This window comes from Panthera tigris, chromosome B1 (assembly GCF_018350195.1).
Source record: "Panthera tigris isolate Pti1 chromosome B1, P.tigris_Pti1_mat1.1, whole genome shotgun sequence".
Lineage (NCBI taxonomy): Eukaryota > Metazoa > Chordata > Mammalia > Carnivora > Felidae > Panthera > Panthera tigris.
Genome location: NC_056663.1, coordinates 175874333 through 175946421, shown reverse-complemented (window position 1 = coordinate 175946421; position 72089 = coordinate 175874333). Strand labels below are relative to the sequence as shown.

The 72089-nt window shown below is 36.0% G+C and overlaps 1 long non-coding RNA gene across 1 annotated transcript; it reads right to left on the bottom strand.

Moving 5' to 3' along the window:
• Nucleotides 1-23166: 23166 nt before the first annotated feature.
• On the bottom strand, nucleotides 23167-51482 carry LOC122237752. Its single transcript, XR_006216377.1, has 3 exons — nucleotides 51277-51482; nucleotides 35307-35392; nucleotides 23167-23559 (listed from the first exon to the last, which is right to left on the bottom strand). It is a non-coding gene; the product is annotated as an uncharacterized LOC122237752 (long non-coding RNA).
• Between the last annotated feature and the right edge of the window lie 20607 nt (nucleotides 51483-72089).

Here is a 72089-nt window from a genome sequence, read left to right as displayed (position 1 = left end):
AAATGCAAATTACAGAGGCTCATGGCAAGAGAATCTGATTCAGTAATTCTGTTCTGATACTAAGGAATCAATCTCTCTCTCTCTCTCTCTCTTTGTCTTTCTCTCAACCAGCTACTATAATTTTTCAGGTAGATTGAAGACAGTATGTTTTGGACGGGGGAGAAAAACACTAGATTTCTGCTATGCTTTTGTCTCTTTTTTTTCTTTTTTCCCTTTTTAGCAGTTGCATCCTCTCTGGAAAATTCTTATTCTCTTGAAGTGATAATAGGAGGGATATCATTAACATCTTTTGGCAGATTGATTCTCTACTTTGACTCTCAATGGAACCTGGACACCTTATTGGGGAGAATGATATCTCAATAACACATTTTATTTGCTACCCCCTTAAACAACCCCAAAGAAGCAGACACAAATGGACTATCCAGTTCAATGACGCCTCGCCCTGTATCATCATAGGTAACCACAGTTACCTATCCATGCCCTAGCTTTGAAGGCAAGCTTTTAAAACATGTATAGAATTTCTTTGGGGAATACAGGTTCTGTAATATCCTCTTAAAATAAAAAAAATAATAATAATAATAATAAATAAATAAATAAATAAATAAACAAACTAAACAAACAATGAGAGCAGTCTTGGAAATTCCCTGAGCAGACAAAACCAGTTTCTTCATATAAACAGAGCTTAATTTAGCTTATTTGGCAAGACTAATTCGACCCGGGTCATTTCTTGCTTCTGCCTCTGGAAATTGTAAGCAAAGCTTGAACTGTTTCCCAAGGTTGATGTGAAATAACCATTGATCAATTTCTGATCTTTTAAGAAAATTCTAATGTTATAGCCTATCAGTGTGAAGAATAAACAGTCACTGATTTCTCACTATCTAGGCTGCTCTATGACATTATACTTCTGAGCTTCAATGCATGTTTCAGTTTGAATGCTTCAGTTCTGCAAACCGCCTTTTTGGTATGTGCAAAATAAACTCTTGCTAATTACTACTTTGGTGACTCACTGATTTTACTTCTGTTATTTCTGAGTATTTGATAATCCCAAACTATAATGTTCCTTAATATTAAATTTCATATAATATTAACTTAATATAAAATCTTTATAACATAGCTAAAGAACTCATAATTCATGGAATTATTCACATAGTTTGAGCAATCTCAGTAATCCCACCATCCTCAAAGAAAAAGATCACATGAACAGGTGGTTTTCCCCACGCAAAATAATTAACAATTGCAAGTTTAATATTAGAATCTTTTTGGAATATTTTAGCAGAAAATTGAACCTGAGAAAAAAGTTGAAAGAATGTGGGAAATGAATCTATGGGGAGCAAAATGAAGAGGTTTTAAAATGTGCTTCTTTGCAAATACAATGAGACATTCCTTTAATGTAAAAAAACACACACAAACAAAAGCCCCCCAAAACCAAAAAACACGGTCATCAAACAATGTAGAATACTCCAGAGAATTTTGGATCAGATTACTAACTTGCTAATTACTAAAGTCTTACTGAATTTTAGTCCTCCCTTGGCTTTGTTTCTTAGCATTTGACTGAATAGGACCCCAGAAATGGCTCACATTGTAGAGCAGAGATGTGGGGAGGGAAATCTTTCCATAATTTGTCTTTATGGTCATGTGGTTCAGTGAGCAAAGAAAATGTAGGTAGTCCAAATTGAGATGTGCTCCAAGTATCAAACACCAACATCCTTTGAAAGACTTATTATTGGGGTGCCTGGGTTTTTCAGTGGGTTAAGTGTCCAACTTCAGCTCAGGTCATGATCTCACGGTTCTTGGGTTCAGCCCGGTGTTGGGCTCTGGGCTGACAGCTCAGACCCTGGAACCTACTTCTGCTTCTGTGTATCCCTCTCTCTGACCCTCCCCCACTCCAGCTCTGTCTGTCTCTTTCTCTCTCTCAAGAATAAACATTAAAAAAAACCTTATTATTAAAGAAAAATAATATATATATGATGTAAGTTAATATTTTTATTACATTCTGAAAGAATAAAATTTTTGGATACGTTGGCTTAAATAGAATACATTCTTAGAATATTTTTTATTTAATTGTTTTGAAAAATCTAGCTACCAGACAGCATAAAGGTACATATGGGGCCACTTGGTATTTCTATTGCGCAGTGGTTTTATAAGGATCACACAGAAAGGAACCTCTTTGATATTACAATTTAAAATAATAGCAACAACACCTCCAGCCCTGCTTCTGCCTTCTTCCTATCTTTCTATCTGAAGGTGAGGTTTTAAAAGAAGACAGCAGCAAGGATATAGATGCCCTTCGAATAAGCAGCTTCCTGCCCCCCCTGCTGATCTTGTGCCTCTACTATAGATCGGGGCCTGTTCTGCCCTTGTCCTTGACACCTGGCCTCTTCTCTGCCTTTGTCCTTGGAAATAATGCCTCTGTCCTGGCCTCTGTCCTCAAGTGACTCTTCTCTGTTCATGTTCTGCAACCACTGCTTCTACAACCTTTTGAGAAAAGAAAAATTGATAAACTCAGTTTTATTTTTTTACCCTGTACAAATTTCAAATAAAAAGGCAAGAAAAATATCAGCTATTCTTAATCACAATTGCAATAAATTGACATTTAGGTTGCTCATCGTTATTTGTCTAATATGTCAGTGTATCAGGCTTAACTGGGTTGGCAGAATATCTGGAACGCCTGACTACCAGGATGAGGAATATGAAAGACTGAGAAGAGATTTTTTTTTCTCCTTTGGAAAAAGTGGTTTGCTAAGCAAATTAATAATGTAAAAGTTCTTCAGAGCTAATTGCAATTCTTTCTTACTTGATCATTAAAGCAGTTTCCCTCTGCTAGGCAATATTTTGTTAGCCTAGTTTAGCCATAGTGTGCAGTAATAAAGCTGAATTTTTAAAAAATATGGCCTATTATTCTGTCATTGTTTTTTTAACTAGGAATAAACCTTGCTAAAATTAGAAAAATTAAATTAGACTTTCATTAATTTAATTACTTAGACCTGACGTTTGTAAAAAGCTAGTTCTTTAAAAAATAACTAAGAATAAAACCTCAAGTTACAAGTTTTTTAAGATCAAAATTTGACTACCTTGTCCTGAAGTATAGCCTGAGGTTTGTGCAAAATGTGCCTTCAAGGTACATCTGTAGTCTTAATAATTAAGATTTAAATGTATTTTTACCATAATAGATAATGTAAAAAAATGTGACTCTGGACTAACATGCATTTTTCTGGATTTTTCTTTTCCGGCTATAATCCAGACCAATATGCGAAATGCATATATAAAATATGAAATCATCACATTTCAATGCATTCAATAATTTCTGCTGTTATAATTGCTAATCCTGAAATAATTTTGGCAGCCAGAAAGAATCATGCTAGAGTCTCTCCAAACTGCTCAGAATACAATCATTTGAAAATAGAGAGCTACAGAGAAGCATAAGAAACTGATCTGAGCATGAAATTCCCTGACATGACTCAAATCAGTCTAGTAATTTAGCAGTGAGGGCTGGCCTAGAGCTGAAGGAAGAGGCGTCACGCCAGGTGGCATAGGAAAAGACCGGTTGCCATGGGACGCATCGCACTCTCAGGCGCAGTGTGCTACAAGGACATGCGAACCTGTCAAAGCAATTATTGCAGAGCTCAACCGCAAGAAGATGACAGTTCTATGGGTGGTGGAATGATGCACCTGAGGAACCAGTCTCTTCCAAATCGGAGAGCTCCCTAAAGTAAAGTAGGAGAATAGGACTCAGTCCGTAGGGGAACTGGCTGGCAGATAATGGACAGGAAGGTTGCTTGAGTCCTGTCCAAGTTCACAACTGTCCATTCCTTACCCACTGACTTGGCTTGACCACCCTTCATTTGGGCCTTTCTCCTTCCCAAGGGCCTCTGAATTTTGGCTCATCTCAAAACTTTGGCTTGTAAGCAAGCACTAAGGTGCAGAAGACTCACTCCAAGAACTGGCTGGGCACAGCGACATTTGCTGCAGAACTGCTCCCGTCGGGCTGTCTGCTGGCCCCTCCTCAATGGTCCAGCTTCCCCTCAAAGGCCCTGCCATCCTTGCTTATGCTTCCCTATGAAAGATGTCTCTTTCTGGTTTGTTTTGTTTCATTTGTGGTCCTTGCCAATGCTAAGATCAGAGTATTCTCCCTACTTCAATAGTCTTGGAATGAAGGAAGCTTCACTTTTCTTATTCTGGACTTATTTTTCTTTGACACTCCTAAAAATGGATCTGTATTATCTTTCTTACCCCCCATGAATCTCTTGTCTCACTTGCCTTCTTGTCAAATCCCATAACCACTTTAAATAAGTAGCAAATCCAAGTATAGCAGTGTTTCCCTTACATTTCTATTACTGCACATACTTTCAAGTATGACTGGAAAGCCCGCAAATTCATTTCTCCCTTTTTTTTTTCCAAATAATTCCTCCTACAACACATCTCAGCTCATACTTCGGAGTCCTCTGATGCCTTGATTGGATCAGATATCTGCTTCGTTGTTGGTATTGTTGTTCCCATTGCTTTTGATGCTCAGCCCTGCTAGAGTTATTCTCACACCACAATACAAATGCCTGTTTCCTGATAGCTGCCGTCCTAATCTCCTTAAGGGCCAGATCAGTGTCCTGTTCAGCATCACCTCCCAGCACCCAGAACAGAGGATACCACATAGTAGTTGCTCATTAATATTTTCATAATAAGTTACCCAATAAACAAAACGGTGAATGCCCACAAGCCCCCGTTCATTAGGAAACCAGCATGCCTCCATTAATCAAAGCAGAAGATGAATTTTATAAGAAAAACCTGCATAACAATGGCCAGGAACCTGCAAAAGTAGCGCAGGAGAGTGAGTGCTCACAAGTCCAGAGCCGCAAGACTGTGCTGAGATAAACCCTGAAGTGTAATATGACTAGGGCTATGTAAGCCCAGTAAGTCACTCCCCAGCTTCATCTTGGCTTAGAAACTAAGCAGAAACTTAATGTCATGGTGGTAGCAGGAGAGGAGGAAGTCAGAGGAAGAAGACACAGAAACTGGGAAGGTGAGTCCTGCTTATTTTCATTAGTAACTTAACACTGTGGTTCATGCTATTTTTACCAACCTAAATGCCACTCTCAAGCTATTTCATGCCTGTTCATTGTAAATTCCTATTTTCATCTCCCCAGTTTTCCATCTACTTTCCTCTGATCGATTCAAACGTTTGTGAACGATTCTCCATCCTTAGTGTATTCATTTTTGTTCCTCTCTAAACGGAATCCTCAGACTGTGCCTTTTTTTTTTCTTTTTTAAATTAGTTTAATGGAAATCTAGTGTTGAGAGACGTTGATATTCTAACCTTCAGAATAAAAACTTATAAACTTTACATGAACTTCACCACCCAAGAGACTGCTTTTATTACAGTATCAAAGTAATGCAGATCGCAAAGCTATGTATCGGTGAGACTGGCAAAAGGTGTTGAATGAGTTCCTTCAGCTGATGAAACTTGACCACATGGTTTATGAAGTTCACTGAGCATTGGTATGTGTTTCATTTAGCCAGGTAACAATTGCCTCACTTAATTGCATCACTGTGTGATTCTTCTGATGAAGGCAAATAGGATATGCCTTCAGACAGAAAAAAAAATCTCACGATGTTAATCCAGTGAAAGACAATACATGTAAACCATAAATATAATGACCATTGAAAGTTTTTTTCCAAAAATAACTGTAGATATTAACTTATTATTATAGTTAATAAACTATGTTTTGTTGAAATTAACATTAAAATATTATAAAAATGAACACAAACTATAGAACAATAATAAAATTCCAAAAGGGAGAGTATGTTTAAAATAGTCATAAATTAAGTTACTATTTTGTTCTAGTAGACTTTTGCTCTATTTTTATTGCTGTTACTGCCATTTTGAGATAAAACGATCTTCTCATAAAGAAATGTGATTCTTCATGTTTACTATGAAATAATTTTATGATCTGGCTTTACTATAATGCATTATAGTATGAATATCAGTTATTGGTATTATAAATATTTTTTCTTCTTTCTTTCTTCCTAATCACTGTATCAGCCTGTCAGTTTGCAAACTGGCCCCATACAGGCATGGCAGTAAGGGACTGAAGAAAGAGGCAGGTCACTCTAGATTGGTAGATGGCAGGTTTTAATAAGGAGACTTCTATACGAAGCTTGTCTTGGACAGCTGCAAGACCAGTATATTTCCACACCCACCTGCCAAAATCTTAAAAGTTGATATAGAGGCCTTAACTGGGCTCAGTCATGTTTACCATCCAGATGGTCTCAGCAACACATTGTTCTCTCAAGGTTGTGTCCTTGGGTTGTGTCCTTCTAGTGCACGAAAGACAAGGGTGGCACATGTTCCAGGCACAGGGGAAGGGTGAAGGAGACACCTATCGTATGGGTCCAGCTCAAGTGTCAGCTGCTGATCCTGTCCTTTCAATTATCTCCTCCGACACAAACATGTTCAGATTTTAAAAGAATACTGTGTGTGGAGTGCCTGGGTGGCTTCGTCAGTTGAGTGTCTGACTTCAGCTCAGGTCATGATTTCACGGTTTGTAAGTTTGAGCCCCACAATTGGGCTCTCTGCTGTTAACACAGAGCCTGCTTCGGATCCTCTGTTCCCCTCTCTCTCTCCCCTCCCTTGCTCACACTCTCTCTCTCAAAAAATGAATAAACATTAAAAACAATACTGCATGATAACTACTGTGCTCGTTTGAAGATCCCTCCAGGGGATAAATACTGTGCAGTGAAATGGGAAGGAAATAAAAAAATGTTGGGAACTCTGGGGCACCTGGGTGGCTCAGTTGGTTGAGAATCTGACTTTTGTTTTGGCTCTGGTCATGATCCCAGGGTTTTGGGATAGACCCTATGTTGGACTCCACACTGAGTATGGAGACTGCTTAAGATTCTCTCCGTCTTCCCCTGCCCCTCCCCTGCTTGTGTTTGCTCTCTCTCTCTCTCTTTCTCAAAAAAAAAAAAAATGTAGGCAGTTCTGATTCCTTCTTTAGCTTGTGTCTGGCTGTCAAAACTAATACGCAAGCACAGTCCTGGGCTAGATGAGAGGCAGTGCTTTGAGGAAAGCACTGCAGGCAGGGCTATGGAGATACTGCTGAAGAGAGAGCATTGTGGATCATACTTTGCTGTCCATTACTCTAGCCAGTCATTACTCTAGCCAGAACTAAAAAGAATGGGCTGATGATGTACTTATTTATTAAACCAGTATGTACTGATTGCAACTGTAGCGAAAACATTGGCCTAAGCATTAGGAATGTATTTTAAAAACTAGAAAAATGACTTCTGTTTCATAAATATTAGATTTTTCCCATCAGCACAACTAAAGCTTTTAAAGCAGCAAGTCCCCTTGATCCAGTCCCAAAGCTGGACTGTGACAGAAACAAGGAATACATAGCTTCAGTCCATGAGGACTTATGTTTTCGTTGTGGTTCTGCGGCATGATAAGCAGTTCATCCAAGATCAATAAGCCTATTTTATGTATGTATAATATATTATAAACATTTATGCTACATATTCCCTCTATATAATTCCAAATTCTAAATCATGGTAAGAGGACCTGATTCCTAGCCCTACTTTCAGCTGCTTGACATAATTGCTTTTTAGTTTCTGTGCCCATAAAATGTGAATGGTAATACAGTAAAAATCAATTTTTACTGAGTGGGTCAAGATGAAGATCGTTCCGTAAAAACGGATCTTCCCCAAGGGTGGTGATGCATATGGACCATATAACTTTATAATTGTTCAGGGGAGGGAGTGGGTAGGGGCAGTTCTCTAATAATAAAGGGGACAATATCTATATTTTTAAATTTATTATAATTTTTGTGAATGAATGATGATGCAAAACTACTCCATTAAAATAACTAAATTAAAAAAAAATAAACTAAATTAAAGGTCCATAGTGAATTTTGCTGTCTGATCACACACGTATTGTCAAGCTGTTAGTTCCTTTATGAGAGCAGACAGGCATGTAAGCTCCAGTTCTACTCTTTCTCCTTTCCCTCCTTCTTTTCTCCATCAGTATTCTACTTTGTCTACATACTGCAGGCTCTTGAGAGACCTCAAGCTTGCTGAGCCAAATTTCATGAGACACCTGTTAAAAGGTTTCTCCTTCACATCTCTTTGAAAGTGAAAAAGCCCCACAGGCCACATTCTGTTGTAATTCAACTGTGTCTGACACCTAGAAAGATTTAAAAATATTTTTAAAACCCAATTTAAAAAAAATTAATGAATCTATAAAAAAGTTTTCTTGTGGAAGAATATTCTTTTATTATAAGTGAAGGCTAATGCATCTTCAGTTTTAATTGATTAACAATGCAAGGGGAGGCTTTTTACTGGGGTCTCAAATCAAAACTGATTTGCTAAATTTTCTAAAAGTGCCAACATTCTTGGGGAAGTCTGTTCTCTTTTGGATTTCTGGCCTAGCACTTTATGGGAAAGTGAAAAGTAGGAAGAGGAAAATAGATCAGATTACCATGAAAGGACATGTTAGTATATAAAGGAGAATAATACACACACACACACACACACACACACTCTTAGAAAGTTATGTGAAGATCAAGAAACAAAAATCACATTCTAAGCATGCTGATGAATATCAATTGTAAAGAAAGGTAATCTGATGACAGAACTGGCGATTCAGGTAAAAAAAAAAAGTACCTGTATGTTTCTGTAGCTGCTGTGCAAGTAACAGATATTAAGAATATTTACAAAATTTGGAAAGTGTATGAAACGTTGATCCTCAGCTCTTCTGATAAGGGAAGGGAGAGCTTAAGCATGCCAAAAGATTAGATATTCAGTAGCCTTATTGTCTCCTGTGATAATAAGCTTACTTCATAACCACTTGTGTGTGGATAAGTGATTTGGAAATAAGGGTACTTTCTTCATTTATTCCACATGGTTTCTTAGACATACCATTTAGATATGGGTAGTGTAAACCAAATGAAGTTTGATTTGAAGATTCTGTTTAAATGCTCATCTTTAAGAGGTAAAAGTTACAGGTTATAATATGACAAATTTATTCTACTTGTAATTATCATAATGAATATGTACTAGTAGAACTAGTGTTAATAAGAACTTGTACTTATTTCTGCTTGATAACTTATGAGGTGTCATGTCTAAAGCTATATTGAGGGGCACCTGGGTGGCTCAGTCAGTTAAGCATCCGACTTCGGCTCAGGTCATGATCTCGCGGTCTGTGGGTTCAAGCCCCACGTCGGGCTCTGTGCCGATGGCTCAGAACCTGGAGCCTGTTTCAGATTCTGTGTCTCCCTCTCTCTCTGACCCTCCCCCGTTCATGCTGTGTCTCTCTCTGTCTCAAAAATAAATAAACATTAAAAAAAATTAAAAAAAGAAATAAAGCTATATTGAGCGTTCCTTAAAATACAAAATAGTCATTACCCACTCATAAAGTAAGAGATTGACTAAGGAAAATGATGTTGTCTTTACTTGTTTTTGGTCCTTAAATACTTGTCTAGGGCACTACTTCAGGAAAGAAAAATTTGGACCTGACTAAACTGTAACGCAAACTACTTAAATATTACCATGCTCAAAATTTTTTCTAGTGGAATCTTAAATGTGCCTTTGTATTTTAGCTTCTAAAAAATTCCAACTTAAATTCAATCAATATTTCTGTTGGATTTTTAAAAATCAATTTCTTTTTATTACACTCTCTATTGTGTTTAGATAACTGAAGGAAAAAAACTACTTTGTGTTACAAAACTTGGATTACAGGAAGAAAATCGACCTCTTACAGAACCAGATCTGTTTAGAATGTTTTCTCCTGCTTTGTTCGTGTGTGTGTGTGTGTGTGTGTGTGTGTGTGTGTTGGGCATCTTTCTGTAAGGCTATAAGCACTTTTTAAAAAACATCATTTCACTTCTTCATGGACTTAATAAAGAACCCAGGACTGATAGATGCCCATTACAAGTATTTGACCAACATAAGTGCACTTAATTTCTCAAAAAATCCTGGACTTTATTCAAAACTGGAGACACTGAGAAAATATAGCACAGTTGTAAACAAATTTCGTTAAAGTATATCATATCATTTATTTCAAAGAAGAGCTCTTAGGATTTAATAGCCTTTTTGTTTTGGGTTTTGGTTTTGTTTTTTTGGTAACCATCTGGTCTTTTTATCTGTTCCTATTTTTCAATTTCCCATTAAATGCTAGGTCAGGAATCCAAAGACAGCAGTCTTCTTCAATTAGAAAAGCCTACTTAATTTTATGCATACATTTATTCATTCACAACATTAAATACCTGGAATGTAATTTTTTGCTATACATATGTTAATGAATATATTTGTGTGCTTATATGTTTGCATACATGGTATACATGTAATACACTTGTATATATACACATGTATTATACATATATATTATACATACACATAATAAAATATTACTCCTTTTTAAAGATACTTTCCCTTTATTTTAATGAAGGAACCATTCAATACTCCAAAATACTCATTTTTAAAACTTCATTGAAATTCTACTATTTCTTATTACTCTCATTTCTCTATGCCAAAGAACATTTTTAATTAAGGTTATATGCATCCAGGGTCATTAATAATCTGCAGATTAATTGCCACCACATGATTGTAAGATGGTTACTCCGGAAAGATTATAAATTATATTTAAGTTTGAAATGCTAGTCCATTCAAACTGAATAAAAATACAGTGGGGGCTGATTCGCTGAGTAAATGGAGGAAAAGTGAGGTCAAGAAAATAAATAGTTAAAAAAAGCAATAGTTAAAGAATGCTAGGGTAACGATTTCATTTTACCTATTTTGGTGAGCTTATAGTTATGAAAAATTTAGTAAATATAAAAATATCAACTCAGTTTACTTTAGAAATGTTTAAAAATGCAGATAAATGTAATATTTTGGCATTTTATTTAATTTTTCATAAAGTCTTATGGATTATAAGACTATATTATCATTTTAAATGTAAGAATCAATTATATAAGAAATATGTGTAATTTCATATTTTCCTATGCTTTCCATTACAATGGAAAATAACATCAGCACTTTTAAATTACTAATTAGAATTTCTCCATAAATCATAACTTGTTAAAGAAAACTTCTTTAAATGTTACCTTCTATTTCTGACAGCTACACAACATTATATGTGAAATTTTGTTATATACAACTTGTTTTAACACTTCCATTATTAACTCATATATTTTAAGATCAGCTTTACTTGAGTAATATTACTATGCACATCTGAAATTTGCTACCTATGGGCTTTTATCATAAGAATGCTCTTTAAATGATCCTGGGGATTATAACAGAATTTCAGAACAGGCTATAATAACCCAATAGTAACTGGACATGCATTTTTTTAATTCCATTCTACTTACATATTATTTTTAGTTAAAGTAAACAAAGAATGTAATTATACAAAAACACAAAACAACAACAACAAAGTATTCACCTAAGAAGACTAAAGGACCATATCTAAAAAGATTATGAGATAGTGGTGAGAATAGGAACTAAGGTATAAGTGACTAAGTCAGTTAAATGTGAAATTTTACTTTATATAAATGCATACATACACACTGAGGGAAGAAAAGGGTATGCTGTTAAAAAGCCATAAGAGAAAATAAACCAATTTCTTTAATAGCCCTAACAATGACATTTTTTTAGCTTTATTGAGATATATTTAGCATACACGAAATTTATCCAGTTAAGGTGTGCACACAGATCAATGGTTTTTAGTATGTTTACAGATTTGCACAAACATCACCATAATCTAATTTTAGAATATTTTAAAACCTCCAGAAGAAATCTTACACATTTTAGCAGTCATTCCTCATTCTCATTCCCCTCTCTGACCCCTCTTCCTACATACCACCAGTTCAAGGGAAACGCTAATTTCTGTCTCCATGCATCTGCCTGCCCTGAAAATTCTACACAAATGGTGTAATATAGTATGTGATCATTTGTGATTCACTTCTTTCATTTAATGGAATGTTTTCCATGTTAAGGTGAGGTAACACATAGTAATATTTTGTTATTGATTTCTTTGTAACTGCTAAATACCATTTCCTTATATGTATATACTAAAGCTTGCTTATCCATTCATTAATTAATAAGAATTTAGTTTTTTTTTCACATTTTGTCCATTGTAAATAATGAAGTTATAAATATTCTTGTACATGTATCTGTATAGACATATATTTCCATTTCTCTTGGATATACATGTAATAATTGAATTGTTAGATCATATATGGTAACTCCACGTTTAGCATTTTGAGAGACTGCCAAACTGTTTGCAATGTGGCTGCCCCATTTTAAATTCCCATCAGGAATGTATAAGTTAATCAACAATTTACAAACTTTCTAAAATTTGTTATTGTCTGTATTTTTGATTATAGCCTTGTGAGTGTGAAGTGCTCTCATCATGGTTCAGATCTGCATTTATCTAATGGCTAATGAGGTTGAACATCTATCCTTGTGCTTATTGGCCATTTATATATGTCTTATTTAGATAAAAGTTCTATTTAAATAACTTACTACTTTTTAAATTCAGCCATTTGACTTTTTTGCTGAGTTGTAAGAGTGTTTTATAAATTCTCAGTACAAGTCCTTTGCTATCTATATGACTTAGAAATATTTTGCCTAGTTCTGTGGACTGTTTTTGCACTTTCTTGATGGTGCCCTTTTATGCACAGAAGTGTTTAATTTCACAAAATCTAATTTATCTATTTTTTTATTGCTTGTCTTTTGGTTTCCACATCCAAGAAATCTTGCCTGACCCACGGTCAGGATGACACATTCCTGTTTTCTTCCAGGAGTTTTATTGTTTTAGCACTTCCATTTAGATTTGTGATCCATTTTGAATTAACTTGTGGGCATTGTGTAAGGAAAGGATCCAATTTCATACTTTTTCATTGGACATCCAGTTATTTCAGCACCTATTGAATTGTCTTGGCACCTATATTGAAAATAAACTCACTATAAACAAGAAGGTTAATGTCTGGACTCTCAATTCTATTACATTTACTCATATGTCTATCTTTACATCAGTACTATACTGTCTTTATTATTGTAGTTTTGTAGTAAGTTTTGAAAGCAGGAACTTTGGGTCTTCCACTTTTGTTCTTGATTTTCAAGATTATTTTGGCTATTCTAAACCCAGAATAACATTTAGTCATAATGCTATTTCTAAATGTCTAGATATTCTTCATTAGAGATTGCATTTTCTTGTTCAGTTTTATCATTAACAAAATATATATTTTGACTGCATCACAGTATCTATGTGGGGATCAAGTGAAATAAAGTACATAACAATTTGAAATCATAGAGTGCTAGATCAATATAATTGGTTTTGATTAATATTGCTAATAATATATCACTGTTTTGTTTATCCCCAAATATTCTAGAATTATCATCAATTGAATGTGAACAATAACCAAAAAAGACATTAAAAGATAGTTGCTAGAAAGGAAGGTCTCATACTATTAGACTTAATGAATTCGTTAATCTCCCCAGATTTTGAAGGCATCCATGGGAATATCCTAAGAACTGAGTGGAGGAAAACACAGTCCTAGGATATAATATATGCGATATTAAATTTATATTATATGAAAATAAGGATTTTTTCCAAAGCAGACAAGTTATTATCATGTCTCTACCAAATATAACATACATCTGGAGTTATTCTCATCAATATTTGTAACTTTTTTCCCTATTTAATTTGTTATCAATTGGTTGATTCAAGTCATTGCTACCACATATCTCCACAGTTTAGATATGGTTACATGGCATATTCAATGAACCTATACCGATCTAAACCACATATATCTTCTGAAATCTGATAAATTCTTAGTTATAATAAAGCCAGGCTTGCTATGTGTGTGTGTGTGTGTGTGATCAATTTGAATGTAAAAACTAGGATTGATATCAGTACCAATAAAAGTGTCAGTAACATAGTCCTCTTCCTTGAATAGTTCTGGTGAACATTATACGTATACTCGTAAGACACGGGGAAAATGGAAGTGAAACAGTAGTGGTCATTGCATCATGAAAGTGTAGGTATACCTTTGTAGTGACAGATAGACACAGGGCACCTCTACTCTGCAACCAGCTCTTCTGATTGCTGACTCTGATAACTGACAATAGCTCCAACCAAACACTTGACTCTGGATCCATAGATTCATCCTATGGATTTTTCTAGAAACTTTGGAGCTATACTGTTGTGCTGGTCTTGCTTAGCTTCTCAGAATGAGTGGCTGGTGATTCTTTTAAGCCTTTCAGACCTTTACAATTTTATCTCTCACAGTTGTGCATAGGATAATTTCTATTTTTAAAAAATTCATTACATTTAGCTTATAGAGTTTCTGCTTCCCTACTTGAGCCCTAAATTACACTGTTTTCTTCCTTCCTTCCTTCCTTCCTTCCTTCCTTCCTTCCTTCCTTCTGTTATTTCTTCCTTGCTTGCTTTTTTCACTGCTTTAGCAGCTTTTACTCTCATTGTTTGCCTACATCTCTTTCTCTTTATACACTCTGAGTACAAATGAATTTTGGCTCATTGTTCCTCTTTACCTTTTCCTCCTCAAGGAACTCATCCAACCCCTGAGTTTCAAGTTTCAATTTTTTAAATTTTATTTATTAAAAAATTTTATTTTTATCTGAATATAGTCGAAACACGATGTTATATTAGTTTCAAGTGTACAACATAGGGATTCAATAAGTTTATGTTATGCTATGCTCACCACAAGTGTAGCTATCATTTGTCACCATATAACACTATTTAACACTATTACAGTATCACTGACAGTATTCCCTACCATGTAGCTTTTATTCCCATGAATTATCCATCCCATAACTGGAAACCTGTATCCTTCACTGCCCTTCACCCATTTAGCCTTTCCCTCACTCTCCCCCGCCCCCCGCAACCATAAGTTTGCTCTCTGTTTTCATAGGTCTGCTTCTGCTTTTTGTTTGCTTGTTTATTGATTGTTTTTCTGAATGTTAATTTTCAAATCCAAATGAGCTCTAGTTTCATATTTCAAACTTCTTTCATATTTCAGACATTACTACTTGGATGTTCCACAATTCCAACACAGCACTGTGAAATGAAGCAAATTTGTGCCCTCTCTCTTTCATTAGTACAACACTCCTTCCACCTTGTTTTTCTTTTCCCAGTTCAAGATATTAATTGTGTCCATCATTGTATTCCATTCATCTTATCTTTATTACTCTTGTTAACCCTCAGCATGGAGACTATTATAGTAAGCTCATAGTTTCCTTAATTCTGTTTCTTCTCTTTGCTTTGTTTTATTATAAACAAAAATGTATTTCATGTTCCTGCTCAGAAATATTTTTTTATGTTTTCTTTCTTAATATATTCTGTATATACAGCTCTCCAAATTTAGCAGCAATCCCCAGAACTCTACAGAACTGATCTTGGACATAGGCACTGCAATGTCCTTTCCGACCTTGTCATTTATTCCTACCTTTCGATATTTACTCAGGCTGCCTCCCTATACCAAGATTAATTTGTTTTCTTTTTTTGTATTCCATTGTTTACTCATTCACCACAAGTTTTTTTCTACTATCGCTTTACTATTCCAGACTTTAAAATTTTTAAAAATATTTTTCTTATTCTGTCATATTTGGCTATGTTTAATTGGTAAGTATTACTTCTTGTTTCTGTTTAAAGAACTTGTAGATTTTCTATTCTTGAGTGTTTTCAAATTTCAGAATGTCTGCCTTTTTATTTGAATGTCAACTTTTAAGGCATAATATTCTTGGACTTTTTTTGGTCTTTATAATTTTGTTGACTCTTCTGTTATCTTTTGTAATTGGGTTTCTACAAAGAATCCTAGAGAAAGCAAGTGTCTATCTTACTTTCTTTCTGTCTTTTTCTTCTATTCTTTTTTCCCTCTGGCTGGCTGTCCCATTTTTTTGTTTATGTTTGGTAAAATCTTAACAATAATGTATTCTGATGTTTGGAGCTTTGCTTTGAATCTTGCCCTGCAAGAAGAGCTCTCTGTTGTCAGCCACAGTTCACTCTTCATTATGTTATCGGTGATTTCCTTTTGATTTGTTACATAATTTAGGCCAAGGATATATCTGTTTAGTTAGAACTATGTGTATCCTACTCAAATATGCATTTCCAGGCTTTGGATTTGAAACAACTCAATCCGTGGCACTAGAATTTTGACTTAGAAGATTGATTAGTCCCAGCTATTCACTTTTCATGTTTTACCAGTTTTTTCTACACAGCTGTTTCAACTGCCTAATGATATCCATGAAGACTATTGATTTTCAGGTTGGAGTCTATTCATGAGAATTTGTTTCTATGTACCAATGTGACTTCTAGGTATGGGGATATGATTAGAAGCCTTTCCATGGTGTTAATTATTGCCTCATTTTTCTCTTGGTCTCTGACACACACACACACACACACACACACACACACAGTTACCACCACTTACTGAAGTTGATGTTGTCCTTTCTTTGCTTAGGTACTAGGCATTAAAAAGTGTATATGTATGTGGTGTGCACACATGTGTGAAATAATTAGTTCATTAATTATCAAATTACCATTTGATTCTGTACTCTCTGTAGTTCCATTCTTTTCCCTTAAGTAAGAATATTCACACCTTATATTAATCATTACTTGTATATTTAGGTGTTTTTCAAGTATGTCTGAATATATATTTTAACAAGTACATTTGTTGATATCAGTCATAGACAACTACCTTAACAAAATATAGCTGTTATGCTTTAGATTTGTATGCAACATTTAAAGTGAGTTTGAAACGGTTTACTTTTTATCTTGTAATAGGCTATGTTATGTTTTGGTAGCCAGAAATACTAGATCTCAGTGGCTTTACAACCTAAATGTATTTCTTGCTTCTGCTATCCCATGTCAAGTTTGAGTGACTCTTCAGGACAGCTGACCTCCATTTTATGGCCCAGCACTCTGAACTGTTTGAACCTTGTGGCCAAGGTTCTCTATCAAGAGGTGCAATCTTGACCACGGCAAAAGGGGATGAGAGAAGGCTGTTACTGGTAGGAAGACTTCAGTGCCCAAAGGAAAATGTGTGACAGTACTTATTCCAAGGGTGTGAGGGCATGTAATACCCACTTGTGCCCAAGAAGAGACGGGGATATAAATTAATGTTGTGCCACATGAAGCACCATGTATATAACATAACTAAATTTCAAAAGGTAGTCATATGATTTTTATATTATAATTGAGACCACAAATCAAATGCAATAGGATTATACAACTTTCAAATAAGCACCTATTCTCTGAAGAGAAAGAACAGGACCGTTCAGACTTCTTTCTAATACATTCCCTTGTAAAGATGGAAGTTTAAAGTATTGACGTGTATTTTACTACTCCTAAAAAAGCCAACACATCTTTCTCAAATGAAAACACACTAGCAGAAGCTACCTTGTTAAAAAAAAAACAGACTTATATTGTTTCAGTAACTATTTTGTTTTAAATTTTTCCTCGTTTAGTACAATGAAGTTCAATAGATGCTACAGACAGATTTTTTTCCCAGTTTCAAAAAGTTAATCGTCTCTTAGTTAATAAATCACAAAGAAAACATAAGGCATGATTTAGAAAATGTTTAGGCAATGAACAAAGACCTTAAATTAAAGCTCTATAATTTGCTGTTAAATAGAGAAACCTGACAAAATACGCAAGATTATAAGTAAATTGAAACAAACTAACAAAAACAATTGTAACTTTTCAGGAGAAGTGGATATTTTATTTAAAAATCTCAAATATGTATATTTGTGTGTTCTTTGGGATTTCTGACATGGTGCTCAAGCATAAACTGATGATCTAAGCACCACACTGAAAAAGAGAATAGAAATAGAAAGATACATGGAAAAGAAAGGAAAGAAAGCAAAGATAATCTCTGGGGTAGCATGATATGCCAGATGTCATTTTCAGTGCTGCCTTAAAGGCTATAACTTTTTTTGGTTTTCTTTGTTTTAAAAAATGTCATGTACCATGAGCTGCAGCTTTGCTCCAGTTTCGCTGTCTGTCATAGTCACTGTCAACAAAGCCAATCTTTTTCCCACCAGTCTGAGTTCAACTACACTGCTGACTTCCTCACAGAGTGTGGAAAATTTATTGCAAAGCAAGGTGCACTTCATGCTTACAGCTATTGCAGCAATGCTGGTAATAATATACTGGCATAACCCCAAGCAGCTGCTGTGTGTGACAGAGGAGAGTCAATTCCTAAAGCACGGTACATCCCATATTGTATGTGAGAGTGTGCATTAGGAAATAGTCCTCTATTGCAATTGAAATCCTCCATTTGCAGCCGTAATGTCCAATGCTTATATTATTTATTATTGATTCCTTTCAACAGCAAAGCAAGCAAAGATTTTGTGCATGCATGATTTGGAATGTAGATCTAGATATTAAAAACATCATTATAGTAAAAGGGACTTCCAAGATGTGGGGCTTGCACAGTAAACGGGAATATATCTTTCAGGTTTCAGTTTGGGGAAAAAGAATTTTTTTAATAGAAGGCAGTGAAACCTCTTTTTGTAATTTTAATATTTTTGAGTCTTTACTAGCAAAAACAAAGGTAGGTTAAAGTTTCTTCCCAACCCAGCAAGGGGCAATATTCAAAGGTACAATGTGTTCAATCAGATACCAGGTGGTTAATTCCATCTCTAAAGTTTGCTGCCTATATAACCTTGACCCGGTTGCTCTTCAGCTCTGCCCTAAATTCCCCAATCAGTAAAATGGAAGAAATAATGACACATATTACCTGGAGTTGTGGCAAGAATGAAACGAATGGATATGGGTAAAATAATTGAAAAAAAGGATGTCATGTAGTAAATGCCAAGTAAGCTTAGCTATTGCGATTAGAATAATGTCATCTCTCTTTTGTCTAATCATTTTTTAATGCCCTGCAAAATTTGACCTTATATTTCCTATTTGTGTCCAAGTCCCTTATTCTGTCACTTAACATTCTCTATAGCTTGACCCGTATTAGCTTTTGAACACTGAGGAATTGAACTACCTTGGGTATTTTCGAGATCAGTCCCAAACTCATCTTCTCTTTGCACACCACATCACTAAGGAAAGAAAAGCACAATCTCCTCTTTCTTCTATCTACTATTAATATCTTAATCTCACCACCAGACTGTTCTGATTCACTCAATCCTGGTTCATTGACCATTGATACTCATTCTTATCCCCTTTTGCTATGCCCTCTGGAAACTTCATGACATTGCCAATAAAGTAATTTATTATTTTTTAAGTGTTTTTATTTATTTTTGAGACAGAGAGAGACAGAGCATGAGCAGGGGAGGGGCAGAGAGAGAGGGAGACACAGAATCTGAAGTAGGCTCCAGTCTCTGAGCTGTCAGCACAGAGCCCGGCGCGGGGCTCGCACTCACAAAATGTGAGATCATGACCTGAGCTGAAGTCGGACACTTAATCGACTGAGCCACCCAGGCGCCCCAAGGAATTTGAATCCTCAACAATTTCATTGAAGGCTTTCTCCACTTTATGGTGTAACTGAAACTTAGTCACCCGGGAACAGACCATTCAGATATCCTTCTTCTATACTGATTCCTCCTTCTCCAGTAGATCCTAACCTAATTCCCATAGGAATGTCAGTGATATGCTTCTATCTTCCTCTCCAGCCCCATCCCCACCAGAAACTACCTCACAGATTATAGGTTAGTATCAAAACATGTCTTCAAGTTTTCTGCAGATGCTGTCACTTCATTGATCTATTTGTCCATCCATGTAGGACTTCATCCATCACACATTAATTATCTATTATGTAGATACCATTATGGAACATGTCAGCTACTTAGCCATGAGCAAAGTCAGATTCTTACCCTGGATTCCTGTTGCTCCTAAAGTATGCGGTTTCCTTTTCTTGTTTTATGTTTTATGTTTTTTTGTTTTTGTTTTTGTTTTTTATCAACTAGAAAAAATGTAAACATCTTTTAAAATTTGTTTGAGAAATCAATTCAGTTGGGAAAATTTCTCAAGCTAATTTCTCTACCCTTAATCTGAGATAGATATCCTTACTCCTTATGCAAAGTTCACGTTCCCTCTATGTCTTATGTTTATCGGCATATGTGGAATTCTCTGATTCAAGATTAAGATTTTCTATAGGTAGGGATCACATTCATATTCACATCTCCAGCTCCTAACACAATGTCTGGTATATATAGGAACTCAGTAAGTGATTGACTCCAAATTATATATATCACTTAAGGAGACATCTAATACTTTAGTTTTAGTTTTCTTTTTCTTAATCACAGAGACCCATTTAGACTGAAGTATCTCATATTTGACTCTCTTCTTCATCTATCACAACATCTAACTCTGAAGTTCAATACTCAACAAGTTTTGAATAATTACATATTAGTCTTATTTTCGGGCACACTTAAAATCTTACAGGAAAAGGTCAGTATAAGATAGAGACTTACCATCATTTAATATTCCTTAGTGGCCTACATTAGTGCTGGAAACAAAAAAGGTACCCTTTCTGTCTAAAAATATGTCAGGCCTCAAACCTGATGCTTTGTAAATTTCAAATTAAAGATACTTGAAGGTACTTTTATTGAAGATGACTATTTATAGTCATAAATGCAACTGGGACTATTTGTAGTCATAAATTAATGTAAAATACAAAGTTAGGGTTTGACATGTTTCACGTTTTTTTTTATTATTTGATAATATATGTCTCCGATCTAATATTATTATGTAAAATCTAAATATTAAAATACAAGCATGGCTTAATTTGGAATCAAATCTTACCCACATATGGAATAACATATTAATTTATCTTTGAGATCCCTTTGTGTATGATATCTATCTTAGCATCCCTTTGTAGAGTGTTACCGTTTTTTATTTATAAATTGCTTATTTTCAAAACTTATGAAAGCTTAAGTTTGTGTTAGTGAAATATGTGTGCTGTGTTTTCTTGACAAATACTTTTATCATGAGAGGGTCACTATAGGGTGTCTTTATATTTCACATCCATTCATAAGCACAACCACCTGGTAATAAAGAATAGAGGATAATACTGAAGTTTGTATAGGCAGGGTGAGAAAGAGATGATTTGGGAGCTTAAAAAGGGAAGCAATTTTCAGAGAGGGTCACAGAATATGGATAGAGTTAAAATGATATAAAATGTTAATAGTTCTTGAACTGAGTGTGATTATATGATTATTTGTATTCTTTGACCCTCTCTTCCGATTTTTCTGGTCCACTAGTGAAGAAAGGCGAGGCAATATAGACTCATAAATGTTTAGTTTATTAAGTAATCATACTTCTAGAAGGTCTGACCAAGGTGGTCTTACAATTCCATGGCCTCTGCTCAATTTCAGGCAGGCTTTGCTTTTCTTAGAGAATTTGCTTTAGAAAACTTTAAGTCATAAATTATTTCTCTGCCTCTTTGAGATGTGTATCATTTGTGATCCAGAAATGTCTTTCTTGAGGACCTAGGATAAGACCTATGAACTGTCCCTTTTACATGTACTCATAATGAAAGACAGAGTCCTTACACCCCAGACTCATGAAAGACAGAGTCCTTACACCCCAGACTCTGGGAGAGCAGGACCTAACTTGAATAAAGATCATTTAGCAAACACAAATGGCCTCAGCACATTGACTAACCTCCCACCTAATAGTCTCCAGTACTCTTCCATTATCTTATCCCATCTTTTAAAAACCATATTTGTGTGTGTGTGGAGTTGAATTCCATCTCTCTCCCTGATTGTGATAGTCTTGAATAAAGTCTTCCTTTTCTGTTTAGTTGGTCTGATACATTTTTCTTTCAGAATTCTTAGGAGGTGCAAAGCCAGTAGTCCAAGAAATATACAAAATCTGTCACCATTCTTATTCTTTTTCTCACTTGTATTACCTTACTTCATATTTTCCTAATTTGGGGTGATTAGTATTCATATTGTCTAATTTCAGTTTCAAGTAAAATATATGGAACAACTGTCTTCTTTTTTTTTTTACTTCATCATTATTTTAAACCAAGTTCTTAAAAAATTTTTTTTTGATCTTTAAATAAGGCTATGGGAACTGTAAGTTTATCGGAAATACATACGAGTACATGCCTGAAGGCAGTTTAAATGAGGAAAGCAATTTGAGTTTCTCAGACTTGACCTAAAATGTGTTGCATAAAATACAAATTAGTTAACCCACTTAGAAAAGACCTTATTCAAACCGTGAGTCAGAGGGGCACAAATCTGGAAGTGAACTTAAGTGAAGCCTGGACTCAGAGGCAGATCTTGGTCAGAGCTACCAACCAAATCTGTGTCCTTCTCTAGGCTAAATTGTGAAGTTATGGAGGCAGACTTCAGGGTCTTTTATTTCAACATTATTGCCTCAACTCCTCTTTTTCATGACCCCTCACATAAACACCTTAATTGAATTTACCTCCTCAAGAAGCCACCATTTTATTCTTACCAAGCGTCTCTACTCCATTCTACTCTTCCTAGGTTCTGTTCACTGATGAGTCAGTCTGTTGAGTTAGGTGAATAAGTGAGCTTATTACGTTGCCTTTACAGGTACCATATTTGTGTTTTAACAGGGACCTCTAGACAGAGAAACTTAATCCTGGGGCAACCGTACCAAACATCTTGATTTTTCCAGTGTATTTAATAGGTCCAGTTGTGCCAGTGTAATTACGTAATAAGCCCTTTTACTCTCAACAGTGCCCCCGTCCAACTGTAAATTTAAATGGGCACCTTCTGTATTCCAAAAAGCGCTTCTAATGATGGAAGTTTCAAATACAATAGCAAATGGTTGAGAGAGAAGACTGACAAATTCTTGGGCATTAAAAAAATCATAACACAAGGGGTATTTTCTAGGATTGTTCATATCTACATGATTTATGATCCCAGGAAATCCAAATGCTCAGATAGTTGATGGCCTTAAAGTTATCAGACCCTCAGCAACATTACTTGTTACCTGACATGACTGTGCAGGCTTGTCACAAATACTATGAAATTCTAAATATGTAGGGGAATATAAAAATTAGAAGCTGGACAAACAAATGGAAAAAAAACTGCACAAAATAATAACTATAATTTTAATTTTTATAATACTTATAATTGCTAGGTGTTATTCTAAATATTTTACTAATATTAACTCATTAACTCATTAAAGCAACAACTTTATGAGTATGATATTCTACCCATTTTATAGATAAGAAAACCAAGGCAAAGAGAGGCTATGCATTTACCCGAGTCTCTAAGAAGTAGTGAAACTGGAAGACAAACACAGATAGTTTTGTTCTAAATTTGCATTATCTAAAACAATTCTATACTTCCTCTTGGGAAAAGAAGAGTGAGACAGAGAAAGAGGCGGAGGGAGAGAGGGTGATTCTGCTTTCATCATTGATATCCGCTGTGTTTACTTGCTACCTGTCTTCTCCCACCCCTGAGATCACCAGTGTAGTCTGTTCTTGAATTGCCTTCTCCCATTCTTTACCCAACTTCACTTTTCATCTTATCTCCTTTTCTATCTCCAGGGAAGGTAGTCAGGACTGCCAATTCCTTCATATTTTACTATTGGTTGGGACTCACTGACTCCAAGTCCTAAGGAGGAGGAAAGAGAGAGGAAGTCATCATAAGGTTATGTTCTCATAGTAGACTATCAAATTATGATAAGTGCATGCTAATTATCAATATTTCCATGCATTATTTTAATTAGAATTTTGTCATCTACTCTGCCATAAGTTCCATTTTCAAAGCTTTTTCTCTAGATCTATCTTGAGAATCTGGAGGCTTTGGGGAGAGTGGTGTTTACATGAGGAAGGGAGCTGGTACACAAGAATCTACAGTAAAGACGTTCAGAATAAGCATATCACAAATGCAAACGATTGGAAACCACTTTATAAACTGTAATTGTTTCTATTGAGTCAAGTTATAATAATCTGTACCTTCTTATAGACTGGGTGAACTGGTCTCATGCCATCCCTTTCTGGTACTTCTATTATATTTTCAGTATATATTAGTGCTCCATTCTTTTAATATACTACCAAAATATCTCGATCTATCTGAGATAATGCAACTGCTGTGCTCTAGGAACAAAATGAAACTAAGGAAAACTCAAGTAAAATTTTCCTAAAAATATATTTCTATAAATCACACATACTGGCCTATATTTCTCTAATTTTACATGGTTATAAAAATAGATGTGTCAGATCATTTATTGGCATCCTTGCTCCTTAATTAATCACCTAAATGCAAACTGTAAAGGCAGAGAATTTTTGCCCTCTTGTACCTAATCACACCTGACACTAGAATTTCCAAGCCAAGAGGATCATGACTGGCACAGCATGTAACCACTACGAAAGTTGTCAAGTTCTTCAAGATGCCATGGCGATACTGGGAGATTTTCAGGGTAATACCCATTAGAAAGGAGGTCACCTTCAGAAGGATGAAAGTTATTTGAAGTCTCTCCATCTCTAATCTTAAAAAGTAGAAATATAATAAAATCTAAAACAAAGAGATTGGAAACATAAGAGCCCAAGAAGACCATCATGAGACAAAATTAAGCCACAAGGAAAGACATTATCAATATATACACCCAAAACAAACACAAAAATCCTGATGACTTCATGACATTTTTGTGTCTAAAATAATTAGACTGTACCAATATGATGTGATTCAATAACAATGGTGTTTTATTGATTAGTGAACAACAAATAGAAATTAATTAGGATTCGCTATTTTTAGCCTTTGAATTTTAAGCTCATCATAATTTTTTTTTTAAATGGAGTTTATTGCACAGGCAGTAAAGTAGGGGTTAAGAATACAGGCTCTGAAAATGTGACACACTTGTGGGGGGATTAGAGTGTACTTCCATCATTTACTAGCTCATTAAACACCATATTTTGTGTTTGAAGAATGGAGTCAATAATAGAGTCTCTTGCACAAGATTTTTGCAAGGGTTACATTACATACTACATTCAGCCAAGAACAATATAAATAGTATTATTTTTCTTATTATAATAAAGCATTTAAGTATTTCAATGAATGATTTTAAATATTAATAAAGTAATATTATTACTGTTGCTATAAAAATTTAGGCTTGGTGCCTGGATGGCTAAGTCAGTTAAGCAGCTGACTCTTGATTTCCGCTCAGGTCAAGATCTCACAGTTCATGAGACTGAGCCCCAAGTTGGGCTGTGCACTGACTGACAGCAGGGAGCCTGCTTGTGGTTTCTCTCTCCCTCTGTTTGCCCCTTCCCTATTCATGTTGTGTGTGTCTCTCTCAAAATAACTAATAAAATAAACATTTAAAAAATAATCTTAAAAAGCATGGCCATCAACCAGAAAATAGACTCTTCACTATAGAGAACAAACTGAGGGTTACCAGAGAGAAGGTAGGTGGAGGGATGGGTGAAATAGATGACGAGGATTAAGGAGGGTGCTTGTCATGATGAACACTGAATGTTGTATGTAAGTGATGAATCACCAGATTCTACTCCTGAAATGAACATTACACTGTATGTTAACTAACTGGAATTTAAATAAAAACTTGAAAAAAAACCCCACAAGATTGCCATCGATTCAGCCTCAAGGGAGTAATTTGTTCTTTATATTCCTATCAATTCTTCCTGCTCCCCTTGAAAATTACACCTTTTCTACACCGTGGTAGTTTTATATTCCTTTTATATTATCACTCTACAAGGAACTTGTTGTACTTGTTTCCCTAACTTCCATGCCCATCTTTTATCACTACTGATTTATTCAGCATTTTTCTAAAATGATAATTATATTGCTTTTGACTAGAAGACATCTTTGGTTTATAACTGTGCTAGCATTTACTATGCAATTATGAGTGGCACTTACCCACCTTTCTGGTAGAAATCAAATATGGTATTTCAATTTCTTTCTCAGAACAATCTCAGGAGTTTTATAATACTGTCTCCAATAACAGATGATAATGCTTAATTTGCAAGTAACACCATGACAGCGAAGGTCATCAAAATCTATTCTAACCACTGGTTATTCCAGATCTTGCTACTAATTCCTTCCTTCATTTTCCCCCCAAAAAAGTACTTGCATTGGCCATACGTAATATCTTGCATCTCCTAGGATCTCTTGTGTCTTTCACGTTTTTGAGTCTTTGAACAAATTCTTTCTGCTCAGAAAGACCATTTCTAATTTCTCGCTGGAAGATGTCACCATGTGTTAGAACAAGACGGGTTCTCAACGCATAGCATAAGGTTCATACTTTAGTACATAGGCAGTGTGTATGTGTGTGTGTCATGTCTGTATCTGTGTATATTTTATTTGTTTGTTTTTCTAGACCACTAGATAAAAATCTCTTCAAATAAAGAATCAAAGGTCTTTATTTTTATTAATTTTTAAATTTTTGTTTGTAGTTCCTAACACAGTGTTAGGCACATTACAGATGCTCACAAATGCCTGCTTTCATTAATGAGTGAATGATTAACGTTTCATGATGTTGATATTTGGTACAATGAAGTCAAAATACCATACAAATTATCGCCATTAGAAAAGATCGTTGTGTTTATATCTAGCCATTGTTACATAGTAATCACTGGTTTGATTTGATGTTTTAATGACCTGACAATAAAGAAAATAATTCAGAACTGTGTTTTCTGAGTTGATATTTTAAATTTGATTTTTAATACACAAAGTGGGAAATATTAAAGTAAAAGATTTTCTTAATAGATTCTATGTCTATTTTTCATAACATTACATTTTTGGCAGCTGATCCTTATAGAATAAAAATGATGTGAATCTAATAATAAAATGTAAGCTAGCCAACTCTATTTCCTACAGAATACTTTATAAAATAAATTACAAGAAACCAAACTCTTCTAGACAGTAAAGATGGATAATTCCAATTTATCTTATTTCATGAATAAAAATATACCTATCATAAATCCTTTCTTTTAACATAAATGGCTACTGTTAAATTTCTGATGAGGCTACCTCCCACAAATTATCACCTAAGAATCCTTAAAAAGAAGCTGAAATATATTATAGATGAGTTCATTCTGCGCATTCATATTGATCCATATACTACATTTGACTTACTGCATTCAATTGTCCTTCTAAAACATGTTTTATGTAATGATCATAATACTTCCTATTAATTCATCATCATGTTGCAAATGCCAAGTGCATTTAAATATAAAAGATCTGTATTCATCCTAAAGCAATACACATCTATTGGTCTTGCCAGTATAGAAAGTGTGTGCCCAAACTATAAGAGCAAGAAAAGCTTATTTTAGTTGACACCAAAATCAACAATTATATTTCTCTTTTTTTCCTTTATTTTTCTCTGTTTTACCATTTTGTATTTTATATCCCTTAACTTTCTGGTCACTCATATAATTTTCTGTTCTGCCACTGGTCGAAACATATAATATAAAAAAAAAGGTGAAGGCTCTATTTGTCAGTATTCAATATATGAAAGGAGCTGTACTTTGCAATTTACAGAAATTGTTCCATTTGTAATATAGGTCTTAGTTCCCCATCTAATTTTTTTCAGATGAGGAAACAGACATGTGATAAACATGTGCATGATGCCTATAGTAATACTAAGAGATGGCATAGTAACTCAAAGGAAAAGCCATTGTAAAAGTCAGAAATGCTTCATGACAGAAGTAAAGTGATGGGAAAGTATGTCATGTTTGAATTTACGTATGGTAATAACCAGTGGAGAATTTGTTTAAAGGAAAAGCTGCTGATAATTTTGATTTAATTATACATGGCTCATGAAGAGTATCAAATGCCAGATGGAAGTATGGAATTTATTCTATTATAAATGGGATGTTTCATAAGTTTTACATGATGCTTTAACGTGTGTTAAGCTGCGTCTTAAGAATATTATCCTAAGAACCCTAGAGAATCTAAAAAGAAGAGATGGCTGGCATCAGTTGGGAATTTTTGCAATAGTCCACAGAGACAGTTAAGGATGGACTATAGCTGTGACTATGAGAATAGAAAGAAAATGTAAGTAAATCTGAGAAAATGAGAAGCCTTGAAAATGATAGAATATACAAAGAAATTATCTAGAAATGGGAAAAGAAGCAGGTAGGGTCAGAGATGTTTTAAGTTTCAGAAATGGAGGACAGAAAGAATGGTACTACTGTCTTTGACTTAACTGGGAAGGCAACAAGGTTTATAGAGGAAGATGGAGAATTTGTTTGCAGTATGATAAATGTCCAATCATAAAGCAATCTTTAGAATCAGATACTTTGTGGTTGATTAGAGATGCTCGGATTCCGGTTGTAAGATTTCTCTCTATAGAGGGGAGAGTCAAAGCTGTGAGACTACCTAAATTCTCTGAGAGAGAAAGAACAAAATGTGATGCCTAGTCCCTCTCACCACACCCTAATTTAGAAAGTGAGAAAGTGATAAAAAGGAGAAAAAAATGAAGATGCATCCAAGATATGGATCTAGAAGCAAGCAGTATATCATTACAGAAATCAAAGGCCCCAGTATTTTTTTAATTAACTACAATAATCATAGCCACTTGCCAACATTTTCAGAATTCTATTCTTCTTTAAAAAACAATTTTATTGAGACATCTATGACATACAAAAATTATATACATATTTAAAGTACACAACTTGATATTTAGATACATATATATACATTATTCAGAGATCACCGTAATTAAGCTAAATGACTTATGCATCATCTGTACATTGTTACTGTGTGTATGTGCACGTGTGTGTGTGTGTGTGTGTGCGTGTGTGTGTGTGTCTCTGTGTTTTGGTCAGGAAATTTAAGATCCAGCCTGTTAGCAAATCCCACATATACAGTAGTGTTAACTATTATCACCATGGCATACATTGGATCTCCAGAACGCATTCATCTGCATAACTGAAACTTTCAACCCTTTGGCCAACATCTAATTTCCTACCCGACTCTCCCCTAGCAAACACCACTCTACTCTGCTTGTGTTTCTGTGTCAGGCTTATTTCACTTAGCATGATATCATCTAAGTATATTCATTTTATCACAAATGGTAGAATTTCCTTTTTTTTCCTGCCAAATAATATCCCATTGTGCATATACATATATATATATATATATATATATATATATATATATACCAGATTTTCTTTAGCTGTTGGTACAATATCCCATTGTGCATATATATATATATATATATATATATATACACACCAGATTTTCTTTAGCTGTTGGTACATTGGCAGGCATGTAGGCTATTTCTGTCTTGATTATTGCAAATAACAAAAGTACCCCTTTGAGATCCAGTTTCCTTTGGCTGTATACTCAGAAGTGAGATTATTGGCATGAACTTTTATATGCATTATATTTATTTAATACAAGACTTCATGAGGTAAATGATATTTGTTATTGTCTCCATTGCAAGTACAGGAAATCAAGACACAGAATATGTACAGAATATGTACATAACTTGACCAAAGTAAAAAAAAATTAGTTATGATAATGCAAACCCCTAAATTCATATAGGAATGATTCTAATTATTACTGATAATGATTCGGATGTTAGATTAATCTTCATTGTGTAGGTATCGATATAACTAAAATTCTTGGCTTGTCTTCTCACTACTTACCTTAATTTCATTTAATTTATTTTTTTTAATTTAAATATAGTTGACACACAACGTTACATGAGTTTCAGGTGTGCAACATAGTGATTCAACAACTCTAAGCATTATGTCATGTTCACCACAGCATAGCTACCATCTGTCACCATATAACAGTATCACAATACTGTTCACTATATCCTCTATGCTGTGTCTTTCACCTCCGTGATTCATTCATTCTATAACTGCACCTGTATCTCCCACTCCCCTTCACCCGTATGTCCATGTGCCCATCTCCCAGCCCCTTCCCCTCTGTGCTCTTTGTATTTATAGGTCTGATTCTGGTTTTTTGTTTGTTTGTTTGTTTATTCATTTGTCTCATTACTTACCCTTAATTCCTTCATACCGTGGAGAGACAGGTGTATTCACTTATTGGTGAGATGAAAAAGGCAACTCCCCAGTACTTTTTTCTGCTTACACGCAGAGGTGAAACAGGCTGGTCAGCTTCGCTGGCATGCAGTAAATTTAGCAGGACTAAATGGGTGAGGGCTGCAACTTCTGGGGAGGACTAAGTCCAATTCAGGTCATGTCAGCCATCCCACTTGGTTTAAAACTAACCTTTTTTCTAAGTAATTTTTAACAACAAAAACAATAAGTAAAAAATTTGATCTCATTTGTCTGAAACATACATTTATCTCTCAGTTTTTTTTTTCAACTTGGGCAGAGAAGAGAGGAAATATGTCTGCTGAACCTTCTATCTCCAATGTACGATAGGCTATGATGAACATGCCCCTTGCTTGAAAATAATGCAGAAGTCACTTCCCTTGGAAAAACCTGCTGTCTTGTTCAGGGCAAAGGGAATTTACTTGGTCCTCAAATATAGAAGGTCAAACTAAGGTGACCCTAATGAGTTATAGCCTAGTGAATCCTTCCCCCAAATGCAGGTGGAACCACTGACTTACCCCTTTCTAAAAAACCATTACAAAAATGATAAACTGTCATGCTCTTGATTAGCTCCTGCTCCACAGCAAAGTTTAAGGAATGTCACTCCTAATTTATCAAACTGAAAAGAGAGAGACATTCTTGCTAAATTTGAAGAAGTTAGCTACAATGTTATAAGAGGGTCTATGAAGAGGGTTACATGGCCAGGAACTATGGGTCTCCTCTAGGTGCTAAGATTATCCCTTGAAAACAACCAACAAGAAAACAAGAAACTAAGTCCTAAACCACAAGGTGATGAATTTTGCCAATAACCTCAGGGAACTTGGAAGTGGATTATTTCCCAACCAAGCTCCCAGATGTGAATATAGTATGATCTGCATCTGGACAGCAGCCTCGTGAGACCCGTGAACTAAGTATCTTTTTCCAGAATACTAACCCATGAAGGGCACCTGGGTGGCTCCATCGGCTAGGCGTCTGACTGCTGATTTCAGCTCAAGTCATGATCTCATGGTTCATGAGTTTGAGCCCCATGTCAGGCTCTGCCCTGACAGCACAGAACCTGCTTGGGATTCTCTCTCTGCCCCACCATCATTCTCTGACTCAAAATACATAAATAAACTTAAAAAAAAAAACAACAAAAAACCCCCCAGAATACTAACCCACGAAAAGTATGAGACAATAAATATGTGTTACATTAAATCACTGTTTATGGTAATTTGTTATGCAATAATAAGAAATTAACATACGAAATATGTAATTAGGATAATCACACCTGTGATTTGGCAGAACACCCAAACTACCATTAGATCATTTTCTTGTTGTGTAAAGGCTAGGATAGTGGTGAAAGTGAGTGACAGCCTCAGAAATGGCTCCCTTCAGCAGCCAAGATAGTAAATAAGAAAACAAAAATCATATCATGGTGGTGTGGTGGGAAAGTTGTAAAACTAAATGTAATCATGAAGTATGTAGAGAATGAAAGGCTGGGGATCCCTATGGTTTCCCCACTTAATTCACCAGGTGGGTTCCTGCAGTAGAGTTAAGAATTTTGGATGCCACTAACCTATTAACTTAGTAACTTAGTAAATTAGTAACATGAATTTCACTCACCCTGCTGGATGGGATAACTGCTAAAGTAGATTTTTATGATCTCTAAGACATGGTATGTGGACATTGATTTTGTGAATGCATTCTTTTCTATCCTTATCATAAAAAAGGATAAGTCACTGTTTGCACTCACATGGAACAGAAAACAATGTATATTTCCAACCTAGCACAGAGGAGTATATTAATTTTATACTCCAAAACCAATTATAACAATATTGACCAGAGAGATCGAGACCATCTAGACATCCTGCAGAACATTAAAATGACCCATTCCCGGGGCGCCTGGGTGGCTCAGTCGGTTAAGCGGCCGACTTCGGCTCAGGTCATGATCTCGCGGTCCGTGAGTTCGAGCCCTGTGTCAGGCTCTATGCTGACAGCTCAGAGCCTGGCGCCTGTTTCAGATTCTGTGTCTCCCTCTCTCTGACCCTCCCCCGTTCATGCTCTGTCTCTGTCTGTCTCAAAAATAAATAAACATTAAAAAAAATTAAAAAATAAAAAAAAATAAAATGATCCATTCCCTTAATGACATCATGCTAATTTGGTTACATGAGCAAGAAATGCCTTGCATGTTAAAGGCTTTGGTTGATACATCCACTCTAGAGGGTAAAGGATGAGCCCTATGAAAATCATCACATCACATTAACACTTAACTTACTTCTTTAGGAATTCTATGGTTAGGGGCATTTTGGCACATGATGTCTAAAATAAAAGACAGGGGCACATGGGTGGCTCAGTTGGTTAAGTGTCCAAGTGTTGATTTCAGCTTGGGTCATGATCTCATGGTTCATGAGATCGTTCTCTGTGACTCGTTGGGCTCTGCCCTAATAGCATGGAGCCAGCCTGAGACTCCCTTTCACTCTCTCTCTGCCCATCCCCTGCTTATGCTTTCTGTATATATAAAAACAAATAAACGTTTTTTTTTAAAAAATAAAGACCAATTATAGCATCTTTGCCCATAATTATAAAGAAGTGTGTATAACTCCCTGCAGGACTTTTCACATTATAAAGGTAATATATTTTACATTTAAGAATATTGCTCAGTCCAAAGGCACCTGGATGGCTAAGTCTGGCTTAGGCCAGGATGACTAAGGCACCTGGATGTTAAGCATCCAGCTTTTGATCTCAGCTCATGTCTTGATCTCAGAGTGTGAGTTCAAGTCCTGTGTTGGGCCCCATACTGGGTGTGTGAAGACTACATTAAAAAAAAAAAAAAAAGAATATTGCTCAGGTCGATTTTTTGATGCAAGCAGCCCCCCTACTTGGGACTTGTGATTTGCCCAAATCTGTAAGAGTAGATGTATCAGTGGTGGAAAAATATATGTGACATTTATGGCAAGCCTAGTGACAGAACACTGATGCAGGACCCCAGAGATCTGGAGTAAGTTTGTACCATCTTGTAAAAAACAACCCTTGACATGTTTTGGGCTTTAGTGTAAATGTAGCACATGAACATAGTGCTTTAAGTGACCATAACTTTGGAATTCTAGCTATGAGCTAAATTATTTCTGTTCCTCAAGTCATTACGTTTGGGAAAGACAAGCAGTAGTCCCTTATCGGGTGGAATCAGTACCTCTGGGAAAGCTCAAGCAAGACCAGACAGCAAAAGCAGTCTGCGTAAATAAGTTGCTTTGAACCCATTCGCATCTACCATATCCTCTCCTTTAGCTCACACTCATGGCTCTGTAAAATATCACATATGATCAGCTAACAGAGGAAGCAAAGGCTGTTATTTACATATTGGTTAGCTCATAGTCTATGTAAGCTGAACATGGAAGGCAGCTGTGTTACTCACGATGACTCTGAAAGACATAGATGAAGAATACTTTCCAAAATAGGCAGAGCTTTCATGGTGGTCCTCATCACCTACTGTACGTATAAAGGGGCATGGGAAATGGTTGAATATATATGGAATCATAAAGGATTCCATAAAGGACCATGAAGTTCTCAAAGAAGGAAAACCTATGCCTGAGAATAAAGCCATAGTTCCACAGAACGGTCGGCTTTGGCTGCCACCTAGACTTGGTAGGTGCCTCATATGCAGAGACCAGTGGCCATGAAGAGGAGCTAGTGTGACAGGAGGAGGTGACTGCCACTCTTACATGTCAGAGAGCAGGGAAGTATAGGCCAAAACCCCACAATCCTTTTGTGTTTCTCCTGATATTCTCTTATCTGATTGTGATGGTATTTAAGTGAACCAACCTTAAGACCATGTGTCCAAGGGCTCAGACACCTTGAAGATTCTCTTAGTGTCATCCCCCGAGGTAAGCTGAAACTAACAGAGGTGCTCACAGATGGTGAGGGGAATCTAGAATGGATAGTGGGGAGGGAGGGAAGGTGATAAATATAAGCTGTATTCCAGAGATCAACTGCAGAGTTGAGACTTGTAGCTCATTCCTCAACCCTTCCTTTTCTAAGTCTTTTCAAGAATCCTAGAGGAATTGCACTGGGTAAAAGAGAAGTGGATCTAAATGGCAGAAGAGATTGACTGATGGGCCAGGAGATCTCCATTCAGTGTTGGACTTGTTGCCTCTATTGCTGTTGTGCTGCAGCAGACAGCTTCAGTGCTTAGCTTCTTTGGGGATGCATCAGCATCTGAGATCTCAGATCCCAGATCTCATGAGAGATATGCCTGTCTCACAGTGACATTTTTCTGGGTTGGCCAATAGATGGAAACAAGGATACAAAATATCTTGGCATTTTAGCTCAATGTGGGGCTACTCTGGAAGGCTATTTAACACCAGTTGACTGAGTCTTTGGAGTCCATCTCACAACTCTTCTCCCTGATCACATTGGCTTCCTTCCTCTCCTTCTGCTGTGTACTCTAGTAAAATCCCTGCCGCCCCATCCCCCCTTCGCTTCCTCTTAATCTTCTTTCTGGAACACCCAAACCGCTATAATTGCCATGATATAAGCCATATATATTATCAGAAGTATGACCCTCCCACAGAATGACCACACTGTAGAAAATATTTATTTACATTTTTTTTCACGAATGTCATCATTTTGTGTAATGTTACTTTTATTTTTAAATTTATTTATTTTGAGAGAGAGCAAGACAGCATGAGTGTGGGAGGGGCAGAGAAAGAGGGAGAGAGTGAGAATCCCAAGCAGGTTCCACACTATCAACATGGAGACTGATGTGGGGCTTGACCTCACAAACTGTAAGATCGTGACCTGAGTCTAAATCAAGAATTGGACAGAACTGACTGAGCCACCCAGATGCCCAGTGTAATATTTCTAAATCACACTTTTCTTGATGTCATTTCTTCGCTTAGCACTTTTAAGTAACCATCCGCCCCAATAACTGTTTCCCAACACTGCTTTCAAGAAAAAATTAGTGCGTTAGCTTCCTACCTATACTACTATCTGCCATCATCTGACTGATAGACCACACACGAGTTACTTAGTGTCCCTGGATTCAGCTTTGTTGTCTAAGAAGTGGTGAACCAATGATATAAAATTAAATCTGTGCTAAAAAATGGTAATAGTCCATCCATAAGACTGATGAAGTAATTTTGAATTCAAGTCTGTGATTTGGATAAGCCGCTAGGGTGGGTTGGAGGTCTTAGTTTCTAAGCCAGGTTTTTTTGAGATGAGTAATTTTTATCCAGTATTCTCTAATAATGAGACCATCCATTTACCTGCAGTGTTAAATAAAACAAAGGCACTACAACTAGTCATATTTATATTTATTGGCAAAACCAAAGTAAATCTTGGCTTCATTCTTACCAGAATAGTCTTTCTTTCTTCAGTTTAGGTTAGGCAAACTTCCATTTTTTTTTTTCATTGCAGGCTACAAAGAGTGATAGTCGCTTCTAAAAATTAAATGAGGTTGAGATTATTTAAAGATCTTTTATGTGAAGTTTAGCAGCTTAAGATACTGCATGTGCCCTGAAGAAATCTCATCATTAGATGCCTTTGAAAGCCCTTATTTGTGTTTCACTCAGTCTTGATATGTCTTTAGCTTCTTTAATCAATGAACACAACTGCTCCACATAGCCCTTAAGGCAGGAGTTGCCATAAATAGTCAGCTTTCAGTGTAAGAAAAAAGCAAACTGAAAAGGGTGTTCCAGAATGTGTTTACTGGTGTCTCTGACAGAGGTACTCAATCACCCTACAGCTACCACATGCTGAGAATGGCAAATGCATCTTGTCAATGAAATCAGTGTCCTCCCTATTCCCTTGTAATTACATTTCAGTGTCAATAGTCTAAAAGTGAATAATTGAAGCATTCGTGATATTTGATTGGTTAGGCAAATATGATGACAAAACTCCTAAGGACGGAGAGGCCTTTAAAAATTATTCCTGATTTGTGTAGGTTTTCTCTATCCATTGCTTAAATGTAAAACAAATAATTGCATACATTTCCTGTGTCTTTAGCCTATCAAATGAAGCCTATGAAAGGTGGAGAAAGAACTGGTATGGAAGACATAACTATAGACTGAAGAGTAATTCTATGTGTGGCAATGCATTCTTGACATTACACCATGGAACTTAAGAATACAGGCTTTTTGGTTAGGCAATTCGGGGTAATGTCTGAGGGCTGTCATTCACAAATCATGTAACTCGGTTAATCACTAAACTCTACTTACTTTGGTTTTCTCTTTTATACAATGGGGATATTAACTAACAGTACTTACCTCCCAGGATTGCTTAAAGTATAAAAATAAAATGTACATAAAGGAGTTGGCTGGCATACAGTGTGGATGTAATACATTTTAACACTTCTCCTCCTTTCTCTCCTTTTTCCTCTCCTCTCATTCCTTCTTAGTGCTAGGTGTTTTTTTTGTTGTTGTTGTTGTTTTTTTTTTTTTTTTTAATTTTTGAGAGAGAGAGCGCGAGAGAGAGTAGGGGAGGGGCAGAGAGAGAGGGAGACACAGAATCTGAAGCAGGCTCCGGGCTCTGAGCTGTCAGCCCAAAGCCTGATGAGGGGCTTGAACCCACAAACCACGAGATCATGACCTGAGCCGAAGTTGGACATTTAACCGACTGAGCCACCTGGATGCTAAACCGACTTAGCCACCTAGACACCCCTGCCAGGTTTTTATGATAGAACTAGAAATCTGAAAATGCTGCCACCTTTTTTTGTTTTGTTTTGTTTTTAATTTCCCTGGACCTTTCTTTTTATTCTCATGTATAATCTCCCTGAAGAAGTCCTCCTGTATTACCAATCTAAATTAGTTCCAACAAGTAATTCTATCTAAATACACTCTTTTACTCTTCTCCTACTCACATCACTGTATTATATACCCACTTATTTACTGTTTTATAAGTAATTTCCAATTCCAACACCGGTGCCTGAGAGAACAGACTTTGTCTTGCCACGCTCTATCTATCCTGGCATCTAATAGGCCCAGTGTAAATATTTGTTGAATTAAGCATGAATTCCTTTCTCTTCCTGCTTATTGATCAGAAGTGCCAATTGTTTATTCCGGAGAAGACCACCAGAAAATCTGTTGATGAAATATCATACAATTTATTAGACTTATCGTAGGAAGGGAGAATTATACCTGACTAAGGTTTTCTTAGAAAGGAAAATTGGGACATGGTAAAGTTAAGGTTTTACGGCTTGCATTGAGTGACTTTGAGGTGACTCTTACAGGATTGGCAAGTAGCTGGATTACTATTATGATGCGATGGTTTTGGATTTGTGGGCACAGCAAGATGAGGAACTTGAAATGAGTCATGATAAGTAAGCTATTCAGTTGTGTTGGTGTCTTATTTTCTAGGAACTGATATTTCCTGCAGTAAGCATCTGAGTTATTTTTTGCTTATTCCCAGTATTGCTTAGTAAAGAACAGGAAATTGTGCTTCATCCAAGAATCGTTTAACACAGAGACTGGGAAGTGTTATGAGAGCCAATCTTAACACAGGGACAGAAAATTATTTGGTGTTAGTCATTAAGGCTTTGTTTGCTTTTGACACATGGATTCCTTTCTTATTTTTGCACTATCATTACATCTGTATATTACAGCTTCACTCAATTCTGATTTCAGTTTTCATTTGTTTTTGCATTACATCATTCTAGAGCTCTTATTACTTGTATTTTTTCTATATCCTTTACCAAATAAAGTTATATGGTTCCCATATGTTCAATACATATCAAAATTCAATCCTAAGCTGCCTAAATATTTCATCTGCCCTTATTCACTCATGTATAACGTGCTTTGTCACATCCTCAAGCATAATCTGTTTTCAGTTGACTCCTGAATATTAAATTTTTAGGATGACCTTATCCTAAGGTTTAATCCACTCTCAAATACAAACTAGTCCACATTTATAAGGTATTACTCTATTTTCATATCCTTGTCTGTATTTCTAAATATTGACCAGTGGGCATCATCGTATAGTATTTCTTAAAAGTTCCATTAAAGATTCTATTATTTGGATGGGCTGATGCTTTGGAAATAAATTTAACTTTGTTACCTCTGGCAACCCCTCACCTTCATCCCAGTATAGTTTTTAGCTGCAATTCGCAACACCAGTTGAAGTGTCTCCCATGATAACCTTTCTGTTTCATTCCCATGCCTGACAGTATAGTTTAATCTATTAACCGAAGTCTGATTTTTATAAATATATTTTTCTATGGTCTCTTAGATGCTTCTCTTCACCTTCACAAGATACACCAGGAGTTCGAGTTCCACATCTGGTTCTCTGCTGTCAGCACAGAGCCCTCTTCGGATCCTCTGTCCCCCTGTCTCTCTGCCCCTCCCCAGCTTGTTCTCTCTCTTCTTCTTTCAAAATAAATAAAGAAACTTAAAAAAAAATTAAAAGAAGAAATAAACTTCATTCCTGATCACATATTCTCCCTTCTTAGCATACTATTTCTCTCAGTTCTGTTAATCTTTTAATTCCCAGTTCAAATTCCTCTTCCCTGATACCTTCCCCAAAGTATATAATCCTCAGGGTGAGTTAACTCTTGAAGGCAACAGAGTCAGGGACAATGGTCAGCTGTGATGAACAATATGTATTACCTTGACATTGACTGTCATTTCTGTTTTTATTTGTATTTACTTTCTACCCCATACTAGATATGCAAAATCTTATGACTAGTTTGTCACACACATTTTTAGATACTCTGAAAACTACTGTGTACATATACAGCTCACAACAAATATCTTGTTTGTTGAGTGCCATCATTTTAGAAATTTAACATTCCATAAGGCACTGGCATGGTTTCTAGAAAGCTCTCTGAAGAGCTAGGGCTGTGGGGGAGAAACAGAGTAATTTGGTTCACTGGGAGTTAACAGGCAGGTGAAGGAAATCAACAAGCTAGAGCACCAGAGAATTGTTCTAAGATAAAAAGTACCTCCAGGCCCTTCCAGCACCACTGAAAATGTCCTTATTCAATAGGCTATAGTACTGCTCAGCTTTTCTCTTACATAATGTATTATCTTTGTTTCTATCCTATTAAATGTATGAAATATATTGAAGTCCATTTGTTTCTAGTCTTTTCATGAAAAAAATATATAGTTTATCATCTTCTAGGACTCTTCAAAGTTGTAAAAGACAAAAAAAAAAACCCTACATTTTCAAATATTTTCCACATAAAACTATTTCCAAAGTAACACCATGAATATTTTCCATTAGCAACTGAGTTTCCTTGAGGGAAGCTATGTTTATTGCTTCAATTGTTGCTTCTTGAATAGATGCGGCTTCCGAGTAGAAAATAGCACATAGTAAGTCTTCAAGAAGCCCATGTTCATTGATTGTAAAGGTACAGGGTACTCAAGTTCAGTTTTTTGTCTTATGTATTTTAATATCTAACTTATGATCTAGTTAACTGAATGGAACTTTTTTCTAGTATCTAATTGTCTCTCTAGAAAATGAAATTCACAGGGGATTTCTGGAAAATGCTTACTTCATGTCTATGTACTAACTAAAAAGACATTTCTCATGCACCTGTTAATTAATTTTGAAAAATATTTCCCATATGTTCTGAGGACTCCTAGTCTCATGAGATCATAGAATGTGGTGTAAAAAAAACCACAAAAATTGAAAAATTAAAAGCCTGAGCTCAAACACACGGGGAAAAACTGCTCAACCTTTATTTGGAGATTCACACTGCACATTTCAATTTTAAAAGTTCTGAAGATTCCCAAAGGAAATAAACTTGTTTCTTTTGTATTTATAACTTCCCTAGCATTTTATTTATATTTCTTTAGAGTAGTATTTTTCAGTATATTTCTTTAGAGTAGTATTTTTCAGTATTTTCAGTTCTTCTGTTGAAGAACAGGTTCTTTTTGTTTTTGTTTTTATTTTATCTCTAAGCCATCATGGTATAATGCTTTTTAAAAAAAAATACTACGAAATATAACATTGTAAACATAAAATTAAAAAATATATATATAAAGTCAGACTTTCATTTCTAGCTTCAATAGGGATTAAACAATACTTCCACATTTCTAGAAAATTCATAATAGTTACACTCATTTTCTCATTGTGGACTGACCCAGGCTCACAGATCATACTTTTATTAGCACAGTTATAGAATGCATTGGTTTCCAGGGTTCTAGAGGATTCTCTAGGTTAGCTAAAGATTAATAGTAACATAAAATATAAAATTATTAACTTTAAATGTTTTCAGTAAACTCCACTCACTTGTGATATATCTTATTTATTATTTTCCACATTAAGAAGAAAATAACCCCTGGTCTAGTTGGTTTCATACATTTTCTCCAGTCTACTTTCCTTTAGATTGCCTTTTCTTACATGTAAGTTTATCTGTGGAAAGTAACAGAGCTCACGCTTTGTTGTTGTTCCTTCTGCAACTCACAGATTGACCTTCTTGTGCACTGCAGTTCATTAAGCTGCTTTTGGTCCAAATTGTTATTGGAAGGTCAATTGGCATTGGGCATAAAGGATTAAGGATCTGACAGGAGAGGGCAGAGGATCAGGGATTAGCTAAGGTGAAAGATAGAACAGTGACTATAATAATGTCTTGTGTATCTTTTTAAAGGACTTCTAATGTTCACTTAATGATCATCTCATAATGACTGTTTAAAGATAGTGACACTGAGATCCTAAAACTGAGCTCACTTAATGTCAGAATCCTCAGTGTCTTGCCAGAATTTGATTTGTGGCCAGTCCTTAGCCTTGCCTAATTCTCTTGCCGTGAATCAGAGGATTTAGATGGTTACCTCATTGGTTTCTAAATTCTGGATTGCAGCATGTGAGTTAACTCACTTTTTGTGGGATATATGAAATATATAGATAAAATATATAAATGTACACAGTTCATATATAAACTACATTCCTTAGACATCACACAAAACCATCCTAGTTCAAGAATCTGAAACAGAGCTGAGTTTTGTGTCACTACAAATCCCCAATGCCATTCTGATAGGTAGTAATTTTGGTAAACTAATTCACCATTGGATGAACCTTTTGATCAGTAGGATGATTTGGCACAAGGCACCTTTTCTCAAGCTGGCCTTCATAATCACGAAGAGGATTTGGGTGTAAAAAGACATTGGAATGCCCAGATGTAGCGAAAATAGTGGCATGCCAACCAGATTTAGTTCTTCTGTGTGTAGAAGGATTTGAAGTTTCGGGCGACCATATACATGACTGTGGCCCATAAAATTCTCCCATAGATTGTAGTAAGAGCTACTATATTTAAATATAAAAATTGATGCAGGCTTGTGTGCAGATTATCGAATGCTTCCAGATACAAACTACAAATCTTTCAGTTCCACGTTTCTTTGTCTCTGCTTCCTCTAGTATCTCTAAACTGCTTTTAGTTTTATTTATTTATTTTTTGTTCTTAACCGTTGCCATCTTAGCTATATCTGCCACTGGTTTAGTGAGTTATTGGTATCTCTTCTACCAAAACTGATTTCTGGAGCCGGTCACCATGCTGGTCCTAGTTGGTCGAGCCTTTGCCACAAACCGCCCTCTGGCCTGCTGACACTCTCTAATACGCTGTCAAAGTTGCTGTTGATTTCCTGCAACTTTCCTAAAGATGTACCTCTCTGTACAACAATAAGGGATTCCTGAAGAAAAAATTAACACTTTCTTACTCTCTGGACTCACCAAGAAGGCCTTAAGTTTCTTTTTTATTTAAAAAAAAAATAATGTTTATTTTTTTTTTTCAAAGGGGTGGGGAGAGGCAGATAGAGAGAGAGAGGGGGACAGAGAGAATCCCAAGCAGGTTCTGTGCTCTCAGCACAGCCCGACATGGGGCTCCATCTCATGAGCCATGAGATGATGAGATCAAGACATAAGCTGAAATCAAGTGTCTGAGCTCAACCAACTGAGCCACTCAGGAGCTGGGGTCTCAAGTTTCTGCTCAACTTGACTAAACTTTAGAGAGCCTTCTGTGTATCTCCAGGGCTCTGATCCCCCTTTTCTCTGAGCATTTATTTTAGAAAGCTTGTAGTTGCAAAATTCTCTGTCCCTTTGAGATTTAAAACTTTTTAAAAGTCTCTTGGCAGTTTTACAACCCAGAACTGTCTTTTCCAAGGACCTCTGAGCCATCTGTTTGAAATGTAATCAAGGAAGATGGCACCCTATCTCCCAGGCTGTGTGGGAGGGTAGGAGCCTAACTTCAGTGAGTGCTGTGATCCAAGTTGTGGAACAATCTTAAGAAAGTTTACTTTTCCTTTGGATAAGAACTATTAGCACACATAAATGCCTATGACCCACCCACCACATTACAATATCTTGCATAAAGTCTTCCTTGCCTGTTTGACTTCGTCCTGAACAATTTTTGTTTTGATTCTACTAACATTTTTGTCAAATGTTGATCTAAAGGATATTCCAGTAGTAATTTAAGGATTACTAAAAAATGTCTTTTCCTTAAAATCATTGCTGATTTTATACTGTTGTAATATTATTTTGTATCTGATAATATCAGACCATCCAGCATCACTTAAATAACAGTAAACATATTCTTCATAATAATTTATATCAAATTATAGAATATTATTTTATAACCTCAACCCTTCTTACTATACACATGATGAAATATAATTAAATTTGTATGCCATTCAAACAATATTCCAGATATTTTTCCAAGCACCTATTCTCCCTTTTCTATATTCGCTTAATAAAAATGTTCTGATTTTTTCCATTTCACATTTGCCATATTATATTGTATTAGTCGTTGCTATATGAGTCTTCTGGAATGATGTCCATCATTATTCTCTTCTGTGCTATAATTTTATAAATATCTCTGGCTGTTTCAATTTTTAACAGCCCTGGCTCAAATGATAAGGACTTAACTCTCTGAGTGTTTTTTTGACATTTTTACTTGCTTTTATAATATTTTCCAAAGTGAGAATTGGAAAAAAAAAAGTCAGCCATATATTTTACACACTTCTTGTTGATATTTTTTTCTTTGTGAAAATTAATAATTTTTATTGGCTATATTTTTCAAAAAGAGTATTCATTATAAAATAAAGTAGAATTATATAATAATTATGGACTCTGACATAATCACATAGTGAATAATAGATTTTTATAATCAAGAAAAATTACAATTGAGTATTCATCATCTTAACGTATATTACTGATTTGCCACCAGAATGCTTTAAAGACTATCTTTTACTTTTACTTCAAAATGGTAAGATTTAAATGCCATATTTTAAAGCATTAAGACTATATTATTTAATGTAATTTTCTGAGCTTTTTCTTTTCTTTTCCCTTCATATTCACCAGCTAGCTGTAGTTTGATCCATGGCAATGAGCTCTTGTCAATGTACCTGTACCAAGTTTATCACAAGTAAAATAAAAGTTTTGGTTTAAAAAGTAGACAGGTAGGATGAGGAATTTTAACTGTCTTTTGCCATAAATGACAACTCAATCAAGTCTGATGCTTAGGTTAAAGAGCAAAGGGAGGTCAAGTAAGTTGCCCAAAGTTGCAATGTTTTATTTTATTTTATTTTATTTTATTTTATTTTATTTTATTTTATTTTATTTTATTTTATTTTATTTTAACATTTATTCATTTTTGGGAGTAAGAGAGACAGAGCATAAGCAGAGGAGGGGCAGAGAGAGAGGGAGACACGGAATCCGAAGCAGGCTCCAGGCTCTGAGCTGTCAGCACAGGGCCCAGATGCAGGGCTCAAACTCACAGACTGCGAGATCACGACCTGAGCTGAAGTTGGATGCTTAACCAACTGAGCCACCCAAGCGCCCCCAAAGTTGCAATGTTAGACCGTGGCATATCAAGGACCCGACTCAGCATCCCTGTGCACAGGGGTCCAAGCTTCTAACACTAGGCAGAGCTCCCTCCTTACTAAGCTGCTTGAAAGTGAGTATGCATTTCCCTCCTGTACTCGCTAGAGCATTATCTGGCGTGTTCATATGTTCAAGGTCCAATTCGCTCTATCCTTATGATCATTTCCCACAACTAAAAGCCCTTGATCTTAGGAAAATCACCCTGTGTGATAGACAGTGCTGTAACTTAACGTGAAATGTCGGGACTCAGTAGTCTGTAATCAAAATCAGATCTTCGGTTTTAAACTTTAAAACGTTGACGTGTTCAGAGGTCTATATGGCTGGAATTGGAAGGAATAGACTTCATGTATTTTGAAAACTGTTTTCCTCTATTCCCCATTTCCCCTTAATTTTACTTGCTTGATGTGCCTTCCGCAGCTCTCACCCCATCTCAACATAGAGTGGAGGGTAAGCAGCCCCTGGAGCTGGTGGTATTCCCTTTCTTTAAATTAGCTGATTATGGGCTGAGGTAGATGTCATTCTCTCTGAGGTGTGGAACTTCTCTCTCTAAAATGACCAGTCTCTACAGACCAATTAAGCAAAAGAATGCTGAGCCGGCTTCTGACAGGTAAAGCTCTCAAAACACACAGCAACTGTCAGGCTATGTACCTCTAAGCAATTTCTGTGAGAGAATTTTCTGAAAGGTTGAGCTAATGGGTTTGAGTACAGCTGTGCGCACAGTTTTGCAGAGCCAGCAAAACTAAAGAAATGTAAGTTTTTGCCAGTTTCCTAGAACAGCGATTCCCTGCTTTCATAAACAAGACCTTATAGAAATGCAAAGGATCCCTCTATTTCCAAAGACTGCTTTTTATTTGGGGTAAGCGGCGGTTTTGAACTCAGACCACCGCCTGGCCTTCAGATGCTTCAACATAAAAGTGCAAGTCAATTTTATTGAGTAGATTTGGGCTAAGCTTATCCTTTTATCCTTTTTCCCAAGCTTGTATTTGCTTTTCAGGGGACATTCTCAGGAGCCTTTTCTGCATAATGATACCTGAAATGCTGTCACCACTGATCGATCTCAGACTTTTGTGAAGAACTATTATGTACTACTTGGGAGTCAAACCACATACGTTTTCTTACTTAACATTAACTTTGTTTAAGCATGGTAAGTGGATTGAACCTAGGTTTCCAATTCCAACAGACTTGGATTACAGCCCTGAGTTCAGCCCCCTAATACTTGAGTGTCCCCAGCTAAGTTAGTCAGCCCCTTCCTATTAGCCCTATTATGCTTAATTCTCACTCACAGATTGTGCTAACCACATCTGCTCATGTGCCTGCAATGTATCTAAGGAGCCCCTGGCACATCGTGCATGTTTAGTGAGTGAGTCTCTCTTATCCAATATCTCTGCATACTTCTGCACCATAAAATCAGTTTTGAAATGTTTTTAAAAGATTGTACTTTTTTACAAGATTTTTTAAGTTTATTTATTTTGAGAAAGAGAGACAGAGACAGATGACATGTGAGCAGGAGAGGGGCAGAGAGAGAGGGAGCGAGAAAGAATCCCAAGCAGTCTCTGAACTGTCAGCACAGAACTGGATGCGGGGCTCAAATTCATGAGCCATGAGATCATGACCTGAGCCGAACCCAAGAGTCAGACGCTTAACCCACTTAGCCACCCAGGTGTTCCCTTAAGATTATATTTTTAATGGAAGACGCCACTGAGTTTTCCAACCACACCCCAATTTTCACCAATATATGACTGTCTTTCACTCAGGGAAGAACATTGTTTTGGACCAATCTGATCCATGAACTACTTTTCTATGGCCCATGACCATAGAATGAGTTTTACATTTTCTAATGCAGATTTTTTAAAGGATAATAAACTCCTTAAGACACATGAAATGATAGGAAATTGAAATTGGAGTGTCCTTAAATAAAATTGGAGCACAGACATGCTCATGAGTTTAGGTATTGTGTATGGCTGGTTTAGTGCCACAATGGTCTGGTTGAATAGTTGTAGTAGAAATCACATAGATTGCAAAGACTAAAATATATACTACCTCGCCTTCCACAGATAAAGTTTACACACCCATGGTCTGGAATATGAGGTAAAATCGTCAGTATATTCTAACAACTTCACTGAGTAAGTCACTGCCCAAAAAATATCAACTCTGATATTAAAATTTAATATGGAACTAAATAATGTCCACAATGGCTTTGTTTATTGTTGCTTATTGTTTGTTTATTTTCTTGGACGTGAATTACAGAGATAGAGGAATAAAGTCCAACCACATACTTCATTGCAAAGAACACATTCTGAACTCAGGAGGCTCAGAAGCCCTAGTTTTTTCCCATAAGCTTCTCTTGTCACTTTTGCAACTCATTTTCCTGCCCAGGAAAACAAGTTTGCTATGTATGATCAAATAACCACTAGCTTGAATCACATCTAAGATTCTAAAATTCACTACCCTCTATGAGAAGTTCCCTTACCCCCCTGAAGATAATATTTTATTTAATACCAAAATAAAAAAGTATGTTAATCAGTATACAAATACTTTTTTGAAAAGCACACTCTTTTTTAAAAAAATTAACCACATAGTATACATTGTTATATTAGGCTCACATGTATAGCATAGTGATTCAACAATTCTATACGTGACTCGGTGCTCATGACAGAAACTGTACTCTTAATCCCCTTCCCCTATTTTGCCCACCCTATACCTACTTCCTCTCCATCATCACCAGTTGGGTGTCTATACTTAAGAGTCTGGTTTTTTGGGATACATGGTGGCTCAGTCAGTTAAGCATCCGACTCTTAATTTCAGCTCAGGTCATGATCTCACCATTCGTGGGTTTGAGCCCCACATTGCACTCTACACTGATGGTGTGGAGCCTGCTTGGGATTCTCTCTCTCCCCACCCACCTCCTCTCTCTCCGCCCCTCCCCTGCTCATGTGCTCTTTCTCTCTCTTTCTCCCTCTCTCAAAATAAATAAATAAACATAAAAAAGTCTGGTTTCTGCCGTTTTTTCTTTGTTTTGTTTTAAAAAGCACACACTTGAACTCTTTAAAATGGTCTTATACCTTTTAAATTCAGTTGGCCAGAGTTTGCCTTCAGAAATAACAGAAAATTTTTTGAAACTGTGGCCTCCTGACCAATAAAATAATTAAAAAGCATATCTTTTTTCCTTTGTATTTCAATCTTGCCTTTAAAAGTCTATATATTTCTAAAGATACTGTATTTTATTTGAAAGCTCTAGAATAGTGCATTTCATTTAAATAAGTAAAACTGAAAAAAAATGTTGAAAATAAAAATAGAGGAAAGGGACACATTATCTTATGTTTTCTTGTGTCCTTGTAAACATTTCATATTCTTTTCAATTTTCGATCCCAAAATAAATTTGTCCATGCACCTACACTTTCAAATGAAAAGATGGATGAAGGACGAAAGGATTCAGATCCAAAGAAGCAGAACAGTAAAATAAGCTGTTAAAAATTAGGGCAGCATGATAGGCAGGAAACAATTAGGGCACTGCAATTCAGAGATAGGGAGAGGTAGAGGGCAAGGAATAACATAATATGACAGGTGAAGAATGAGCTGGGTCTTTACGTTATAAAGGAGGAAGATGGAACGTTTGGATACAGAAGGAAAATTAAATGAACATCTGCTGCCTCAAAATAAAGTGTCAACACCCCAAAGGTGAGATATGAAACTAAACAGGAAAAGCAGTAGTTAAAGGGCTCCAGATTGTTTATGAGAAATTAAAGAGATTCCATGAAGATGAAAGAGATTTATCTGTTCCTGTAAAAGTAGACATATTTTGTCTTTGGGTGTTTCCTCCTTCAATATGTATCCAAGAGACTAATTTATTTTGTAAAGTTGTAATAGATTTAAAAAACTTCTAGCATACTGTGCACAATGGATTTCATTTTTAAATACCGTAACTGAAGTAATTCTAGTTCTATTTTACATAAGCATTATTTAAAAAGAAACTCACAAAGGGGTGCCTGGGTGGGTCAGTCGGTGAAGCATCAGACTTCAGCTCAGGTCATCATCTTGTGGTTTGTGGGTCTGAGCCCCAAGTCGGGCTCTGTGCTGACAGCTCAGAGCCTGGAGCCTGATTTAGATTCTGCACCCCCCACTCTTACTCCCCCTCCCCCTCTCGTGCTCTGTCTCTCTCTCAAAATAAATAAACATAAAAAATTTTTAATTAAAAATAAATAAATAAAAAGACATTCACATAGTGTCTTATATGGCTGAATACTTTAAAACCTAAATAATCCATTGCCATTCTGCCATATAATTAAAGATTCAAATATTTACAATATCATAGTGCAAGCTTTCTCATAAAGTAATATACAAGATCCATAATTAATATTTGTATTATTCCAATTTCATTTCTGATTTGTTTTCCTAAAACTTGTATTTCAAGATGTATTGACCTAATTAAACAAACGAGCAAACGACAATCATCCCTTGCCCCAAAGCCAAGAACAGAAGTAGGAATAAGAACAATAACAACAATAAAAAGAAGGGGCGGATGAACTAGGTATTGTAGGTTTTTTTTTTTTTAACAGTAATTTCCATCTAAATGATAGGAATAGTAGCGTGAAGGAATATACATTTTCTCAGTATGAGACAAATAATCATTTACCAAACCCTAACTGACTTTTATAGCTCTTAAAAAGAAAACCAATAGAAACCAGAAAATGTCATCCAATGTCATACCCTGTGTGAGTACTGTGTGCCCTGAGTGCTGTTATTTACTTAGAAATAGTTTATGCCTATATCTCTATGAGCCAACCAATGATAGCAGTAAGGCGGTGCTTTTTTCCGCTAATTTAGAGAAGATGCAATTTCTTTACTAACTCCTCAAGGTATTTTGACAGAGTTTAACTGTGCAAACTGACTCCAAATATTTAGACTCAATTACCCATGCGTGGAGAGGCACATTTTAAAAAAGAACTAATAACAATCACAAAGATATGCGGCTAAGATCAAAGAATAATTTACTATGATAGGGAAAAAAAAGGAAATAACAAGGAGATTTTGTAGTGTCTCTGTGGAAATGGAAATTCACTCCTTGTTTGTTGTTCAAGCATAAGCCCAGAGGGAAATTTACCAGTATTATTTTCTCAGGTGAATCTATCAAATACATTTTGTAATTAGCAAAAGTAGGTTTGTTTTCAAAGTTTCTTGGTCTGCCTGGGTGGCTCAGTCAGTTGAGTTTCCAACTCTTGATTTCGGCTCATGTCATGATCCCAGGGTTGTGGAACTGAGTCCCATGTTGGGCTCCACACTGTGCTTGGAACCTGCTTAAGATTCTCTCTCTCTCTCTCTCTCTGTCTCTCTCTCTCCCCCCTCTCTCTCTCTTTCCCTTTGCCCCTCCCCCACTCAAATGCATGTGCACACTCTCTCTCTAAAATAAAAAAAATTGAAAAATAAAAAATAAATTTTCTTAACTGCCATTGGTATCTATCGTTTAATGTAAGCTCTCCTTCCCACCTCTGCAGGATTCATCTTTGTAATTCTGTCAAGGCCACGGACTCTCTTTCCATGTACTCACAACTTTGGCAAATTTTATTTTATTTTATTTTATTTTATTTTATTTTATTTTATTTTATTTTATTTTTTATTTTATTTTTTAAAATGTTTTTTATTTATTTTTGAAGGAGAGGTAGTGATAGCAGGCTCTGCACTGGCTGCACTGGCAACACGGATGCAGGGCTCAATCCCAGCAACTGTGAGTTCATTCCCTGAGCCAGAATCAAGAGTAGGACACTCAACTGACTGAGCAAAATTTATTTTAAAATCCAATCTTAATTGCCTCTCAGAGGATCAAAAATCTTAAGACAGTACCAACACTACTTAACAGTTTGTAACCATCGGAGAATTATGGTGCTCCTTATATACTTAAAACTCCCCATGGATTTAAAAGTTAAACCTATTGGTGGTAAATGTGGGCAATATTATAATGAATCACCAAACTCATATGTACAAGAAAGCAAGGAGATTGTGTTGTAAGAAAATTAATTCTATTTTTCTCTAGGACTTGAAATGCATTTTAAATCAGATATTCTGTTTTTACTATTTATGATCAATTATTTGTAGATTATGGATACCAAACGACAACATAAAATTCCCTTTAAAAAGGAACTGTCACAATGATAAATATGCACTTACATTTCTTTGGTGGCTAAATTTCATGTAATTGCTCCCAAGAATATTTATGTCTTTATATCCCAGAAGTCTGGCTATATTCTGAACAAAACCACATACTCCTTACTAGATCCCTAGGCTCAGCTCTGTATTCCTTTCCTTGACAAGAAGCTATCCTTCATCTCCTCTTTTGATCAAGATTTCACAATCGTTGTAATTATCATGAGCACACATTCCTTCTTGGTCCTGAACCAGGTATCAAAGAACAGAGTAAGCAAAATTATGATATTCCTGAATTTGTTCTCAATTTGGAATCACTGCTTTGGGCAACAAAGACCTTTGGTGCTGCTCTCAGGAAAATGGACACACTGGCATGGATCTTCAAGAAGGAAATATTACCTTCACCTTCAGTGTCTGATGCTTTAATGATTTCTGGGCTGGAGTTTCAGGTCTGATGTCATTCATTCATTGCTTGTTCAATTAAGAAAACTATTTTAGCGCCCACTATGTGCTAAACACATCCAAGGGCCCACAGATAATAACAGCCAGTTTTATTCAGTGCTTACTATATGCAATGAAGTAAAAGCCTGACACTTGTTTGTTAGGATATAGCTTGCAAAATCATACGAGGTATGTGCTAATATTAGGCCTACTGTCAAGGAAAGAAAACGGTGTTAAGTAAGTTAAATAACTTACTTAAGTAGGGTTACACAGCTAATCAGGGACATAGCACAATTTGAATTCAACCAGAACCCCAGAGACTACATTAAAAATTAATGCTCCTGATGTAAACATTCTCATAATATAGTAGCAGAAGTCAAGAATTAAGCAAATAGTTGGACCATAATCAGACATAGAACTCTGTATATGTTGTCATGATGAGATATAGAAGGTGCAACAGCACGTTCAGAGGGAAAATATTTTTAGATTAGTCACCTTCATTCATTACCATGTTGATTCCAATGGCTTTAAGTAGTTCTTATGCAAGATAATAAATTGAAAGTCTTCAGCGTATCCTTTAACTTACATATGTGAAGTGATGTTTGTTCGTTTGTTTTTCCATTTCTATCTATACTTGTGTCTGGCATTTTCCACCACATACTCATTTTCCTTTTTATAACAGAGTAAAGGAGTTTGATGTCATTTATTAATTAATTTTGGTTAAATAAAATTAACTTCTTCCAGGTTTATGTGATTTAAAATGTGTAATTATTGTGAAACTAAGACGTATGTCCTATTAACTTATCTCTCTCTCTCCCTCTCTCTCTCTCTCTCTCTCTCTCTGTCTCTCTCGCCACTTCTCTTGATTATATCGACCTTCAGGTACGTGTCCTATTTATTTTTTCACACAGAAAAAGTTTGTAATAGTCTATTTTACCTTTCTTAATTTCTCTTTTTGTGCTGAACTTCTGTGCCAGCCCTCCAGTGAAGCTGTTCATGTATCCACCATCAGTGACCTCTTTGTTTTAAAGAACAATGGTCCTGAGTCTCTCCTCACCTTACAGACTCTCTCAGAAGCATTAAAAAAATCAAACAGCCTCTTCTTCAAACCTCAACTTCTCTGGTCCTTCTGTGATGCTTATTGACTCGTGTTGCTCCTTCTGTCTTACTGAATTCTGAATTCTGAATTCTGTCTTACTGAATTCTGTCTTACTGAATGTCCTTCTGAATTCAAAATTTTTTGGTTCTATTTCTTTTTTTTAACTTCTAAATGTAGTATGTCTCAGAGATTCATTGTTCCTTGGATGCTGCTGCTTTTTTTTTTTTTTTGGTAATTTTGCATTTTTATACTCTCTATCCTGGTAATCTCATCCGGGATTATGAAATATGAATCTTTCTATCTGTCTGTCTCTAATGGACACAACGTTCTATAACCTATAGCCCTAAATGGTGCCCTGAATTTTAAAGTCACGCGTAAACATTCTCCTGATTAATTCATCTCTCCATTCACAGTATCAATCTCTCATCAAACAATTTATTTTTACGTTTAAATCGCTTTTGTAAATGCAGAAAATTTAATTTCGAACCAGCCAGAGAAGATCCCACACACATGTTGTTATTTTTTTTCTGAAATATTTTTTAGGGAAGGAATCTTTTTTTTTTTTTTATTCTTAGCACATTTAACTACAATATGAAACTTCAGGCATTAAAACATACTAAACTCTCTGAAGGGCACTTCTAATTCAAGGTTGCTGTAGTCTTCTTTTATGAAACTGTTTAAAATACTGCAAATAAAAAATTGGTAATTTAATTACTATTTTACTCAAAGACACTTCTTTGTGGGATGTATTTTTATGGTTCGGGTACCTAAAATATGTATATCGTTGCTAATGCTAATTATTGCTAATCTATAATATATAAAACATATATATTAATGCTACATATAATATATATTATGCTACATAATACATGCTATGCTATATATTATGCTAGTATACATACTAGTCATTACATTTATTTCACTCCAGATACAGGAGATAATTCAGTTAAAATAAGATTGATAAGCAACTGATGTTTCCATTTCATGTATTTTACACACTGCAAAGCAATGCACAGAGCAAGAAAAATAAGCATGATTTTATCTTCAATGAGCATATATAATCCAAAATCTTACCATCCACACTGAGAGATAAAAAAGAAAGGGGGGTACCATAGCAGCACACATGTTAAACACAAACATGAATGGAATACTGCATGGAGAGATACACACATAATATCTGTGTACATGTTTAAGCATGGAAGCTGTGCATTTGAAGGATGAGGGGCCCAGAGGAATTTGCTGTTAAAATGATAGCCCCAAACACTACCTGTGTGTTCTGTTTTGATAACTTTCTGAGCGTAATCATATAAATACATTTAATATATGGGGTCCAATAGTGACTTCAACTTTTAATCCTCGCATGCCTTCTGGCTTTCAATCATTCTTAAAAACACATTTCAGTGCTGGCTGTCCCAGACAGCATCCATCTAGTCTACTTTATGCAGCATAGAATCTGCAATATTTTCATCATTCTAATAATTAGCTATAATACTCCATGATAAACGAGGCCAAGTCTGACTTATATATCTTTATACTCTTATCCCCTGTATATCCACTGATAATCAATTCACACATTCATATTTACTCAGTGACAATAAAGCAGTCCCCTTTCAACTGATAAAATCAGTAGCAAGAGAAGGAACATTTGATTTCAGGTCTCTCTTCAGAGTTTAATACACAAAGGATCTATGTCAGCTTGAGATTCCAAAATTTAGAGCAACTCTTCTCATTCCTGATAGTGCATGGAGAAACTTAAAAAAATATATCTATGTATAAGCAGCTCTAGATATTCTGATTTATTTATTTTTTTAATTTTTTTAATGTGTTTATTTATTTTTGAGACAGAGAGAGAAAGAGCATGAGTAGGGGAGGGGCAGAGAGAGAGGGAGACACAGAATCTGAGGCAGGCTCCAGGCTCTGAGCTGTCAGCACGGAGCCCAACGCGGGGCTCGAACTCACGGAGTGTGAGGTCATGACCTGAGCTGAAGTCGGACACTCAACTGACTGAGCCACCCAGGCGCCCCTAGATATTCTGATTTAATTGCTCTGGGAGTAAGAAGTATTGTTGCTAATTTTTTTCTGAAATATTTTTTAGGGAAGGAATCTTTTTTTTAGGGAAGGGATCTTTTTTAAGATCTGCATTATTTCAAAGCTTCTAAAGTGTTTCAAATAACAGCTGTATTTAGGGAATCACTGATCCAAGTATCCATTAGGATACTGATGGGAAATGGAACATTTAATAGCAGAGATCTTTTAACAGAGATGTGCGCAGAGTTCAGAAAATCAAAACTGATGGGATCAGCAACATCAGGAAATTGTTAGTCCCTCAAGTTGTCAGAGCAGGAGGAGGGAGTGCTATTAATATCACCTGGCAAGCACTGAGGCCAGGAGAGGGCCTTCAAGGGAGACACCTTGGCCATGGGTGAAGAAAACAGCCACATCAAAAAGTAAGACCATGTTGGGAGGAAAGACATGGGCATGGAGGTAAAGAGGGATTGGTATCAAGGTTCTCCTCTCCCTTTATCTGCTTTGCAATCTCTGGCCAGTGCCTCCCTTCAGTAGAATCTACCTGCAAATCCAAGGGCAAGCAAACTTAAGAATCTGGTCTGACCAGTCAGTTGGAAACAGACTAGGCTGTGATCATGGAAAACATCAAGCACTTGAAAGACTCCTCAATTCAATTTTTAGTTTAACTTTTCTTTTTTTCTAGTCATGATTTCATATTGGTGTTACACCTTGTTCTTTCCTGCATTCAAATTTGCATACAATATGCTCTGTCTTTATACAAGACACAGAGATAGATAGATAGATAGATATAGATATAGATGATATAGATAGATATAGATACAGATATAGTTATAGATATGTATTACAAAGCAAAATTTGAAGCATTTATTTATTTTAAAAACTACCACAGTAATTATCTGAAATCAAAACTGAAAAAAAGGAGTGTTATAAATTCTGTGATTATCTGATAAGAGCAATAAAGTTCTAGACACCTCATACATTGATGCCGAAAGTGGTGATCAGATTCATACATACTTTAAAATGTTTTTATACAAAAATATTGCCAACATGGAAAAAAATAACATGGTAATAATTAATAATAAAACCCTTTCACATTGGGGCACCTGGGTGACTCAGTCAGTTAAGCGTCTGACTCTTGATTTTGGCTCAGGTCATGATCCCACAGTTCGTGGGTTTGACCCTTGAGTGGGTCTCTGCATTGACAGTATGGAGCCCGCTTGGGATTCTCTCTCTTTTCCTATCTGCCCTCCTTCTCTCTCTCTCTCTCTCTCTCTCTCTCTCTCTCTCTCTCTCCCTCTCTCTAAAAATAAATAAACTTGAAAAATTAAAAAAAAAAATAAGGCCCGTTCACATTATTTAAGTGACCCCTAAACAGTTTTGTAAGCTTAAAATCACTTAAATTCCAATGAAAAATGAGAAATCTAAAGTTAAGAACTACCAGTCACTTGGCTTGTGTTTACACTATTGGTGAGATTTAGCTTATATAATTTAACAATTATGTATGATTTCGCATCCATTCCAGATAGCACAAGCTAATATTTCTCCTCAGGGCATATAATTGATGAGAAATTCAACTCTCCCAAAAAATTCTCAACAAATGGCCAGTTGAATAAAATAATTTATACTGATTGCCTGGGGCAAGACAACATGTGATCCTGATGATACCAAAAAAAAAAAAAAAAAAAAAAAAAAGACTTTCAGATAAAAGATTCAGATAACTTTGTCTCCAGCTCTGCTCTCAAAATTTTGAGCATTTCAGACCTATTTAAAAAATAAAATAAAATAAAAGCTTTGTATTGCTAAAAACTTCGGAGATCCCAGAATTTCCTGCAAATGACCATTTTTTTCTATATTCTCTGTTCTGTATTCTGTCTTCAAGTTTCTGGTTAGGTTCTATGATGGGGCTTTTCATCTATTTTGTCATCTAGTGCTGTCTTATGGTAAAAACATAATGCACAAATATTTTGGGCCAACTATCCTCTCCCCCCAACCCTCCACCCGCCCCCCCCCACCTTCACCTGCAAGTTCCTTATTATTTTCCATATTGGCTGTTATTTTCATCCATGGTGGCCTTATTATTCTTCAAATACGTCTCAAGCCTCAAGATCTATGCACTGCTTTTATTTGATTGAAAAGACTTTTGCTCATATAACCAAATGGCTTATTCTGTCATCTTCATAGATCTTATCACCTTCTCAACAAGGTCTGCTCTGAGTACAGTAATTATAACCCATCTTTTTGGCCAACATGCTTGACCCACTCACCTTGTCTGTTTATTTACCTCATAAAAGGTATCATCTTCTAACAAGATGTATTTTATTCCTGGTAGTGTTTTTATTTTATATCTCTCTTCATTATAATAATCCCATGAGTGCAGGGATCATTGTCCTCCAATGTTGGTTCATTGTTGTAGCTCAGAACCTTAGTCCATTATAGGCACTATAAATGTTTGGTGAATGAATTAGACATACTCACCATGATAGCAAAATGTTTTCACATCTACTGTGATTGATTTAGAAATAAATGATAGCAATTATTGTAACTGATTTATATTTGAATGCTAAAAATCACAATAGTTATTACAACCTGTGGGATGCAGCTGAAACATTATATATATGGAGTTTTATAACCTTAAATACTCAATTTTAAAAGAAGAAAGGATGAAGATAACTAGCTAAACCTTTGAGTTACAAAGTTCGAATGAGTAAGGCAGAATATGCTGACAGAAAGTGGAAAGGAAAAAAATAATAAAAATTAAGTGAAAATTCAGTAATTTTATTAAAGGATTTATAGAGGCAAACCCCTCAAAGTGTTTGAAGGAGAGAAAACAGACATACAACTTTTATGAACAAAAAAGGGAATATGACTACAGATGCTACCAAAACTAAATAGAAAAGCGAATATTATGAACCATTATATAGGCAACAAATTTTATTTCATTTTATTATTTAATATTTATTTACTTTTTGAGAGAGAGAGAGAGAGACAGAACACAAGCAGGGGAGGGGCAGAAAGAGAGGGAGAAACAGAATCTGAAGTAGGCTTCAGTCTATGAGCTGTCAGCACAGTGCCAAACCTGGGGCTTGAACTCATGAACCATGAGATCATGACCTGAGCCAAAGTTGGACGTTCAACTGACTGAGCCACCCAGGGGCCCCTAGGCAACAAATTTTAAAATGTAAGTAAAATAGATGGGGAAATTGCTAATATTACGATTTAATAAACTTAAGAAAATTTCAGGATCTGAACAAGCTTGAAATAATTAAACAAATAGAATTAGTAGTCAAAAACCCTCTATGAAAAAAAATCAAGGTTCCAGAAGGATTTATAAGCATATTTCATCAAATATTTAGGGAACCGCTAATTCTAGTTGCATACAAACTCTTACAAAGGAAAACAATGCATCTTCTCAAGTTACTTTATGACGGTAGCATGCCTAGTATCAAAGCCATTAGAGGACATTATGGGAAAGAAATATTTAAAATTAAATGTACTTAAACATGGATGTTCAAATCCTGAACAAGCTTTTTAACCAAAATAACAATACAAAAATATAGTATATCTTAAACATATATAGATTTTCTCCTAGTATGTAATGGTATTTCAGCACTAGAAAATCTATTATTATAATCACTACATTATCTTTAATTTTGTTACATAGGATTAAAATTTTTGACAAAATTCAACAACCTATCATAATAATTATTATTAATAAACAAAAAACAATCAAACAAAGTTTATCTATAAAACTCCTACATAATAGCATACTTAAAGGAAATGTCCAAAACACATTCTTAAGATTTCAAAAAAGATAATGATTCATTAAGTCAGCACCCATATTTATGTTTTGGCTCAAATTTTGGCCAGTACACTGTAATAATAGAATAAAAATGTTAATAATTGAAACGATAAATAAATATATACTCATTATTTACATTTGATAAACTACATAAACAACTAAAAAGAAAAACACCTTTAAAAAACTGGAACTAATCAGAATGTTTAGTGTATTGCTGAATACAAAATCTATAATTAAATACAGATTGAGTAGGGGCACCTGGGTCACTCAGTTGGTTGAACATCCTACTTCGGCTCAGATCATGATCTCACAGTTTGTGAGTTCAAACACCACATTCAGCTCACTGCTCTCATCAGAGAGTTGGCTTCAGATCCTCTGTTCCCCTCTCTCTGCCCCTCCCCATTCATGCTCTCTCTCAAAAATAAACATTTTATTAAAAAAGTAGATTGAGTACACTTGCAATTCCATATGCCAGTAACCATTAGTAAGTAAACTTTATAAAATACCATTTGAAAGACATATTTAGATAGATACATACCTACTTACATTATATAAATATATTAGAAAAAAAAAATATATATATATTATATCTTAACCTTAGAAAAAATGTTACTAAATATGTATAAAAAAGTGTAACTCAACACGTGCAAAATTATTATGGAAAACGTGGTCATTAAAAATTTTGCAAAGGCAGCAATATACCATTTCTGGATTAGAAGTTTCAATATTATTAAATGTCTGGTCTGTGAAAACAATTTAGATCATTGCAATTTCACCCAGAAACACAACAGGAATTATTAAAGAGATAAGCATTGAAAGCTTATCCAGAAAAGCAAAATCAAGAATATTTTTTGACAAATTCCTAAAGAAGATGGATAGGCTTTCCTTGTAGCTATTAAAACTCATCACAAATAATTAGTGGTGAAGACTGTTGCTCTTTTTCCAGGATTAACAAATAGACAAATGAAACATAATAAATATTCCAAAATCATTTCCTGGTCCTGGTATGTATGGGAACTTGAATTGTGAAAGAGGGCACCCCAGGTCCTTGGGTAGACTAAATAGTCAATAAAGGATTCTAGAATTTTGGTTAACAATATGAAAAAAATGAAATTGAAACCCCACATCATACCATATTCAAAAATCAATTCCAGGAGGATTATAGTCTTAAATATAAAATTCAAATCTATAAAACATTTGGAAGGTAATGTGGGGGGATATCTTTATGATTGTACTGTAAAGTAAAATTTCTTCAACTAGACACAGTGCAAATGATGAGAGAAATGATTTATTAAAATAAGATTTCACGCTGATCAAAAGTAAAGCAAGCATCACTGGGAGATGGATGAAAGTATCTGTGCCTATAACTTTAAGGTATAACATGCATAAGATATGGGGAAAATCCCTCTTGTAATAAGCAGAATACATAATAAAACAAAAGCACAATGATTAATATGACATTTGACAGAAGAGAAAAAACAAATTGTTCATTAATACTTGAATTTCACTGAAACTTATACTGAGAAAACACAAACCAAATCTACAATATCATGCCATTTCACAACCATAAAACAGGTAAATATAATTTCCAACACCAATAGAAGCTGTATAGGATGTAGAATAACTATAAATTGCATCCACATTTTGGCAATAACTAGTAAGGTTGAAAATGTTGAATCCTATGATCCTATTAAATTCTTAGATTGTTTCTTCACCAAAAGATGGGAGAGCGACCATGCTTAGAGAGAAGTGGGGAAAAAGTCCAAATATATATGTACCGTAAAATGGATAACAGTGTTAGACTAGGCACTTAGCTAGGCTTTAACAGGATGCCTAGAGGCCAGCCGTGGGGAAGTCATGGCCCACTATAAGGGAGAATTAGAGACCTGTCCTGACGGCACTTCCAAAACAAAGCTACAAGAAGCCAGAGCAAACCAGACCCAAGAGAAAGAAGGCCAGAGACTCTGACCAGGTAAGGTAACAAAGGTATGAAACCCTCCTCCTGATAAATCCCCTCCCCATGTCATAAAGCTTCCACCCCTTAGTTAACAACTGTCAATAGTAGATAGAGACCCAAATCCCAGGGACAGTACTCCCTTTGGCTCACTCATTCTCACATCTCAAGAGTACGCTCATTTTAATAAACTTTCCTATTGCACCACTCAACCCTTGTTTCTGGTCTGTACTTGAATCCTCTCTTGCAATAAGACCAAGGACATCTGGCGACATCCTGGGAATGTGCTGGGTAGAGGCCTCAGGGCCCTGGATAAGTGGCCTCAGTCTACCTGACAACAAAAGTATTGTATATACATGTATAATAAAATAAAATACAATGGTTAAAACAAATGACCAAAGTTATATTCATCAATATGGATGAATCTCTTAAATGTGAAAGTGGATGTTGATAGAATATATAGTAAAACCTTGGTTTGTGAGCATAATTTGTTCCAGAAACACGCTTGTAATCCAAATAATTGTATATCAAAGTGAATTTCAAGAACCCTTGGCTCAGTTGTGATCATGTGATATTCGGCATCATGTCCTACTCATGTATTGCAAGACATCATTCATTTATCAAGTTAAAATTTATTAGAAATGTTTGCTCACCTTGAAGAACATTCTCAGAACAAGTTACTTGCAATCCAAGGTTTTGCCTTGTGTGTGTGTGTGTGTGTGTGTGTGTGTACTGTGTGTACTGTGTGTGTATATGTATATATACATATAGTGGTTTCTTTTACAAAGAAACACAAGAAATAATTTGGCACATTTAGAAATTACTTCCCCTGTCCACTTATTGTAGAAAACAGTAAGGTTGCCTGGGTTTTTTTAGTGATCATAGAGTTGAGAAAGTCTCTCCATTTGTCCCGTCTGCATAACCGGCAACTCTGTCACTTGGCATTTGAGTCAACATGTGGCAAATTCCAATGTTCTATATAGTTGGTAGTAAGGTTTAATTAAAGAATTACAGGGTCAGGTCATGATCTCAGCGTTCGTGGGTTCGAGCCCCGTGTCAGGCTTTGTGCTGACAGTGCAGACCCTGCTTCAGATTCTCTTTCTTTCTCTCTGCCCCTCTCATGATCATGCTCACTCTCTCTCTCTCAAAAATAAATAAACATTAAAAAATAAAAAAAATAAAGAATTACACTGAAGACTGCCATGGTTTTGGAGCACAAACCTGCCCCTTACCTCAAATAACTATTTTCCCTTTGAGGATCACTGTCTTCCTCTTTGACGGCTTTCTATAAGGCCTGAATGTCCGAGCTGCTCTTCATAAACTGAATTTCTTTGGACCTTTAAGCCATAAAGTTATGTGTGCCCATCAACATTCTTTCCATCATCAAGCAGAAGTGCTAGAGCTACATATAGTGTGGGGCTCCTAGGGTTCCTGAATACACAGTACCTTGCCTGACCTTGCCAGTGACCTTTCTTCTGCTGATATTGCCACCTCGCTCTCAGCTGGCATCCACGGCTGTCTCCATATTTCCCAATGAACAACCTGAATGACTAAGAAAAGCTCAAGTTTAATTGGCTTGGCAAGATATGTTGGCACCTGCCAAGATTGCTGCGGTAGACAACTCCCTCAGGAGCAGTCTGAAGGAGAAAGGGAAATCATTCCAATTACTAAAACTTTGTGTCTTCCTGTTTACTTTGCCCAGAAGGAGAGACAAGAGGTATGGATATGTGTCCATCTATGAGCAGCAACTAACCATATGGCTGGATGATGTAAAGATTGGTGATAAGGAGTTCTACTTGTATACAAGAGCATACGTTGTCATTGAGTACTCTACAAAGGTCTACAGTTAGGAAATTTTTAAAATACTATTTGTTTGTTGCCATTTGCATACTCATTCAAAGATCCCGGTGAGGAAGATGGAGAAGAAAATTACAAGTCATTCAGCCTCTTTCTGCAATGATCGTATTGTTTTCCCTTGAGAGCTTTTGGAAAAAAAACAAAAATGGCCCTGAAATCATAGAAGGAGGTATTTGGGGGCTCATTCATATAAATATCCCCTCATTGAGGCTGAATTTTCTAAACAATGCATAATCCTTTCAGAACTCACTAAAATGCTTTTGGGAAAGCAAAACAAACCAACAAACAAAAGACCGAGGTGAACCAAAACAAAACAAAAACTGGAAACCAACCCAAGAAACAAAAACTATGTAAAAATCAAGCAATGCAAAACCCCAAACAAACTTCTATTTGATGCAAGATTGAAAATAGATCTCTGGCAATAAACGAAGTTCCAGGAAATGCCACCTTCACTCAGTTCTTACGAGCCTGCCTAGAGAAATTTTAAAAACTCAAAGCATAAAAAAGTCTGGGAGAGAAAGATAAACTGGCTTACACACATGGCTTCTCAGGGAACTGTTCCACCCATTAAATACTAAAATATCTGAGTAGTTAGTTGATTCTCAGGTGCTTTAGTTCTCATTTGTAGCGTTACTAGGAAGGGTTTTTGAACTCCATAAGCGAAGAGGCAGAGATGACCTCAACTGCTGCCTTAGTCAAGGTTTCCCAGAGAAACAGAATAGAAGATATATGATATATTTGATTTTTGATAAGCATAATATACATGGTATGTATATGTACATAAGTCCCAGGACGAAGGCAGAAAACCAATGTCCCTGCTCAAGTAGGCAAGCTGGAAGCAGAATCCTTTTCCTTTCTTTTTGTTTTATTCAGGCCCTCAAGGAATTTGATGATGCCCATCTATGCCAGGGAAGATAATTTACATTAGCAATTCAAATGCTAATCTCATTTGGAAACACCCTTACAGACATGTACAGAAATAATGTATAATCTGCGCACCATGTGGCTTAGTTGAGTGGACATATAAAATTAACCATCACAACTATTATACTCTTAACCTAACTTCTGACTATTTTCCAGAGTTATTGATCCACTTCTATATGGATAGATATATATGATGTGCAGAAAGGAGAAGCTAGGTTGAGCAATGAAATTAATAATGAATCGGCTTGAGTAAATTGCTTAAATGAAGAGGAGATTCTATTTGTTTGATTTGTTTATATATAATATGCATGAGCAAAATTGCTCAAATAACAATTATTTGTCCAAATTGATTGTGTGTGATCTGCAAAATAATATATAAATAGGAGATATTATAGATATTTACCTTGCAATATTGCATTTTTTTAATTAGGGAGAGAGAGAGAGAGAGAGAGAGAGAGTTTGTGTAAGCAAGGGAAAGGCAGAGGGAAAGGGAGAAAGAGAGAATCCCAAACAGGTTCCACACTCAGCATGGACCCAATGCGGGGCTCAGTCCCAGGACCCGGAGATCACGACCTGAGCTGAAATCAAGAGTCAGATGCTCAACCAACTGAGTCATTTAGGTGCCCTGTAGTTTTAAAAATCTGAGTATAGCTGACGCACAAATTTCCATTAGTTTCAGGTGTACAACATAGTGATTCAAGTTCTCTATACATTATACTATGAACATTTATTTTATTTGTATTGCAATTATGATATTTATTTTGGGAAAACCATTTTACTGTGGTGGGTGGATTTTTTAACAATGGCCACAAATTTTTTTTTAAAAATGGTGGATTTTTAAAAAATGTATTCATGCCCCTTTGCAAAGTGACTTCACAGTTTGATCCATCAAGATAAGGAGCCTTGGGGCGCCTGGGTGGCGCAGTCGGTTAAGCCTCCGACTTCAGCCAGGTCACGATCTCGCGGTCCGTGAGTTCGAGCCCCGCGTCAGGCTCTGGGCTGATGGCTCGGAGCCTGGAGCCTGTTTCCGATTCTGTGTCTCCGTCTCTCTCTGCCCCTCCCCCGTTCATGCTCTGTCTCTGTCCCAAAAATAAATAAAAAACGTTGAAAAAAAAATTAAAAAAAAAAAAAAAAAGATAAGGAGCCTCATCTCTCGACTGTGAGCTGCTCAAGTGGCTTGCTTTCTCCAGCAGGATGTTGGCAAAGACGGTGCCAACATGGGACCCAAATGTTCTTGAGCAATTGCACTTGCCCTCTGTTGCTGTGGCAAACTCTGAGACCATCGCTCTGTGAACAAATCCAGCTAGTCATTTTAAAGTACACAATTCAGTGGCCTTTAGTGTATTCACAGTATTGTACAATCACCTCCTCTATCAAGTTGCCAAACTTTGTCACTGGCCTCCAGAGAAAATCTTACCCATTAAACCGTCACTCACCAGTTCCCCCTTTCCCGAGCTTCTGACAACGTGCTGCTTTCTGTCTCTACAGATTTAAGTATGTTGAATATTTATATAATGGTATGATAGGTACTCATTTATGTCTTTTTTTTTGAGATTAACAAAATGTTTTCAGCACTCGTGTACATTTTTTGCAGGTATCCATGCTTCATTCCTTTTTACAGTGAATGATATTTCGTGGCATGCCTTTACCACATTTTCTTTTTTTTTTTAATGTTTATTTATTTTTGAGAGGGGGTGGGAACCAGAGTGTGGTCAGGCAAGGAGCAGAGAGAGAGGGAGACACAGAATGCAAAGCAGGCGCAAGGCTCTGAGCTGTCTGCACAGAGCCCGATGAAAGGCTCGAATTCACAGAAGGAGAGATCATGACCTGAGCTGAAGTTGGAAGCTTAACCAACGCAGCCATCCAGGTGCCCCAATTACCACATTTTCTTTATCTGTTTATCTGTTGATGCAGATTTGCATTGTTTTCACCTTTTGGCTACAGCAAATAGTGCTGCTATGAACATTCGTGTACTTGTTTTTAATTCTTCTTCTTAATATTTTAATGTTTATTAATTTTTGAGAGAGAGAGAGACAGACAGAGAGCCAGTGGGGGAGGAAGAGAGAGAGAGGGAGACACAGAATCTGAAGCAGGCCCCAGGCTCGGAGCTGTCAGCACAGAGCCCCACGCTGAGCTCGAACTCATGAACGGCGAGATCATGACCTGAGCCGAAGTCGAACACTTAACAGACTGAGCTACCCAGATGCCCCTTTAATTCATTTTTAGCTGTAGAATGGCAGAGGTAGATGTAATACTATGTTTATTTTAATTTTTTTAAGTACCGTCGAACGTTTCAACAGTGTTTGTGATGAGGTTTTGGGGATGATAGTGGAGTTCATGGGGTCCAAAGCTCACAGCCCAAGGAAGAATTCCTGAAAACGTCTTTGGTGCAGAATGGTGATTTTTATTAAAGCACGAGGGACAGGACTGATGGGCAGAAAGAGCTGCCTCCGGACCATCAGGAGAGACTGGTTACAGACACTGGAGTTGGGGGAGGTAAAGTCCAGGGGAAATTTCCCATGAAATTTTCATATGCTGAAGGAGACTCACAGAATCCTGGAGGCCTAGCTATTGTCAAGCTAAGGTTATTTTTCCCTCTAGCAAAGTATTAGCATTAAGACAGTAGGGAGTTCCTGGAGAAAGGTTTACTCTGCCTGCCTCAAGTATTTGTCAATGCACTGCAGGTAATAAGGAAATTTAATTTTATCTGCCATTTCCTTCTGCCTTTGTTTCCAACATGACTATGGAGGGGTGATGTTGGGCCTCCTGGAAACTGAGTCTACAGGTTTCTGGAGATTAGGCTATTGATAAGATTGCCTTTTTCTTGTAATTTACCAGGATATTTGCAAGTAGATGGAGACTCAGGTACTGCAAGACTATGATCCCTGTCAGTTAACCCTTTGTTTTTCCCGTTTCCATTGTTCTTGGGCAGCCAGGAGTGCGGGAAGAACATCACACATCCCACCTGGGGATGGGGGGTGTTTGCGGCCTATCAGCTTGCATTATGCTCCCTCGTCATTTACACCATTTTATACTGGTACATACTAGGTTGCAATCAGTGCCTCCACATCCTTGCCATGTTTGTCATTTTCCACTTAAATCACTGTTATTATTAAATAGTTACTCAAGTGGATGTAAAGGAGTATCTCGCTGACATTTTCACTTTCATTTCACTAATGATTAATGATGCCGAGAATCTTTTTCTTGTTCTTGTTGGCTATTTGTATGTTTTCTTTGAAAAATATCTGTACAAGTTCTCTGCCCATTTTTTAATTGCTTTATGTGTATTTTCTGTTGAGTTGCAAGAGTTCTTTATATATTCTGGATAATAGAGCCCTATCACATATATAATTTTCAAATGTTCCTGCCAATATGTAGGTTGTCTTTTTGAAAGGGCGGGCCTACGGCCTGACTCCGTCTTGTTCTGTGTCCTTCACCTTGACCACACCTCCTCCCCTTGAGTAACCCCCCCCCCTCACCTGCCTAACAGGACTCGGACCCTTCCCCAGCCAATCGGCTGAGGCCATAGCCATTACCTCACCAACTGCCCCTAGGCCCCAATAAAACCTTTGTCCTTTTGAAACTCGCTCTCTCTCCCTGGTATCTCACCCTGCGTCGGTGCAGGTAGGGGATTGAGCTCGAGCTAGCTCAAATAAAGGCTCTTTTGCTTTTGCATCGGACTCGGCTCCCTGGTGGTCTTTGGGGATCACGAATTCTGGGCATAACACTTTTCACTTTCTTTAATATGAGGCAAACAGAGTCATTATACGTTGCTGTTTGGAATGCAAAATTGTACAACCATTTTTTAAAAAAATGTTGGTTTATTTATTATTATTGTTTTAATGCTTATTTATTTTTGAGAGAGAGAGAGAGAAGGTGAGGGGGAGAGAGTCAAAGAGAGCGAGGTACGGAATCTGAAGCAGGATCCAGGTTCTGAGCTGTCAGCACTGAGCTCCACACGGAGCTCGGACGCACAAACTGCAGGATCATGACATGAGCTGAACTCAGACGCTTAACGGACTGAGCCACCCAGGTGCCCCTTATTTATTTATTTTGAAAGAGAGCATGAGCAAGAGAAGGATAGAGAGACAGGGAGAGAGAAGATCCCAAACAGACTCCTCACTGTCACTACAGAGCCCAACATGAGGCTCAGTCTCAAGAAAAGTGAGATCATGACCTGAGCTGAAAGTGAGTCAGACACTTAACCAACAGAGCCACACAGGCTTCCCCGTACAGTCACTTTGAAAGTACCTTGGCAGAGTATTTTGATGTTAAACAATTATTTATTATACAGCTCAGCATTCTCACTCTTAGGACATTTTCAAAGAGAAATTAAAGCCTATTTCAACACAGAGACTTTTACGTGAATGCTTGTAGAAACAATACTCATAATTGTTAAGAGTTGAAATTAATGTGATGTTCATCAAGTAGTGAATAGATAAACAAAATAAACTGTGCTATTCACATATTCTGGAATGCTTCTTGGCAATATAAAACGATGGACTATTGATACAGCAACAATATTGCTGAATCTCAACAATATTATGCTAAGTGAAAGTGGTCAAACCCAAAGACTACATAATATTATTCCATTTATACATAATTTATTAGATTTATTAAAAGGCAATAGAGAAGAGATTGATGGCAAAGCATCAAAAGAAAGATTTTGTGTCATTTGGTGAAGGTTATGCAATTTTATATGATTGCTAAAATTTATCAAACAACATTCTTAAAATCAGTGAATTTTATTTTATGTAAGTCATACCTTAATAAGTTTGGAGAAAATAAATAATTTATTAGAACCAAAAAAAACGAAGAGCTAATTAGGTATCAGCTTGGCTATATCTGTAAAATATTTTATCTCCGGGACGGTAACTTTGTTAGAGAAAAGATGCTGATTTGTTTCAAGTATAAATTCTTAGGTGTTAATTATTACATTTGGGGGGAAGGGTCTCATAAATAATTTTTTCTTTTATATTTTTCAAATCCCAGTGCTTAGCTATGGTTAAGCAGCTATTTTTACTTTAGGGAAAGATATCAGAAGGCACACTTGCACCTGGCAGATTTGTATTATTAGCCCAATAATTAGAAATAAACTGAACAGTAGGGGAACAATTTATTATTTTATTATTTCAAATCCTGGAATGGTGGTAACCCTGGAACCTTTAAGAAATCGGATATCACTGTGTCTTGTCTTCTGAATGTACTAGTCAAGTGAATTACCCAGTAAATGAAATGAACCTATGCACTGAACATCAGGTATATTTTTATGTTTCTTATTTCTCAAGTTTTTCATTTGTTCTGTAACTAATTAAAATTATCTCTAACATGGATACTTTCCGTAGATTTTTTCTTTTTTTTTGCCTAATAATCTCTTATGTTCCTAAAAGTACCTACATAAATGACATACAGTAAAGAAGAACTGCCTGGAGGACCCCTTTTTGTCTCTTACTAGATTGGTTTTTAAAATAATATCTTGGGGCTCCAGGGTGGCTCAGTCGGTTGGGCGGCCGACTTCGGCTCAGGTCACGATCTTGCGGTCCGTGAGCCTGAGCCCCGTGTCCGGCTCTGTGCTGACAGTTCAGAGCCTGGAGCCTGCTTTGGATTCTGTGTCTCCCTCTCTCTCTGCCCCTCCCCTGTTCATGCTCTGTCTCCCTCTGTCTCAAAAATAAATAAACGTTAAAAAACATTTAAAAAAATTAAAAAATAAAATCATATCTTATTACCATAATTAATAATCCACCTTTATTATGCAAAATTGGAGGGATCCAGTGGAATGACAGCTGGCCAATAATCTAGAAGTTACTTAATTTGTTTTATAATCGATAACCTATCTTTTTAAATATACATATAAATATTAAAAGTAAAGTGAAAACCTGTAGCTTTGTGTTTAGGTTTCAGATTTTCATTCTTCTAGCTCTCCCTTTGCACATGGGTAAGGCAAATTTTCTCTTTTTTTGGCATTTCAAGTGGAGATAATCTTAAGGTTTGAGAAGTTTTCCTACACTGGAAATCAGAGTAATTAAAGTTTGTCAGATATCAGTATAATCAGTACTTTCTTATAGTAAGGGCTGCCTATCCTATTATTATTTCGCTTTCACGTTTGAAAGAAATTTCATACACCAGAGCGATTGCTGATAAAATGATGGCATTTTACAACGTAATATTTGATACTATGTTCCAAAGTGACAAAAAAAAATGTTATCTTGCATTAGGAACTAGTAAGCTAAATTTGTAGAAGTTTAGACTTAGAAATCAATTATAGTGATCTAAGTCACTATATATTTTATTTTGTACTTTTCTTTTTGGTTATCCCAAGCATTGAGATGATTAATAAAAAAAAAAAACAATGTTTATTGTTATTCTAAATCATGATTAATAAAAACAATTGTTCCCCTTTGCTCTCTGGTCGTTTTTTTAAAAATATTCTGTCATCTCACTTTTTGTCTCACTTCTTGTCACATTGTTCCATTAGAAGAAAGAGGTAGAATTTCTGAATTTTCTATAAACCATGGTACAAATTCTAACTAATAATTGCTAGATCTACATTTTGACCAAAGTTGATTTTCCCTACGATCTGTTACCTAGTCGCTTAATTGAAATTCTTCTATATTTTTTAAGCCAGACTAAAATTGCATCATAAAAATCAGTATTGTCAATCAAATTCTGAAATTTGATGCTCAATTTAAACAAACATACGCAAACACACATACAAAACAAATGCCACTTGTGAGTCAAATATCGCAGCTCAAAAGGCACTCCAGTATTAAAATAACAGTTTATTTTGTGCTATATAAATAAAATGCCTAATCACTCGTTTTGATGACTTCTTGGCTGGACCCAAATGATTTAGATATGCCTTACTTTTAGAAAAAGAGGGGGAAATTGGGGTGTCTGGGTGGCTCAGTGGTTTAAGCATCTGACTCTTGATTTCAGCTCAGGTTATGATGTCACAGTTCTTGAGATGCAACCCAGCATTGGGGTTTCTGCTGTCAGCACAGAGCTGGGTTCGGATCCCCTGTCCTTCTCTCTTTCCTTCCTCTGCTTGCACAGGCGTGCATGCTCTCTTTCTCTCAAAAAATAAATAAACCTTTTTTTTAAAAAAAAACTTTGACTCTGCTCTTAAATTCTGAGAACAAACTGAGGGTTGATGGGGGATGGGAGGGAAGGGAGGGTGGGTGATGGGCATTGACGAGGGCACCTGTTGGGATGAGCACTGGGTGTTGTATGGAAACCTTTGACAATAAATTTCATATTAAATAAATAAATAAAAATAAAAACACTTAAAAGAATCTTTGACTCTGTGAAATGAGCATTAGGAAGGGCTAAGATGTTTAGACATATTGCACTTTCTAAGAATATGTATAAAGAGAGGGGGAGTACCTGCATTTGTTTTACATATTTAATAAAGGTATTCATTTTCTGATTTTTTTGAATTCTTACCACTTCTAGAAAATATGTCAGGAGTGTGGAATACAATCATGTATAACAGACAATAATAAGCATCATATGAAAATATCCAGGACACAAAACCATAATTATTTATATATTATTGATTCACAGTAGCATTTCAAAATTATTTATGTAAGCCAACTTAGACAACAACTCTTGCAATTTAACTAGGGCATAGTTTCAAAACTAAATTTTAAAATTTGTATTTCATTTTGTTAAGCAACAAGTATTCCATTATTCCATATTTGATGCTTTGTTTACTTCTATTCCAAAAAATTCAATGACATATTATAAATAATTGCAGAGAAATGAGGCAAATGCAGTATAATTTTTTTCACCTTAAGCTTATTCCCTGTAAAAAAAAAAAAAGGTTTGATGTATTTTAAGCATTTCAAAAGCCGACTAGTAGCATTAAAAAAAAAGCCTATAGTCTTAAAAAGACAATTTTATGTCATGCTGTCATTTATGTAGTCATGGATTCACTTTAGCTTTCTGATTTCTGACAATACTTTTCTAAGAAAACATTTTAATGACAAATTATTAAAACCAAAGTCAGCATTTTAAAACAGTCATTGACAAGAAGATGACAAATCCAATCATAACAGTTTTATAAAAGGAAAAACCCTTTTTTGAGACAATCAGAAAATTAAATAAAAACATGATTATAGCAGTTACTCATTAATCTGCTCTAGTTAGGTTACAATTGCCTTTACAAAAAGTATTTTTTCGGCATCAAATGACCTAAATGTATTTTAATTAAACTAATTTAGTAATAATAGTAAATACTTCTATATAGCTTGCTACATTTCACACACTATTGTATTTGCTTTATGTACATTAAATCCATACAACAACCCTCAGTCAGAAGTACTATTATTGCTCGTATTTTAGAGGCCAGGAAATTGAAGTGTAAGAACATGATTTGTAGATATTTATCCAAAGAATATGTGGTGCAGCTTCCACTCAAATCTGAAGGGCCTAATTCAGAGACTTTGCTTTTTTTTTCCCCAAAGAACATGCTCTCCTGCCTCCCTTAAGATTAAAATATTAATTTTAGGGGTGCCTGGGTGTCTCAGTTGGTTGAGCATCTGATTCTTGATTTTGGCTCACGTCATGATCTCATAGTTCATGGGATTAATCCCTGCCTCAAGCTCTGTGTTGACAACACTGAGCCACCTTGGGATTCTCTCCCTCTCTTTCTGCCCCTCTTTTGCTACCATTCTCTCTCTCAAAATAAATAAGCTTAAAAAAATAAAATATAAACTTTAATAACAAGCAGTAATAGCTGTACTTGAACCATTATGTCTGTGAGGAAATTCCACCTGCAGAAGAAACTCTCTTTGAGTTATTACTGGCTTCACAAATGTACATGGGTCTCCAACTGTCATAAAACATCAGTTTGAATTACTGAAGGAAGAGCCAGGTTTAGTTCAGAAGAATTCCCTTGAAGTGAGCAGTACAGCCCAGAGAGCAAAGCCTAGGGACAGAAGGGAGGTGGAGAGTTACACCCTCGTCCATCCATGTGAAGTTAAGAACCACAAGCTCAGCTAAGTGGCTCTTGCGAAGAGCACAATGTCCTTTCTGAGATGCTGTTTTCTTATTTCTTGGTTGTATGCCAGTCATAGGTACTAAATTTGGGATAATTCACCATAATGAATGCCTCTGATTTGTGTATTTTCTCCCAGTATTCTTTTTTGTTTTACACCAATAAAAAAGAAAGAAGAGAGGGAGGGAGGAGAGACAGAAAGAGTTGAGAGGGAGAAAGAGAATGGAAAGAAAAAATAAAGTAACATACAGAAAGACACAGAAAAGGGAATTTTTAAATTAAAAAATTTGTTCTTTAGGGGCATCTGGATGGCTCAGTTGGTTAAGCGTCTGACTTCGGCTCAGGTCACGATCTTGTGATTTGTGAATTTGAGCCCCCCGTTGGGCTCTGTGCTGACAGCTCAGAGTCTGGAGCCTGCTTTGGATTGTGTGTCTCTCTCTCTGCCCCTCCCCTGCTCCTGCTCTGTATCTCTCTCTCTCTCTCTCTCTCTCTCTCTCTCAATAAATAAATAAACATTAAAAAATTTAAAAAATTGGTTCTTTGAAGACAAAATATTTACAAGATTGATCAAGAAAAGGAGAGTGTGGCACCCATACACAATATAGCAGGAATAAAACATACTGGACCCAAATCTTATGTAAGAATTTAACATACCATACTACGAACAACACAAAACTAATTTTTTAAAACCTAGAAAAAATAGTCAAATCCTAAATACAATAGAAACTATCACAGTGACTCAAGAAAAATTTTTAAAACCTGGAAAATCTTTTAGCTATTAAAAAAATTCCACTACAAATATAATCTACATTTCTAAAACAGTAACCCATAGTATAAAAATTAGAATTGGAGGTGCCTGGGTGACTCAGTCAGTTGACCATCTGACTTGGGCTCAGGTTGTGATCTCACAGCTCATGAATTACAGCCCCACATTGGAATCTCTGCTGACAGCTCAGAGCCTGGAGCCTGCTTCGGATTCTGTGTTTCTCTCTCTCTACCCCTCCCCTGCTCATGCTCTCTCTCCCTCTCTCTCTCTCTCTCTCTTAAATAAACATTAACAATTTTTTAATAAATAAATAAAAATTAGAATT